General features: G+C 40.1%; 1 long non-coding RNA gene across 1 annotated transcript; it reads right to left on the reverse strand.

The window, feature by feature from the left end:
- Positions 1 to 13266: 13266 nt before the first annotated feature.
- LOC113624803 (uncharacterized) lies at positions 13267 to 58147 on the reverse strand. Its single transcript, XR_003434462.1, has 3 exons — positions 57790 to 58147; positions 52663 to 52777; positions 13267 to 14822 (listed from the first exon to the last, which is right to left on the reverse strand). It is a non-coding gene; the product is annotated as an uncharacterized LOC113624803 (long non-coding RNA).
- Positions 58148 to 60948: the final 2801 nt, after the last annotated feature.

A 60948-nucleotide genomic window follows, 5' to 3' on the forward strand; every position in this document is an offset into this window, starting at 1 on the left:
GATCTAAAAGCTCAGAAATCCATCCCTGACCAGTGACGCTGGCTGCAGAGCCACTCAACGTATATGCGGTTGGACAGACAGGCTGTGCATCCACCCTTGCCCATGTGGTCATCCCTCCGGATGCCTTCCTACCCTCACTCAACAGGGTGTTACAACTTCAAAAGACACACACACGCACACGCACACGCACACGCACATGCACACACACACATCAGAAAACTCTAAATGCCTCAAAAGAAAGGTACTTTTTTCCCTGTACAGATTTACTTTCTAAGTGACGTTTACAGTATAAGTAGTCCTGTGTTATGCTATCCTTACAGCATGTCCAAGAAACAGAATGTTGGCATCATTTACTTATACAATAAATACTTATTGATTACCTCTACATGTCTGGTAACAGAAACACTGGTCTTTGAAGTTGGAAATGTCCTTAAAGATCATCTCATTCAAGTTATTCACTTTACAGAGGTAAAATGACTTACCAAGGTCACACAGCTTTCTGAATCGTTTATCTTCTTCAATAGATGGCAAAGAGCTCAAAAGAAGGAACTGCCAGGGACATGATAGAGAATAGCTAGCAAAACTAAAAGATGAAGAATTGTGCTTTCTGACAACTTTTCAGAAGAAGGAAAAGTTCTGGCCATTTTCTCCATCCCTCCTTTCTCACTTCCCACTCCCTCACACACGCACCCTGATGTGGCATGGTCAACCAACTGCCTCCCGGATTGCTCTCCAGCCCAGGTGTGGTGAGAGGGAGAGATGATAGGGAAAAAGCAGGACACTGGCTATAGGACATAGAGGCTCTCCAAGACACAGTCCAAACCACGGTACAGAAGAATGGCAGGATCCCTACAGACTGAGCTTTAAATCAAATATTGACAAGGTGGTTCCTTTCTATGAGAATCCACAGCTCATTGCATGGAAACTTTAGGGCAGAACAGCTCAGGGTTTAATAGAGAACAATTCTTACAGGGAAAAAAATGAGGGGGAAAGAAGAGAAAGAGAGAGAGAGAGGAACTCATTTTTTTGTCGTTCATTCAGTCTCCTGATATGGGACCTTATTGTCTCCCAGTATTAATGTTAATGTTCTCTTTTAACAGAAAGGGTCAAAAGGAGCTCAGCTGATGCCTATTAGGACTTACCATGCTCTGGACAAATAAGAAACTGCCCTTAGGAATTTTGAGGGAAAATGTTTGGAAGATTCTTTAAAAAAAAGTAGTGATGTTATATCTGTTAGCATGTAATTTTTCATTAACTTAAAAATTTCTTATAGTATTAAAAAATCTATATTCTGGCCTCTTAAAGTAGTTGCCAATAACAATGAAAGCTTAACAAGTAAATTCTGTTTATTTCTAAAATATATTTTAGAAAGTCCTCTTGCTACAAGAGGACTTGGAGCTCTCTTGTTAAATATAATACTTATAAAGAGACACTTGAGATCCCTTACTTTCTACCCAATCTGTATTTGTTCAAAAAACTTTATAGTTGTTTTCTTTTGTTTTGTTTTACCCCCGGCCAAACCAGCCACCATCTATTTTCTGACTGCACCAAAACTTAAACCTCCTTTGTAGTCTAAATCATGTGTCCAAGCAACCAACTTTAGAGAGACAAAGGTACATTTTTTTTTTTAAGAAAAGAAACCTGTTAGACGATTAAGATACAATTTACAGGGCATTAAATCCAATGCTGGGGAAACTTCAATAGAGGTGACGTATTAATTAAGGCAGTAAAAACTCAACCATCTTGAACCTTCATCCTTTTGACCCATTCAATTAGCCATCCAGTTGGGTTCTTACAAGGAGATGAACTTCATAGAAACACAGAAGTTGAGGTAGCGGAATAGTGAACCTTCCCCCACAGTCCACTCTATGGCAAGATACTTCACTGCGGGGCATTTAGACAAAAATGCTTCTGGTTGTCACAGAAACCTGGATGCACAGGGGCTTGTCGTGGTTTGTAATACCCTCCAAGGCAGTATCACCTAATAAAACGGAGGCATGAGGTGCAAACAGAAATGTAGCAGCGTTAATGCAAGCACAGAAAAGAAAAAAAAAACCACCTTGAGGGTAGTTCGGAGACTTGCTATCTTGTCAATAGACACCAGCCCTAAGGCTCATCATCATCCCCAAAGACAAGTTGTCAAAGCTACTAGAGGACTTAAACTCATCTAGTCCACTTTTAACATTTTATAAATAAGGAGACTGGGATCCGGAGAGGGAAAGTACCCGAAGTGACACAACCAACAAGTTGAAAAATCCGGAACTTCTGCCTCCTGTCCAGTTCTCTTTTCTATGCCCTGGATTTCACCTTTCCAAAATGTTTAAACATTCATTCATCACCTTAATTAATCCTGTAAGGAAACCTCTGTGGTAGATACAGTTATCCCCATTTTCCAGACAAAGAAATTACTCTAGAAGTTTACACCAAGAGTCACTGCCAGACTCAGAATTAGAGTAGATCTCCTGGACACGGAATCAGAGGTTCTCCTAACTGACGTCTGAAAACGATAGTTTCTGTTTGTTTAGCGGCTACATTCGTACTGCATATATTATGATTTTTCTTTTGCATCCCAATTTTTTAAAAAGCAAACAAAATTAAACACACCCTGTTTGAATTGGAGATCAGACTGAATACAAATATTTCCCGTGAAAAAATGAATTCCAACACTGCAACCTCCCTACTAAACAGTTATGGAGAATGTATTGATTTGTAAATTCCCTTCTGGACCTAACACCAGATTTTGCCATGGCTGGGAAGTCCAACCCTATGGGCTTTCCTATTTTATAGCGATCATTTAATACCAAAAAGAGCCTGCAGTCACAAGGAATTCACCAAATGAAACTGGTGTAAACCCATTGAGCCTGTGGCCAAGGTAATATGTTCTTCTATGCAGACCTAGAGAGAAGTGATAAGGAAGAAAGAAGAGGGAAGAAGAGAGGAGCAAACTTCACCAGACAGGCTCAATAAACTCCATGAATGGGATCCTCAAGGGGTTTGAACCATATGCCAGTGAGCTCTTCTAAGAACAGCATATTCTATGTTGGTTAGGGTGACCCAATAGATTTAAAGCTGAGAAAGAGAGAAAACTGAACAAATACCAAGGACAATCAAAAAAAATTATAGTAGCTTTCTCAAGGTACATTTAGAGATAATGAACTAGACTTACTCCTGTTAATGAACAAAAATACCACATATGATCACAATTTGAAAACCAAGATGTCACAGGACCCCATTAGGATCACTTGACACTGCTCATTTGTAAAATTATAATATTATAAAAAAATATTATATTTTGTCAAGAAGTCTAGGTCATTTGTTCAACGCAAAGGGATTGCAAATAGGCTTTGTCAGAATTGGCAGTTAACTAGATCTTTCCAGGTTTGTAGACCGAGAGGAATAAAGATGTTTCTTCATCCCCCTTCCCCTCCCACCCTCCTCCACCCGTCATCCATGTTTCCCTAGAAAAATAGTCCTGGGTAAATCAACTTCCAATTCCATCAACATGAAAAAAAAAAAAAAAGTAGGGGTGGGATCACATTTGGCCAAGTAACTGCTTTGTAACAATTACAAACGTAGACCCAGACGTTGGGTGAAGTGTGGTTATGAGATCAATGGTATGGATTATCAGTAAAGATGAGTGACATTCTTAAATGCTTATTTGGATAGCTCATAACACTTTTGATTAAGCCAGTCAAATGACGTTGCAAAAGTCGACAGTAATCGTTTGAAAATTACTTAGATGAATCTCAGAGCTTTTTAAGAGAGGTTTGGGATAGCTCTACCAATGGTATAACGTAGTATCACAGTTTAGTTAGAACCATGAATACAATAAATATATAAAACCAAAAGAATATACATATGTGCTTCCATACATCCATTCATTTCTTATTTCTTTGGCTATGGCTATAATACAGGTTAAAAAAAGGTTTAGGGCTTCCCTGGTGGCGCAGTGGTTGAGAGTCCGCCTGCCGATGCAGGGGACACGGGTTCGTGCCCCGGTCCGGGAGGATCCCACGTGCTGCGGAGTGGTTGGGCCCGTGGGCCAAGGCCGCTGGGCCTGCACGTCCGGAGCCTGTGCTCCGCAACGGGAGAGGCCACAACGGTGAGAGGCCCGCGTACCGCAAAAAAAAAAAAAACAAAACAAAACAAAAAAAAAGGTTTAGAAAGTTAAGATGGCTCTGGAGACTAGTTCTAACCCAGCCAAATGTGTATTAGGACACAATGTTTTTAAGTCAAATCCTGAAAAACTGCAAGAGGGTGAACTGGTCTTCTTGTCCAGTTTTATTAACATTTATATTTGCACAACGTATTCTTTCTGGGTAGCCGATTTTTTACCTGTGAGTTGTGAGCCAGTGCTCATCCGAATGCCTAACAAATCTTGAGAATTAAAAATGCTTCTAAAATTCTAGTCAACAGTGACAGTGAGAAGTGATCAAGGCCAGAGGGTTTGTTGTTGTTTTTGTTAACATGTGGATAGCAAAAGAAATGTAGTCAATAGTTGCCACGCTTGAACCAATAATGGCACTGAAAATGCTCAAATTTATTTTATTTGGGGTAAGTTTCAAACCGAAAGTTCTTCAGCAAAATGAGATTTCACTATAAAAACAAAACATGAGAAGCTAATAAATTTTTTTAATTTTATTTAAAAAAGGAAAGAAAATTGTATTGAAATGGGATCTAATTTCTCTAGTAATTAAAAAAAATCATTGCTTTGTAATATTTGTTTTACGTGGTATGTTGCAAACATTTTAAACCATAATTTTATATTTCTTCTTTTTTTTTAAGTATAGTTGATTTAATTTCACGTGCACAGCAAAGTGATTCAGTTATATATACTTTTTTTTTTCAGACTATTTCCATTATAGGTTATTACAAGGTATTGAATACTGCTTCCTGTGTTATACAGTAAATCTTTGTTGCTTATATTTCCTCTTATCTGGTATTTTGTAAAAGAAAAAAAAAAAGTCATAAAGATAAAAACTTCTGGACCAGTACTGAGAGTTTAAAAATATTATTATTACCTACATTAAAGCTGGCAAAAAGAAAAATTTGCCACTGCTTTTCAGTTCTTTCTAATAATACTTTGAAAATACAGACAAGATTTTTTTTAACATTATGCAAAACTAAAACTTCTTAAAGATTTATCATGATCAAGAGTCTAAAGGTCAGCATTATATCAGAACTCTTTGATCAAAATCTAGAGAGGAATATCATTTAGAATATTTGAAAACATGTTTTAGAAATAGGCACAATTTACTTGTTAAGCTTTCATTGATACTGGCAAATACTCTGAGACCAGAATATAGATTTTTTTAATACTATAAAATTTTTTAAAGTTAATTAAAAATTACACATTAACAGATATAACATCACTATTTTTTAAATGTTTTAAATATCTAATGAATGCATAATAGTAAATAACAAAACAGTAAAATGCCATTTTAGATTTTTTTTTTGTCATTTTAGTTTTCATCTATGGTTCCTATTTGATATCAGCATAATTTTTTTGTTAAATCATGTTATTTTGTTTTAACTCAAAAACATATATATATATATATTTTTTTCTTAAATGCAGTTCATTGTAATTGAGTTAATTTTGTTTTTAAATCAAGGACTAATACCTAAACATTTAAATAGCAAATTCAGGAAATAATAGGGCTTATCCCTAACATTTTTCTCAATGTTGGTATAATTCCATATAATCACTATAAAACCAATTACCATGTTTTTAAAATGTCAGTATATCTGTATGAAAACCAAAAATCTGCGCAGGACTACTGCCTGGGTGAAGCCCGACAACTGGAGGCTTGTAAACATCAGGTAGGTAGAACCGAGTCATCTAACCTTTGTGCACCTTCTAAAACCAAGCTATCCCTCTGCAACTCTCAAGACTGTGAGTTTAATTCATTAAGAAAGTAAAGTAAATGCAACTGATTAGCATGGATTTGAAGGCTCTAAAACTGTATTAAAATTTCCCTCCTTATTGATTCTGTAGTAGCTCCTACGTTCTGTGTAATACCCATTTTACTGTTATTTTTACCCCATAGAATGTGTAATATTTATTTCTATATCAATGCAAATACTTAGTTTGGTAAGATAAGATTATGAACCATGTTTTGAATTACATTTTGCATTAAAATTGTAATTTGCTGCATTTGTTTCATTTAAGCCTAAGAGTTGCCAAAATGGAAAGTTTAAAAAGAATGGTATTATTTTCCTTTGAAAATGTTACTTATTTTACTACAGGTCTCAGATAAAATGAAAATAATCCTTTTCCTGAAATTATTGTTTTAGCAAAATTTTAAAAGTAAAATGCAAGAAATCTTTAATATGCCATATGGTTTCTGTTTCATGCTACTAGTTCATTTATTTGTTTGTAAAAACAAAAATGCATTATTTTTATATGCATTTTAAAAACCAATAAATAAATAAGTGACTAATTCTAGAATGTATACTTTATGTTTAGAATTTATAAATAAATTGAAGTAAGTAGAAGGTTTATATTCCAACTAAAGTTTACAAAAAGCTGAGCAGTAAAATACCAAATTACTTAAATGTTGGCACTCAAAATAAAATTTTGTTATTCTGCTTTATAAATGTAAAAAGAGCTTAACTGAAATAATTTAAAATTTTTTATATTTAGTTAAAATTGCTTTTGGTTTTTAGTAAATATTTTTAAATAGGATTTCTATCCAGAATGTATACTTTTCCATTGTTTTACAAATAGTATAATGCAGAGTTTTTTTAATTCAATTTTTCAAAAATTGAAATTAAAAAATCTTAAGCAATTAATACTTTCTTAGCAGCTCCTTGTTTTTCATAGAAATAAAACTTTAATGAAATTAGCTCGTCTTCCTTTTAGTATTTCAAATATTATTATTTCAAATATCAAGAATTTAAACTCTTAAAAAGCATAGGAAGAGTTTTCAATATTTACAATAATGTTATTCCTAAATTAAAATATTTATGAATTAAAAATAATTTATCTTAAAATTTAGAAATTGCCAATGATTTCTTATGGGAGAATGTAAAAATTTATATTGGTTTTTAACAATGTCATATGTTAACTATTAGTCCAAAATTGTTTAGTTTAGTCTTTTTTAATATTTTTGAATTATTAAAGGCAGATTTCAGGACTATGTTGACAATAAATTCCTATAGTTATCAATTATGCCTTCATCAAAATGTTCCAGCTTGGCAAAAATTAAAACAATGTAATTTAAAAGGATAACATCCTCTTTCTATAATTTGGATTTTTCTTTTAAAATAAGGTTCACATAAACATGTGATAAAATATCTTGCATGCTTCCAGTATATTTATAAGCTATGATTCCCAAATAAAACATATTTTAGTCCTATCTATCTTCTTTTTTTCTGAATTATAAATCAATTGCCAAACAAATTGATTGTTAATAAACAAAATTTAGTTTTTCAGATTATTTTAGAATTACCTATTTTTACTTTAATTCTGAAAATACATGAAGTTAAAAAAAAATATGTACAGCATTTTTAACAGTAACTATTAGCTTAACATTTAGTGATTAAGGCCAGTATCTGCCGCAGGCTTTATAAAAGCTTTGTGTTAAGAGTTTAAAATATTTAATTATGCCATCTTGAAAAAAAATCTTCAAATACTACAAAATTGTAATGAAAGATCCTAAAAGTTAAATTTGGAGAAATTTTAATTTTTGGTTTTGTTTTCTTTTTACATTTTACAATTTAGTTTCATAAAGTTTAGGCTTTTTGTAAACAGATAACAGCCATTTCATGTCTGATATTTGGAATCGTTTTGATAACATTTTTGTTTGTAGAAGAACTGTCTTTTAAATTTTGTGTGTGCCGGAACCTTTCTTTAAAGCAGTATCAGAATTAATGTGATTCTACTGAATGTATTCCATCAGTCTATATTTGAAGAACAGTGAGATAAATAATAAGCTTCCTTTTAATGCTCATTTAACTCTTCCTGGTTTAAATATTACAATTCTAATTTTCTAATAGGACATATGACAGGCTTTTGCAGTAGTAATTTCTGGCATGAATGGGTTTCAAATTTTGTTTTAATTTAAATATCTGATATATTTCATGGACTATTAATCTACTCGATTTTTACCTTGAAATTTGCAGCCCAGTTCAGTTTTATGTGAACATTTTCTTTAAATGTTTAAAATAATTCACAATGTGTTTTAAAAAATATTTTTGAAAGATCATCTACCTTTAGCTGAACAGATCAATGTAATTACTTTTGAATTTCTGAACCTTTATAATTTTATAGCTTGGCTGTTACTTTAGCATCTATCGATAACAATCCTAATGTGTACTGAACACACTGGTAATAATTCCCTCCTTTATTTAAATTGTGTAATTCACAAGAATATACAAATACCACGTAAACAGAACCATAGGGTATCACATCCAGCTGAAGATAGCTTAATGAGTTTCTTTTGTCTTCCAGTTAAATCTTGTCATCTCATCTGAAAAAGAAAGGTACTTAGAAGGTTAGACTTGAGAAAACGTTTTTAGGGTGGAGTGGAGAGTCATTATGAATAAAAGATTTTCTATCCCTCATAAAAATAACTTCCGATTTTCTTGAAAGAGGATTCTCCGAGAGCCTTACTTTCTTTTCCTATAAATTATACACATTTCATTGAGGTTAAACGCACAGGAAAAAAAAAATGTTCATGAAATTTCTTCCTGACTCAAATCCTACGGCCCTTTTCAAACTCCCAGGACGAAGTACAATTATCTGGTGAATTGATCAGTGAGGACGAACAATTCACACAGTTTAGGCTCCTCAAAATCTTCTTTCAATGAGGAGGTTTTTTTCCTTTGAATTATCTGAATAATTGCTTCAACTCTTCAGTTCAATTTGCATGTCTAGACAGGAAACTAGACTGAATAAGGTTTGGAAGGACTGTGATTTTTGAAACTGCTTTTTTTTTTGAAACTGTATTTTGAATTGTAATTATTACTATCTTCCATGTATAACCTCACTGACTGCTTGCATCTGAGGCCTTCCAGAAATCTTGTGACATTTTAAGCATTCATCCAGTAATATATAAGAAATATATGTATGTTTTAAAACATAAAATATATGCATATATATATATGTTTTAAAACTTACCAGGGTCTGTTCTACTTTTCCTCAGATCTTCTTCACGTGGCACTTATATGCAGGAAAATGTAAATGATCTCTCCTCCCCCACACAGTTTTCATGAACAAATAAAAGTGTTTTACCTCTTTATACAAAAGGAAAAAGTTAGTATTTGTGGTTTTTTAAACACATTGCTGAAAGACTACTTAAAGGTAATTCTTTTTAAAAAGACCACAATGTAGCAATGGTTTGATGTTAGACCTAGATTTGTTCAATTACATTTTGCTGAAACCCTTAAAAAAAAAGTTATTGGTCATTTCAGAGGACAAAAAATAGGCTACTTTAAAAAATCATGTTGTTTGAAGAATATGCAAAAAGAAAATCTAAATCTTTAGTCATCATTTTTTCAAATGGCTAATGGCAGATGGGAAAGAGTTTAAAATGTGATTGAATGAAGGTGGTCAAGAGGTACAGCCTTCCAGATATAAGATAAATAATTACTGGGGATGTGATGCACAGCACGGTGACTTTAGTTAACACTGCTATATGTGGTATATTGGAAAGCTGCGAAGGGAGTGAACCCTAAAAGTTCTCAGCACCAGGAAAAAACATTTTTTATAACTGTATGAGGTAATGGATGTTCCTTGAACTTATTGTGTTAATCATTTTGCAATATATGTAGGTCAAGTCATTAGGTTGTACACCTTAAGCTTATGTAGTGCTATATGTCAATTATATCTCAATAAAACTGAAGAATAAAAATAATAAAAAGAAATAAAAAATTTAAAAATGATTAATTCAGAAGCTCTAATAAATGTTAGCTTATGGCTCCAAAAATTGCTATTGCTATATTGATAAAACAAGATCTTGTATGGAATCCTTCATTTTCAGCCATATTATTTTGTTTTTTATTTGTTTTATTTATTTATTTTTTTGGCTGCACTGCTTGGCATGTGGGATCTTAGTTCCCCAATCAGGGATTGAACCCATGCCCCCTGCAGTGGAAGCTCAGAGTCTTAACCACTGGACCACCAGGGAATTCCCATTTTCAGCCATTTTAAATAAATTACTCACTCTCCCTCCAGATTAAAACCTGGAAAGTAAAGCTTCAGCCACAAGATCCAAAACCATACCAGGCCTTGAATTTTGTTAATCAACTGGTCTTAAAACATGACTCCAGCAATATTATTTTTCCTTGATATTATTGTTGAAACCCACGAAGCAGCTCTTTGACATCACAAATAGTACCTATTCACTATAAAACAAGTTGAGCTAACCAAAAGGAAAAAAAATATTCAAAACAAAAAGGATTTAATCACAAACCCTGTAGAACTGTTAGATTCCATTCTAATGTTAAAATTCATGAGATTGTCTTTTGAAGATGGTCTTTTCTTAAGCCATTTTGGATGGAGGCACCTAGATAAATTCTTATAAGCCTTTCCCTTCCAAAAAAATTTCTCCCACGGGGATTTATGTCTTCATTTCCTCATATGATGGTTCCTTATTCATGCCCTCTTTTCTTCTCAAAGTGCACAAACTAGTAACACTAAGGAGAAAGGAGGCTGGGCTAGTAAGTCTACAATCACCTTTCCAAACAATTGCAAATTCCATTAATTAGTTGAAAATCTTTCATTTATAAAATCTGGTCACCTTCTTTATCACATATCCTCTTCTATTTATCCTAAAATAATTTTCAATATTCTGCCTGATAGAAGAAAAGTGAGGTTCCAACTTCAGATAATAAAAGCTATTATTGAGTAGCTGGGGGCCAAGGGCTCTGGGAAGTCAACAGGGTTCAATAGGTATCAAAACAGTAAGAGAGGGGAATTCCCTGTTGGTTAGGACTCAGTACTTTCACTGCGGTGGCCCCGGGTTCAATTACTGGTCGGGGAACTAAGATCCCCCAAGCCGCGCCCCTCCTCAAAAAAATAGTGAGTAAAATCCCTTGTCCTTCAAACATTGTGCAGTGCATTCAGTTATCTCATTCTGTATCTTCCTTCCTAGAATAATCCACCTCTGGTTTACCTTCTCCAATGACAGAGCTCATGCAACTTTACAAAACCACTTCAGATTGTTTAGGGTGCAAACTCTTTCCTATTTTTGGACAAAAGGGGTAGGATTGGAGCAACTGCTACATAACTGGAGCTATGACTCAACTAAACTTTTGGTTTTCAGAAGAGAAGCCTTTTCACCCCAGCAGATGGAGATCAGCTAAGATAACCCATAAGTATGGAAACCATTCAGTGTGGATTTTCTGTTGTAGCCCAATTTCATAAAATGCTATTCTTTTCAATAAAATGAATTATTAAACATGCACTAAATGTGATACAAATTATAACCCTGAAAGATGTTTTCTATCAATAGACTCATAATTCAGAAAAAAAGGACATCCATCAGATAAAGTATCCCCATTTCTAGTTGGGGAATTATTGTCACCATCAAGCCCAAGAATTTGGACAAAATTTCTTTATAAGGGATATTAAGTATGATTTCTAAGTTTTCAGTCCTCGGCTCCACAAAGGGTACGGTATCTGGTAACTAGGGTGTACATTTTCATTTCGCGACATACTCGTGACCACAGTCCCTTTACTCTTGACCTATCTATTATTATACATTCATATCTGTCTACATTATCCTAAAATAACCAATCGCTTCAATCAATTCCATCAGAACTATGGGAACTAGAAAAAGGCAAGCCTGTTGTTTGACGCTAAGAAGCAGTTTGCACAAGATATTCCACCTGGTTGGCCCATGTAGCCATGACCTTCCCGCTGATGACTGAAGGGTTCTTGTTGAATTCCTGACATAGCAAAGAGAAGGAAAGAAGAAGTACCTGAGCCTTCTCTTCTACCTCACGCACCACCTGTCAACAGAGTTCTGACCACAGAGGACAGGCTCACAGAGCAAAAGCAGAGTGCTTTTCAGATCTGAGGAACCTACAGATCCCACAGAGGGGAAAGTATATATTGGCTTTGTGGCCCAAACACTTGGGTTTTATATATTGAATATTTCTGAGAAAGAGCATATGGAACTCAAATAAATCTTTTCAAAATCCTTGGGGTTTTGTGTTGTTATTTGTTTGGGTTGTTTTTTAACTGTAAATCTACAAAACATTTTGATCACTGTGTTTCTAAACTTACTGCTTGTAGAGGTCCACTTAAATTTCTATTTGAAAGTAAAATAACTTGGTATTGTGGTGGTGATTTAAGGAACATTATGTCTTCGTCTCATAGACTCTGATCCTCTTATGTCCTACAAGCAACAAATAACACTATCTAGACTATTGGTAACCTACACTATTGTTCCTGGGGTGTTTGAGACGAATTTCTGTGCAAATGTCTTCATAATTTAAATAAATAAGCAAACCAGTGCAACTTGGCTCACAGGTAACAAATAGACCAAAGTTGCTTCTCCTTGTCTTTCAGGTTGCCCAGCTTTCAAAAACAGATACAATCTAAAGGTGGAATGGTCATTCATCATACCTGATTTATGTAACATATCATATTTAATATTTTGATGGGAGTACTGTCAAGAAAAATAACGTGTTCAGGAAATTCTAAGTTGGTTTACATGGAACAAGTAAGCTCTGGTTTTATAGGCATTTGAAAGTACTTTTCCATAACCATGTCATGTAACTGTTTCTTAGTTTTCCCTTTTCTTATATGACCTCATTCTAACAATGATAACACCTCCCATGTGTATATGAATTTGGTGCTTTTACAAACATTATCTCTTTTGATCCTCACAGTGTCGATAACAATATTATAAGACCCATTTCAGGATGACTAAAAGCTCAGACTCTGAAATGAGACCGATGAGAATTTGAATCTTGGTCCTCTTAGGTTTCTAGCTGTGTAACATGGAACAAGCTTCATAGACTTTCTGAGCCTCAGTTTACTTACCTGTAAAATGGGGATGATAATAATGTTTGCTCCACAGGATTGTTGTGAGGTTTAAATGAATAAAAGTGCTGAGTATATAGCAAGTGCTCAACAAATGTTGGTATTTAACCAAAAGGTAAATGAAACTGAGAGTCATTGAGAGGTGTGCCCTTGATGCAACCAAGGCTAGGACCCAGGTTTGGAACTTCAAAGCCTATGATGAAGTCCTCTCATTTTGTTTGCAAATGCAGCTCTTTTAAAGTGTGACTCAGCATTGTTCCCAACTACCTTCCGCCTACGTACTGATCAAACACAAAAGCACTTTTTCCTCTTAACTAGTGGACTTCAAAACCTTCCATAGATGCCTTCATGAAAGACAATGGACAACCAGGCCTTGTCCTGATACAGAAAAATGCAGCAAGGTTAAGTCATAAACGCAAATCACTGAGAAAAAAATATTCTACAGGGATGAGCTTCAGTAGTAGTTCATTGCCTTAGGAAGCTGTTCCAAGAAGCAAGCTGGTAAGAGGAATTGAAGAAAGTCTCAAGATTTTTTTTTTTTTTTTTTTTGGCCACATCGCACGGCATGCGTAACTTCCCTGACCAGGGATCGAACCTGTGCCTCCTGCGATGGAAGCGCGGAGCCTTAACCACTGGACTGCCAGGGAAGTCCCAAAAGTCTCAAGGTCTTTACATCAACGTATTTTAGTCTATCTTTTTAAACAGACATTCTTAGTACACATGATCCAGGTATTCTGTTGGGTTAAAAGGAAAAGTGCATAGGCTTGAATGTCTGGTAAGTGCCCAGACCTTCAAAACATAACACTAGTCCCCTTAAGTCATAATACGTGTATTCTTTTCCATGTCTGTGGAGAAAGCTTATAAATGAAACTCATTTTAGTACTATAGTACTTTGAGTTTTCTAATGAGGCTCTCTCCCTTGAGTTCTGAGTGGGGCTGTTCTCCAAAACAAAGTCCCTTGTTACAGCTGCACATCTCTGCTCCCTCGGTGCTTTCTGAGTCACTTCAGTTAATTTATTTACCCTTTGGCTGCCTTCAATACACGTTTGAGCCCTACTAATGTTCATGGGGAGTATGTCATAATCACAGGCAATGAAACTGTGGTGTTCTATTTTTAACCTTGGAGCCAATACCACTCCAATTCAGATGTTAATGTTCTAGGCTCTCGAGCCCTAAATTATAAAGTTTCTGGTTGAATTCCAGTTCCGGAATCCTCAGAAACTGATGGTGACGTTTCATAATTTCAACTTGAGGATTTTCTTACATGGAATTTTGCAAGTGGTTTGCTGGAGGAGGGATACTCTGTTTTGTTTCCAGAAGAACTTCAAGAGGGAGAATATGGGGTATAAATGTAGAATGAGAGCCAAAATTTAACTGGCCCTTCAGTGGGACATTTTTTTGACTTGGCTAGTATTATTCTGGGTGGCTTTCAAAATAATAGCTGTTAAATATTTAACCAAAAATGTATAGTGCAAGGTGGTTCAATTTCTTTGTTTGGTGAAATGACACTCGGAAGATATCTTTAATATACACAGTGTATAACAATATTTCTTGGTTCTATAGAAGGCATCAGTTGTCAAGAACCATATGAAATTCTTCATGAAATAAACAAAGAAACAGCATCAGGGTTTGAGATTTGTCTTCAACCAGCACAAGTAAAATAAAAAATTCTAACCCAGGATCTCTGAAGATGACACGTATTTCTCTTGTGGAAACAAATAATGAACATAAATAAATAAACTCAAAGCTATCTTGATGTTATTAGTCTTAGAGGAAAATTCCCTGGAACTTAGGCATCTCTTTAGATTCTTTCTTCAGCAGGAGACTCCTTCCAAAAAGAAAAGAAAAATAACAATTATATAGAATAATTGCAGAACTCTGGTTGACAAGAGAAAAAGGACAGTAGTTTTCAAATGGGCCCAGGTAGAGCTGTCCAAGTTCAGGTCTTCCTAGTAAATAAGATGCTATGTTTCCAATACAAACTCACCCTATTTTGCTTCATAAACTGTAATGTCTAATGCAGTTTCCTTAGACATTTCAAATAAAACATGATCTCCCTAGTACATGGCTCAATCCACGTAAAAAGATATTTAGGGAGATGATTCACTAATCAGGAGCCTTGCCGACAGCAGAGAGAATAGGCAATGGCACCTCCTGTCTGCGAGGACATGAGATTTTATGGCCTGGAAAGATGTCTGTGGAATAGGCACTTGTAGGTCCATACCAGCTGCAAGGTGTGGTTCCTGGCGCTACTTCCAAGCCGATGCGTCGCTGCCTTCCTGCTGGGTGCTGGGTGATTCAGGGCCTTGGTTTTGGCACACACAGACTTTCTCCTCTAAATTTCAAAGGCAGTTGAGTTTGACAGACACTGAACAGAGTGGTTCAATGACTCAGGGAACAACTGTTTGGTGGCCAGAGAGAAATGATCTTGCCATAATAACAGCCTGCAATCTGCTATCCTTTTCCTTCTTGAAATCTCAAAGATCACAGGAAGAACTCATCCCAGGGAGATATCAACTCTCAGGTAGAGAAGTGGAAACGAAATCCTAGAGAGACTCAGTGCCTCTAGTCTGGGTCAGGATCCTTACCCATCCTCCCGATCTCACCACCCTCGTCAGAAGCAGAAATAGTCAGTCTCCTGATGATTTAGGGAAGTGATTTTTTTTTTTCCCAACAACTTCCTATATCTCAGGAAAGATGGGTCATCACAATCGTCACCTGGTTTCTCAAGCAGTCCAGATTAAGGAGATAGGCACTGAAAATCTCCCTGAGTCACTCATCAACTGTTGCCCATACTTGAAGGTCACTTAAATATCAAAGAGATATCGGTTATTGAAGCTGATGAAATGGAAGATGTTAAGAGTCCAGTGTGAAAAATCTGTGGACCACCAGAATGCCTGTCTCTTCAATAGTCAAGCAACTCTCACCAGCACCAAATCCCAGGGAGGTTTTTACAGCTCACCAAAACTTAACATGGAATTTTTTTTTTTTTTAAGTTTGGGGACAGGGAAGTGAGGCAGGGAAAGGGGAGAGAGAGTAACAAGATCCTTCTCTGATCTGAAGGCAGTGCACAGGTTAAAAAGGTAGAGTTTTGGATGTAGACCACCTGGGATCAAGTCCTAATTCCTACCTATTAACCTTGTAACCTTGGGCAAGTTATACTATCTTTCTGCTTATCAGTTTCTAATCTGTAAAATGGGATAATACAGGCACCTACCAGAAAGGATTGTCGTGCAGAGTAAATAAATTAAAATATATGAAGCATTTAGAACAATGCCTGAAATATGATAAGCATTCAAAAATTTAGCTAATATTACAAGAAGGGTTTAAAATTTTTTTGTTTTAAATTACTTTCAAGCTGAGTATTATTTTTTAAATATAAAAGTCCTGACCCTCCCCGTGTGTCTTCCCTACTTTTATATTTACTTGATTTCTCTTTTTCCCCTTCTAATACTCATCTTCTCTCACTTTTACTTTCTCACACACAAATATACAAAATCACACAACCACACTTACAGGAAAAAATTGAATCAGAGTTTGTACACAACATCTTGAATTCTACGTATCACCTGGGCCATGCTCTTTGTCTGTAAAATATATATAGCTTCACATGCCTTTTCAGAGATATTCCATTTCTCAAAGGTAAAACTAGAGCCATCTGCAACATCGCTGATTATTAGAGAAATGCAAATCGAAGCTACAATGAGGTACCACCTCACACTGGTCAGCATGGCCATCCTCAAGAAGTCTGCAAATAATAAGTGCTGGAGAGGGTGAGAAGGAAAGGGAACCCTCCTATACTGTTGGTGGGTATGTAAATTGGTGCAACCACTATGGATAACAGTATGGAGGTTCCTTAAAAAACTAAAAATAGAGTTACCATATGATTCAGCAATCCCACTCCTGGGCATATAAATGGAAAAGACAAGAACTCTAATTTGAAAAGAAACATGCACCCCAACAGTCATAGCAGCACTATTTACAGTAGCCAAGACATCAAAGCAACCTAAGTGTCCATCAACAGATGATAAAGAAGATATGGTATATTTATACAATGGAATATGGAATTTATACAATGGAATATTATTACTCAGCCATAAAAAAGAATGAAATATTGCCATTTGCAGGAATGTGGATGGACCTAGAGATTATCATACTGAGTGAAGTAGGTCAGAAAGAGAAAGACAAATATTATATGATATCACTTACATGTGGAATCTAAAAAATAATACAAATGAATTTATTTACAAAGCAGAAATAGACTCACAGACATAGAAAACAAACTTATGGTTACCAAAGGGCAAAGGTGGGGAAGGGATAAATTAGGAGTATGGGATTAACAGATACACACCACTATATATAAAATACATAAACAACAAGGATTTACTGTATAGCACAGGGAACTATATTCAATATCTTGTAATAACCTATAACAGAAAAGAATCTGAAAAAAATATATGTATAACCAAATCACTTTGCTGTATACCTGAAACAAACACAGTATTGTAAATCAACTATACTTCCACTAAACAAACAAAAAGAATAACTAGAGCCATCTAAGATGGAGGGGTATTACACAATTGAATGTGAACCACTCAGTTATACTAGAGACTTCCATCTTCAGCCATTATGGAGTAATTAGTACCAGACTAGTTCTCCTGCTATAAGAAAAATAAAACTGAAAGTGTTCACACTTTAGATGACAATCAGAGAAGGAATGTAATCACTGAGAAAAGGAAAACACAGGATGTCAGCCCCATAATCACCTTCAGCTTCCTGTCTAGAAGTACCTTCTGGACTGTGGTGCAGGAAGGGGTAACTTAAGCAAAGCACAATGATCTCACTGATCTGATGGGATAATGATTTGAGTTCAGGTTCACTTAGGTGGTTAAAATTTGTGTGTTGGGTATCAGAGAGAAAGGGTCTGTATATAGAGAGATAACTCTAAAATATGCATAGGAGTCTCCTTGAAACTTTCACTGAACACTAAATTATGCATGCATAGAGAAAGACTCTGTGAGCCATGGCAGAGGATAATTATTGAGAAACTGTGAGCTGTGCAAAGATTCCAGATATTGCATAGGGTTTGGAGACATTGGAGGTCTGACAAGTCAGAATAGAAAGACCTCACTGAACATACTGGGCATTCCTTTGAGATTTCAGAAGGGCAGAGACTTAGGAGTAGGTCTATTTTAGCTATAGAATAAGAATTACTCTATACTCTCCCTAAAAACATTAAAAAGAAGTCTCAAAAGGATCAAGCTAATCTGTGAGTAAATTTACCACCTGACAGAACAAAAGTCAACACTCTTCAAAGGAAGACAAATAAACCACATACAACAATGTGAAATCCACAATTTCCAGCATACAGTGAAAAAAATCACTAGCTATGTAAGGAAATAGAAAAATGTGACCTATAACCAAGGGAAAAAAACAGTCAAAAGAAACAGACCCAGAAATACAGATAATGGAATTAATAGATAAGAACTTTAAAACATATTAAGAACTTTAAGTAAAAACTAGACATAATAGGTGGACAGATGAAATTTCCATATAGAAATAGAAACTATAAAAAGAACCAAATGGAAATTCTAAAAGTAAAACTTATGATATAAGAAATTAAAATTTTACTGAATGGCTTAAACAGCAGATAGGACATGGCAGAAGAAGAGATCAAAGTACTTGGAGCACAGAAAGTAGAAAGATAGAAAAAAATGAATAGATCCCAGGGATCTGAGGGACAATATAAAATGGTCTAATACAGGTGTAACTGGAGTCCTAGTAGGAAAGGAAAGAGAAATGGAGTCACAGAAAGTATTTGAAGACCTGATGACCAAGTTTTCCCCCTTATTTGATGAAAAATATTAACCAACAGACCCCAGAAACTCAGCCAATCTCAAGAAGCAAAAATATAAGCAAAACCACACCTAGACACATTGTAGTTATACTGCTGAGACAAAAATAAATTTAAAAAAATTAAATAGCCAAGCAATCACATACAGAGGAATAAAATTTTAAATACTGATTTCTCATCAGAAATAATGAAAGCCAGAAGACAATGGAATAACCTCTTTAAAATGCTGAAAGAAAAAAAAGAAAAACTTGCCAATTGAGAATTCTGTCTCCTTCAAAAAGTGAAGGCAAAATAAAGCCTTTTTTTAGATAAACAAAAAGTGAGATAATTCACCACTAGCAGACATGCACTATAAGAAATATTAAAGGATGTCCTTTGAGCTGAAGGAAAATTGCACAAAGGAGTGAAGAGCAAGCATCCTTATATATGTGGGTAACCATAATAATTTTTATTTTCTAATTTTATGATTTCCTTAAAAGTGATTGTGTAAAAGTATGGTTTATAATATATTCAGAAGTAAAATATATGGAAATACCACACTGTAAGATTCTTATAATATATATGAAGTAGCATCAGATTAATTCATAAAAGGTTATGATAAGCTAAGAATGCAAATAATACTTCCTAGACCAACCAGAAAAAATAAAAACCAAATAGGTATGGTTAAAAGCTAATTTAACCATAAATTAGGAGGGGCTTCCCTGGGCTTCCCTGGTGGCGCAGTGGTTGAGAGTCCGCCTGCCAATGCAGGGGACACGCGTTCGTGCCCTGGTCCGGGAAGATCCCACATGCCGCGGAGCGGCTATGCCCGTGAGACATGGCCGCTGGGCCTGCGCGTCTGGAGCCTGTGCTCCGCAACGGAAGAGGCCACAGCAGTGAGAGGCCTGTGTACCGCAAAAAAAAAAAAAAAGAAAAAAGAAAATTATAACTAATATCTCTCATGAACATAGACAAAAATATTTAACAGAATATTAGCTAACCAATCTAATGATACATAAAAATGATAATATATCATGACCAAGTAGAGTTTATTCCAGGAGTGCAATATTGGTTTAATATTTGAAAATCAGTGTAATTCATCACATTTACAAAATAAAAGAGAACAGTGACACGATCATGTCAACATATGTAGAAAAAGAACTTAAAATGACCATTCATGAAAAAAAAACCCCACCAGTTTTAGTGAACTAGGAATGAAGGGAACTAACCTGATAAAGATCATTTATGAAAAACCTACAACTAACTTCCTCCACCCCATTAAGTTCAGGGACAAGGCGAGACTGTCTGCTTTCACCATTTTTCAACATCCTACTGAATGTCCTAGTCAGGGCAACAAAGAAAAATAAAGAAACAAAATCCATAGTGTTTAGAGAGGGGAAAAAAAAAAAAGGACTTCCGTGGTGGCGCAGTGGTTAAGAATCCGCCTGCCAATGCAGGGGACACGGGTTCAAGCCCTGGTTCGGGAAGATCCCGCATGCCGGAGCAACTAAGCCCGTGTGCCACAACTACTGAGCCTGTGCTCTAGAGCCCACGAGCCACAACTACCGAAGCCCGTGGGCCTAGAGCCCGTGCTCCGCAACAAGAGAAGCCCCCACAATGAGAAGCCTGCGCGCAGCAACAGAGTAACCCCTGCTGTCCGCAACTAGAGAAAGCCCGCGTGCGCAGCAACGAAGACCCAACGCAGCCAAAAATAAATAAATAAATAAATTTTTTAAACAGGAAGAAGAAGCAAAACTGTTTTTATTCATGGATGTACTAGAAACAAGGATCAGGCCTAGTCATATTTTTGACCATGTCATCAGTCACCAAACCATATAACCGTTTAGACAACTGCCAGGAAGTCCTCCTAATATTCTGGGCCTGACCTTTCAGGATTTATGTCAAAACAAAGGCAACCGAACGCTGCTATGAAGGGACTGTTTTCTGTAATGGAAAGAACTGTGGGAGAGAAGTGCTCTATTGCTGGATTTACCAGTAAGGAACAGTATGACTTTGATCAATTTACCTCATCTCTGCCTCTATATCTTCATCTGTATAAAATGGGAAAGTTAATCATTTCCAACCCTAAGACTCCAATTTTGGTCCTGATTAGGCAAATATTTGTTCATTAATCTTCTAGCCCTAGAGAAAATGAGGGTAGCTGGAGCCATGCTCCATCCCAGTTTCCTGAGAGCACCGAGAGCCTTAGACTCCGTGAGCTGTACCACAAAAATATACCAAAGACCCATTCGCTTCTCACCATCTCCCACTGTCATCTCTCACCTGCACTAGCTTCTTCTTTTTTTTTTTTTTTCTTTTTTGGCCTCACCGCACGGCTTGTGGGATCTTAATTCCCCAACCAGGGGTTGAACCTGAGCCCTCGGCAGTGAGAGCGCAGAGTCCTAACCACTGGACCGCCAGGGAATTTCTCTGCAATAGCCTTTTTTTTTTTTTGCGGTACGCGGGCCTCTCACTGTTGTGGCCTCCCCCGTTGCGGAGCACAGGCTCCGGACGCGCAGGCTCAGCGCCCATGGCTCATGGGCCCAGCCGCTCCGCGGCATGTGGGATCTTCCCAGACCGGGGCACGAACCCGTATCCCCTGCATCGGTAGGCGGACTCTCAACCACTGCGCCACCAGGGAAGCCCTGCAATAGTCTTTTAATTGGTCTTCCTGTTTACATTTTGCCTTCCTTCAATCCATCCTCCACCAGTAGGCAAAGAGATATTTTTAAGAATAAGTCAGAGCATATCAGTCTTCTACTTCAATCCCTCCAATGGATTTCTCATTGATCTTGGAATTAAACCCCAATTCTTTTTTTTTTTTTTTTTTTGGTGGTACGCAGGCCTCTCACTGTTGTGGCCTCTCCCGTTGTGGAGCACAGGCTCCGGACGTGCAGGCCCAGCGGCCATGGCTCACGGGCCCAGCCGCTCCGCGGCATGTGGGATCTTCCCGGACCGGGGCATGAATCTGTGTCCGCTGCATCGGCAGGCGGACTCCCAACCACTGCGCCACCAGGGAAGCCCAAACCCCAATTCTTGACTGGGGCTAATAAGGCCTAAACGACGTGGCTCCTGATTACTTTTCGGACTTCACCTTTTAGGCCTTGAGTCACCTTGTTCACTACTCTCCAGTTACCCTGGCCTTCCTGTCCCGTAAGGATGCCAGTCCAGTCTCTGCCTAATGGCCTTAGTCTTTACTTGGACACCCTCTTCCCAGATCTGGACATAGCTGATTCTTTCTCTTTATCCAGGTCTCAGAGAGGCCTCTTTCTACCACCCTGTCTAAAGTAGGCACATCCTCTGCCTTACTTTGTAAAAACTCTCTTTCACTTTAGCCATTTTCATTTTCTTCATTCCTTAGTGCAATGGGTAATTTTCCTACTTATGCATTGTCTGCTTCCTTCACCAGACTTTCTCTCTCTTGTTCACAGCTGTTGGCCTTTGTCTGGAGCAGTGTCTGGCATGGATTAGACACTCAAGATACCTTTTTTTTGGGTGGGGGCCGCGGTGCACAGCATGCGGGATCTTAACTCCCCAACAAGGTATCTAACCTGCGCGCCCCCCGCAGTGGAAGCGGGAAGTCTTAACGACTGGACCAGGGAAGTCCCTCAATATACCTTTTCGAATGAATGAATGAGCTCCATCCTATCAGACTATATATCTGGCTTGCGTGGCCACTGAACCAGCCCACCTCTCCGTCAGCCTAGACCAAACCCAGACTTGTCCACAGATCCCAGTCTACCACTTAAAGCAAGTAAATGCAAATGTATTATGCATGATATATTTATTAAGCATCACGTAACTACTTGCTCTGTGGATACAAAGAATAAGGCAAGATTCCTACTCAACAGGACTCACAATCAAATAATGATGGAGATAGACCGATAATAATAACTAGAATTAGAATATTATAATATTTTAATAATTATTAGAATTATAATTTTACTACCTAAAATTTCCAGTGTTCAAAGTACTTTCCTATGAATTATATCATTCAATACCAAGAGAATAGCCATCTTTTTCTGTCATTATTTTCAACCAAAAAGAAGTCAGACAAAGGAAAGACGATAGAAGTACCCGGACACAGTGGAAAGAACATGGGATTTGGAATTCTCCAGAAGACCTACACTCATCACTTTAAAAATAACAATAATGGTGATAATAATAATAACCACTATTTACTAAGAACCTACTATGAATCCAAGCAGGACTAAGTTACGCCGTGTAGTTAACTCAGAGTCAGTATATACTAGGTGACTCTGGGAAAGTAACTTACCCTCTTTAAACCTCAGTTTCTTGTCCCTAAAATGGTGAAAATTTACTACATGGTTGTTGTTGGATTTTGAAATAATATACAAGGGGTAGTTGGTATATGAGAGGCACTTAAAATATTAACTATTATTTTTAATAATTACCTCAAATCAAATAATTTAGAGGAATCTGTTGGCCACAAAGGCAAGTGGTGACCACAGTCCAGCAGTCACTTGCTCCTGACCAGAGCTATTTTGATCACTGGGGTATTTGTATCCTTCCTAGGCCAGAATCAGTAAGGCTCCATACCCACTCTGGGAGTCTGCAGTTCTGAAGGATTAAAACAAAACAAAATAAACCACTAACAACTCAAACATAAATTTTACACAGTAAATGCTTAATTGCAATATGTTATTGCCTTATTACACAAATTAATGTCTCTGAGTTGCCACAAAACTGGCCCTAAGCAAGAACTCATCTACCACTCCGGAAGTGGGGGAAGGGAAGGCTCCATGAAAGAAGTGTCATTTGAGCTGGATGGGGAAGGATGGGTAAAATTTGCCTGTAGGGCAATGAGATTTCAGCTACGGGATGAGTAGCTCAGAAACACAGGATAACACAAAATATTTGGGATCCCATCTACATATTTTTAAAATAGGATTACCTTTGTGGCACCATTTTCTTTGTTGCTGCTCTTTTAAAAAAATGATATTAAAATAACTATGTTCCCTGAGCAATTCAATATCAAAGTTTTTGGTTGCAGTTATTTTACGTGTCAGGAAGAAGACAAGCTGGACTCATGGTCGGATGGACTACAGATCAAATAGGCAGTCAGCATGCACATAACAGAAAATCAAATATACTGGGTTTGAGGAAGGACCAAATTTCAAACTCTTGGGACACTGGACTTTCCTAATGAATTTCAAAGAAAATGTACTCATTGTCTGCCAAGTGGCAATCTCTGAAGTACTATAAGAAGGCCCACAGGAGGAAAAACATCATGTTCCTCTAGAAGACCTTATATATTCTCCAGGTATCATTTTATCCATGAGAGATTGAAGAGCAGGTGCACACATCAGTGTATTCATGCAGGTCCACGCATACATTCCACTGGTAGGTATAGCAATGAGGTGAAAATACCATTTTGGGGTGGCATTAGTTAAAAGATGCCCAAGAACAAAATTTTCCAAAGATCTCCCCTGCTGTTCATGGTTCACCCCAGAGCATCTTGTAACATCTTTCACGAAGAGGAATTCTCCCGTAATGAGCCCTTACCATATCCTAGTACTATATATAACAATGACAGGGAGGCAATATTATCTCCACTTTACATATGAGGAAACTGAGGTTCAGTCCACTCCGCTTGTCAGTGTCAGAGCCAGAATTTCAACCCATATCTTTTGTCTTCACTAAGTTTCCTCCTAAGTTCCTCCTACCTTCTAAGCACTTCCTAAGACTCCTACTGAGCTAGTTGTCTGAAACCCAGAATTGCCTAGAAGACAGATCCTTACACTCTGTCTGGAGTGTAGAAGACAGGGTTGTCTGCTCACCACCCTACCTTTCATAACAATCATCATTAATCACCAATTATGTGCCAAACATTATGTCAGACGCTGGGGATTTGAAAACGTGTAAGATATTCCTGGTTTCAAAGATTTCATTATGTAGTAAGGAACTCAGTTTTACTCTGGGTCCCTGTGACACCAAATGTATTTTTTAAACCCTTTATATCTGAATCAACCTAGCCAAACAATAATGGAGTAAGCCAAGTGGATAAAAAGAGAAGAATGTAATGAAAAAGGGATTCTTTAGGGAAAAGGGGTAGAAAAACTATTCCAAATTTTTCTTTCTAGTAACAACTAGGAAAAATCACACTCATTTTATCCCTTGCTACCAGCCTTGCAGTAAGGAGCAGATGAAAATATAAACTATATGGAAATTCCCTGGCGGTCCAGTGGCAGTGGTTAGGACTCTGCCCTCTCACTGTCAGGGGCCTGGATTCAATCCCTGGTAGGGGAAATAAGATCCTACCAGCTGCACGGCGTGGAAAAAAAGAAAGAAAAGAAAATATAAACTATGCAACCATAGGTAATGGATTTAACCTTTCTGGATCTGGTCCCCTTTATGGGACTAATAATTCCTCTTCTGAGTCTATATCAGAGTCACTAATAAAGATCATATCAAAATCTTGCTGATGGAAGCCATGTGCTACAACCCCCTCATTTCACAAATGGGGAAATAGTTCCAGAGAGAGAAAGTGACTTGCTTAAACTGTCAGGCCTATTTAGTGGCAGATCTAGGATTAGAACCCATGCCTCCTTGTCAGGTTGGGGGTCTCCTTCCTTGACCGAGGGTACAGGGTGTGCAGGAGATTAAATATATACTAAATTATATCCATCATAGCTTACATGTGTAAAGGTTTTCATTGTTCTAAAAAGGGAATGCATGTACGTTATTCTTATTTTGAGATTTTAAACCCCAGAAGGCCCCTATGAGGCAGTAAGGGGAGATACTATTATTCCTATTTTACTGATGAGGAAAAGTGAGACTCAAAAGACACAATATTTTCCCAATACCACACAGCATGCAGCAGAGACAGAACATCGATCCAGGTTTTTAATTCCAATCCACTACTCATAACTCCTACACATTGAGTTTGGGGCAGGCGGAGAAACAGAATAATACACCAAAAATAAATGCTCTTTGAGGCCTTAGAAAGCTAACAGGACCTTAGGTATCTGACTTCGTTTGGATATGAGACATTCCTCAATAAAGGGACTTTCCCAGTTAACTGACGCATACCCGTTTACGCAGCTCCCCCTTGCCCCCTTGGCTTTAACTCTCATTTCAACTGCTTTTAATATAAGGCCTTCCAATGTGCTTCACTATTTGGAACAACTTTTCTGAAAAGCAATTTGGCAATAATTTAGTCTAAGAAGTAGTCAGGAATGTTTACAAAAATTTAGCTACAAATATATTCATTGCTGCATTACTTACAACTCCCCTCCCCCAGTTTTTTAAGTTGAAAATTTTCAGCAATAAGGGATTTGTTGAATACATCATGATGCATGCATGTACTGGAGTTTTACTCAGCCATGTAAAATTACATAGTGGACAGATATTACACGAAAATCTGTTCTCAAAATGTTAAGTGAAAAATCCATATATAAGCTTGTTTTTGTAAAACAAAACTATACACAGATGCACACACTAAGATGCTATCTCTAAGTGTTAGGATTATGGGTATTTTTTCTTCTTTTTGATTAAGTGTACTTTCTAATATTTTCCCCCCAAAATGCATTGCTCTTTAAATTAAGAAAATGTTATTTTCACTTTAAAAAAATGCTTACACCATGCAATTCAATAGTAAAAAAATAAGAAACATCTGCTTTAAAAATGGGCAGAAGATCTGAACAGACATTTTCCAGAGGAGACATACAGATGGCCAACAGGTACATGAAAAGGTGCTCAACATCACTAATCATCAGGGAAATGCAAATTAAAACCACAGTGAGATATCATCTCACACCTGTTAGAATGGTTATTAATAAAAAGACAAGAAATAACAAGTGTTGGCAAGGATGTGGAGAAAAGGGAATGCTTGTGCGCTGTTGGTAGAATGTAAATTGTTGCAGCCACTATGGAAAACAGTATGGAGGTTCCTCAAAAAATTAAAAATAGAACTACCATATGATCCAGCAATTCTACTTCTGGGCATTTATCCAAAGGAAATGAAAAACAATAACGTGAAAAGATCTATGCACCCCCATGTTCACTGCAGTATTATTTACCATAGTCAAGATATGGAAGCAACCTAAGTGTCCATCTATGGACAAATGGCTAAAAAAAAAACATATATATATATATATATATATATATATATATATATATGTAAAATTCAACCATAAAAAAAGGGAATCTTGCCATTTGGGGCAACATGGATGGACCTAAAGGGTACTATGCTAGGGAAATAAGTCATATAAAGAAAGACAAATACTGTATGGTCTCATTTATATGTGGAATCCAAACAACAGCAACAGCTAACTCATAGATACAGAGTTGGGAGGTGGGGTTGGGCATATTGGGTAAAGGTGGTTAAAAGGCACAAATTACCAGTTATAAAATACAGTTGACCTTGAACAACATGGGTTTAAGCTGCACTAGGTCCACTTACATGCGGGTTTCTTTCAATACTGAATACTACAGCGCTAAACGATCCGCAGTTGATTGAATCAGTGGATGTGGACCCTTGGATACGGAAGGCAGACTGTACAGTCATGTGGATTTTCAACTGTACAAAGGGTCAGCACCCCTAATTCCTGCATCGTTCAAGGGTCAACTGCAAATAAGTCGTGGGGATGTAATGTACAGTATGGTGGCTATAGTTAATGATACTGTACTGTAGATTTGAAAGTTGCTGAATGAGAACCTATTGTATAACACAGGGAACTCTACTCAGTGCTCTGTGGTGACCTAAATGGGAAGGAAATACAAAAAAGAGGGTATTATATATATATATGTATAGCTAATTCACTTTGCCGTGCAGCAGAAACTAACACAACATTGTAAAGCAACCATACTCCAGTAAAAATTAATTAAAAAATAAATACCTTAAAAAAAAAAGAAAGTTGCAGAGAGAATAGAACTTAAAAGTTCTCAGCACAAGAAAAAAAATTCCTAACTCTGTGGTGACGGATGTTGACTTATCGTGGTTATCATTTCACAGTACATGCATATATCGAATCATGTTGTACACCGGAAACTAATATAATGTTATATGTCAATTATAGCTCAATTTAAAAGACATGTTGACCAGCTAAAATATATATATACATTCTTTTCATCTTCAGAGGAACATCACTTCATTTTCCTGATAGCCCAGTCATCAGCATGAACCTATTACTGCCCAGACAGGAGCTATGCACTCAGGATGTATTGAGATGTGTAGGGCTTGTTTCCACTACATTACACAGTCTTGGGCCAGTGTGCTCTTTGAGTTCCCATGACTGCATTTTATAGTCTTTCTATTGGTTATCTCAAAATCAGCTCTTCCATCCATTGGTTGCCACCAATGCCACCCTTCCCCGAACTTCTAGCCCACAGCTTCTAATCTGAAGTGGGGTAGGAAATTGGATCATCAAAAAATGAGAATCATTTATAAAAGAAATGCATGGGAAAGTCATCGAGAAAGTATGTAGCAAATCAAAACTACAATGAGATATCATCTCACACTGATCAGAATGGCCATCATCAAAATATCTAGAAACAATAAATGCTGGAGAGGGTGTGGAGAAAAGGGAACACTCTTGCACTGCTGGTGGGAATGTAAATTGATACAGCCACTATGGAGAACAGTATGGAGGTTCCTTAAAAAACTACAAATAGAACTACCATACAACCCAGCAATCCCATTACTGGGCATATACCCTGAGAAAACCATAATTCAAAAAGAGTCATGTACCAAAATGTTCACTGCAGCTCTATTTACAATAGCCAGGACATGGAAGCAACCTAAGTGTCCATCAACAGATGAATGGATAAAGAAGATGTAGCACATATATACAATGGAATATTACTCAGCCATAAAAAGAAACGAAATTGAGTTATTTGTAGTGAGGTGGATGGACCTAGAGTCTGTCATACAGAGTAAAGTAAGTCAGAAAGAGAAAACCAAATACCGTATGCTAACACATATATATGGAATCTAAGAAAAAAAAAAAGGTCATGAAGAACCTAAGGGTAAGACGGGAATAAAGACACAGACCTACTAGAGAATGGACTTGAGGATACGGGGAGGGGGAAGGGTAAGCTGTGACAAAGTGAGAGAGTGGCATGGACATATATACACTACCAAATGTAAAATAGATAGCTAGTGGGAAGTAGCTGCATAGCACAGGGAGATCAGCTAGGTGGTTTGTGACCACCTAGAGGGGTGGGATAGGGAGGGTGGGAGGGAGGGAGATGCAAGAGGGAAGAGATATGGGAACATATGTATATGTATAACTGATTCACTTTGTTATAAAGCAGAAAGTAACACACCATTGTAAAGCAATTATACTCCAATAAAGATGTTAAAAAAAAAAGAAAGTATGTAGTACTATGCAAATATTTAAGCTCCAATTATTTTATGCCTTTTATATCATTTTATAAATGGATTTACACTTATATGACTGATGGCACCTCAGTTTCCTCATTTGGGAAGTGGGTACATTAATGTACCCACCTCATACACTTGTTGTGAAAGTCAAAGGTGTTATTATTTGTCAGGCACTTAGACCAGAGTCTGGCACATATTAAATCATGAGTAAGTGCTTGTTAAAGAAAAATAAATGAATGATTAGAGTTAAATAAAAGCACATGGGCTCAGAATCAGAGCTTGAAGGGCTTTGACATGAATAAAATGCTTGAGTTTTACAGAATGATCTCTGACATCTATGTTCTTTGCTTGGAAATTTTTCTGGTTTACTTGGTGGTCCTCAGGCCTATTATACCAGGCGGTGCTACACAGCGTGTGCACATACACACACACACACACACACACAGTGCATACATGGCAGTACACCCATCACCCTTCCTCTTCTCTCTCTTCTCTGATTCCCTGAACTGTCAGAGTCAAAGATTCACAAAAGGAAGTAATATGATTTAAGATATGATATGATACCCAGGACATTTCTAGAGTGAAGCCAAATGTCTCAACACAATAATAACTAAGATAATACTATGCACTGAACATACCCTCTGCCATCTGCGCATAGCACTTTACATACATTAAGTCATTTAACTTCGACAACAGTCATCCGAAGTAGGGACTACTGAGATTCCCTGTCTATGGATACAGAAAACAGGTCTGCAGAAGCTAGCTAATTTACTCACACTGACTCTGAGGCAGTGGTTGGAGAGCATTGTTTTCAAGTCATTCTATTGTTACGTGGGTGCATATTATTCTCAGAAGGGAGTAATCCCTAGTAGAATGAGCATTAATTGCTTGGCCTCAAATTAGAAGTCTCTGGTGATCCTCTCCTTTGCGTAGAACACTGGTTATCCTAATTTGTTTCAGGAGTTACTGGAGATGCGAGAAACTTCTCCAGGGAACCCTGCTTAGTGCTCTGCACTCAGAGGCAAAAGTCCTGTGTTTAAATCCTGCCTTCTCATTCTTGCTGCCGGGTGAACACAGAGACTGGATTCAAACTCTTCAAGCATCACTTTCCTTATATTCAAAGTGGAGACAGTGACAGCTGAGTTTGTTGTGAGGGCCAAACGCACTAACGTTTGAGAAAGTGTCTTGTAAACCTTAATGACCACAAACAGGAGATAGGATCAATGTCTATAGAAAAAATGTCCTTTTGATGAACCCCAGCTACAACTGCATGGTGACGTCCACTTCCACAAATGGCAGCCTCAGCTATCCATGCCACTCAGAGAACATCTGAGTTGGGCGGCTTTGGGACTGACGTGCCCAGAGTCAGATCCCATCAGGAGGCAGCTGTATTGTCCTCCATATCTTCAAAGCACCTAGTCTACAGAAATGTGCTTGAACTGTAGCAATAATGGTTACAGTCAGATACCAGGAAGAACTTCACTAAGTAGATTAAGTTAATTAGAAACTCTGAGAACTCCCTTTCTGGCATATTTAAAAATAAAATAGGTCCTTCTACCTTGAATAAAATAGGTCAGGTTTCAAGAATTGACCTGACCAGAGGTAGAGACTTGGATGAAACGACCTCCTAGGGTCTTTTCTACTTCTGTATGGACCTGATGTTCTAGCATTAGACTCCTTTGCTCGGTGTTGCCAGTCATCCTCGTTTAGATGCCTTGGGCTCCTTGTCCATTAGATCAGATGCATCCACAATACCAAAGACAACTCATTAGGACTGTCTAATTTCTTTCATGTATTTTTCAAGCACAGTTTCCAAAACACACATGTTGACTTTTATATACTTCAGAACGCAAGGGACTATGGCACTCAATTTCTCCAGAAAAGTCTGTAATTATTCCTTGTGATAATAATAAGTATCATATCTATATAGTGCTTTTTATCCTCCAGTATATTCTATTTTATTAGATTTCAGAGCCACTAGTACAAACAAGCAATTATTATGGTCCATATTTTACAAAAGACAAAATGAAGACAGAGCTTAGCAAGCTGCCTAAGACAGCACACTCAGTTAGTAACTGAGCTAATTTCAGGATCCAGACCATGTTTCAGTGCTCACAGAAAAAAATCCAGTTTCATCGCATGGACCACCTAAGACAGAAGCAGGATAAGACGGGGTAAGGAATTCCAGTGTTTACGCAGCTATTTATCCATCCAGTCCCCAGAAATTCCAGGTAATTCTCTCCAAGCTAGATCTGCTTTTCTGGAATAAGACATTCTGCCCATTCTGACCACAGAAAACCTGGCCAAGTACTACTCTTGCCCTATGTGGGAATCTCCCATACATAGCAGCTCCCCAACAGCAAATCCTGGAATCTTCTTGCAAAGATCACCTCTAGATGGAGGCTCGAACTCTAGGAAGCCTAAGTTTCCATCCTGCCTTAACAGAGAATTAACAGCTGGCTGAGGTTGCAGAAGGGCAGTTGCAATTTGACTTGCAACAGATAGAAAATATAAAATGGCATCATTGCAGAGTACATCATAACTTCTAAGATGTTATTGAAAAGTTCTCAACTTTAGACAAATTTCAAATCACATTTAAGAGGTAGAAGGAAGATCACGTAACTACATGCAACATAGGAAGCTGAGATTCATCTTGCAGTGTGAGCTGGTACCCATCCCAGATCCAGGGGGCTGTGGAACCATGACAGGAGACTAACTCATTAGAAGAATCCTGTATTTGGTGTGGGTAGTGGATGATGATGGAAACCTTAGCTTTAACTATTTTTCCTGTTTTGTGTTTCAAGTTTTTTCGACACCATCATTCTATTAACAACAGTAGCTGCCTTCCTATGAGTTTTGTGGTGCTTAAATATTAAAGCACATTAAAAAAAATCCAAAACCAAGCTAAAGAACACAATTTTCTGATAGGTCTACACTGACAAAATAGAAAACTTCCAACAATAGTAAATCTAAATAAAATGAACCTTTACCCATATAAACCCATTAATGCTGTTTTAGCATTGCCCTTCTTTACAGAATTAAAGATCTCTAGTTTAATTGAAGATTTTTTGCCCAGAAAATTTTTAGCATCATAAAATTCAGCCAGTCTAGGCCACAATAAATATCTATTTCTATATAATAAATTCTCAATAATTTGAAAGAATAGAAATAAGAAATTATTCAATATTCAGAATTATGGTTTGTTTAAAAATCACACATATTTTTCCATGTACATTGCATATTATAAGGTAAGATATATCTGGGAATTAATAAGGAGAATGAAACATGTAGTTGAGATATTACAATTCAAAATAAGCCTATGTTACATAATAATGATTTTTAAACACAAAAGTTCCACGTTATTTCATTTATTTCAAATATTGCTCAAACAGCATCACAATTTTTAAGTGTTGGCTATAAAATTATGAGGTTAGTACATCCGTTATATGTTTTACTCTGTATTAACAGATTATGTCCACATTTTCAGAGACAAATTTGGATTAAATTCTTATATAACTTTACCACTGAGCTAAAAATAAATATGGGAAAATATTGGTCTGATTCTTTTTTTTTTTTTTTTTTTTTTTTTGCTATACGCGGGCCTCTCACTGTTGTGGCCTCTCCCATTGCGGAGCACAGGCTCTGCGGCCATGCCTCACGTGCCTAGCCGCTCCGCGGCATCTGGGATCTTCCTGGACCGGGGCACGAACCCATGTCCCCTGCATCGGCAGGCAGACTCTCAACCACTGCGCCACCAGGGAAGCCCTGGTCTGATTCTCTGAAGGATTTTTTAAATTAGAAATAACATATTAAAATAAAGTTTTATGTAAACTTAACATGGCATAATTGGGCCCTAGATTTATGTGATCCGCAAAACAAAAACTCAATCACCAAAAACCAAAAACAAAATAAACAAACTAAAAACAAAACAAGCTTTTTTTTAAAAGATTAAGCCATGGAATTTCAAATTATAAATGATAATTATTCCAAATTCATTTCTATAACCCATCACTTACAATATCTTTTCTCAAACTGGCCAACAGAAGTGTGTGCTTTATGAATCTCAGCAAATTTACAGTCTCCTTCTGTATCCATTCGCCTACTTGGAACGAATTTTTTCCCAAATTAACATAATTCTTTTACGTTTTTAAAAAGAGATCAAAAGACATAGTACCCTAACAAGACAAGATGCTTGAAAACCACACACATACAAAGTAAAATTAGAACTGAAGTTTTTTTTTTTCATAGTAAGGTTGATAAAATAAAATCACATTTTATAGCATTTTTTCACACAGAAAGATTTCAAAGTGCACCAAACTAAGATTTGCTTCACTCATTACTGATGTGTGTTCGTCCTTGCAGAGGAAATATGGAATCTGATTAACAGCAAAAGTATACTTCCAATATTACGGTCCTCCTGGACCAAGAAATTAAAAAAGAATCCTCCGAAGAAAATGTTAAGTGCGGTCAATTGCAGCAGCAACTCCTTAAACTGACCAGACTAGGATCCTGCCCGTCTTGATGCATGGAGCTTTTCCGTGTCAGGAGCTGGGTGGGCACAATGCCTTGCGCAATCTCACCCCCAGCCTCATTGTGTCTCCAAAACAACTTTCTGGAGGCTTTGATTATGAAAGTCTTGTCTTTGAAATAAAACAACCTGTGTAGGGTTCATCTGTAATCCTGACCCTTTACAAGAGTATTAGAACACAATGAACCCTAAGGTTAGCCAGAGAGGACATAATCCCTTCTGCTTGACAGGGAAAAGTGCAGACCCAGACTCAACTCTCTTCCTAGATCCATGTTCCTGCGCTTCTTCCCATCCATTGCTTGGTGCACAACCACAATTACAATTAAGATGATACAGCCGGATGACATACCCAAACTCAAATAGCTTAGAGCTAGCCATATTTTCCAGTCCGTACCTATTGCCCTCAAATGGTATTATGGGCTGGACATTTGTGTTCTCGCAAAATTCATATGTTGAAGCCCTAACTCCTAAATGTGATGGTATTAGGAGGCCTTTGGGAAGTAAATTAGGTGTAGACGAAGTCATGGGAGTGAAGCCCCATAATGGGATTAGTGTCCCTATAAGAAGATGAAGAGAGACCAGAGCTTGCTCTCTCCATGCACACGTGCTGAGGATAAGCCAAGGGAGCACACAACAAGAAGGGGACTGTCTACAAGCCAGGAAACTGGCTCTCACCAGGAACCAAATCTGCCAGGACCTTGATTTTGGACTTCTAGCCTCTAGGATTCTGAGAAATAAATATCTGCTGCTTAAGCCACCCAGTCTGTGGTATTTTATTATAGCAGCTTGAGCTGACTAAGACAAATGGTATAAATGTCTTTCTAAACAAAATCACCTGAGGACTGTTATTAGTTCATTTGCTTATTTATTGAATAAAACTGAACTGAGTGCTGTTATGTGCCAGGCACTGATGTAGGCACAGAGGATCAGCAGTGTGTGTCAGGTGAGGAAAGCCCAAATCCCTGCTCTCAGGGAGTTTACATTCTTCCTCAAAGTTATCTTCCAAGACCACACTGGGAACATCCCACCAAATTAGCTAGTTTTACAAAAGGACCAAATTTGTGTGTGCGTGTTATTGGTAAAATGGATCTGCACTATACCTTGACTCTAAAGGGTTCTTGTGTTTTTAAAGACATTATGTCCCACACCCAAGCTGTTACGTCACAGAAATGGAAATGGGGCACTTACTGGGAGGAAAACGTGAACTTAGTATTTATACATCCTTGCATTATTTAGTTGAAATGAACATGTATTAATTTTGTAAGTAAATATAATTCCATAAAAAGTTTTTTTTAACTTTACTATCAGCCTCTCAGTATTCCTGAGAGACTGAAGCAAGACAAATGGAAGTGAATGAGGTTCAGAGAAAGACCCTGAGTTATGAGGAAAGAAGAGAATTGTCTCACAGATACTCCTTCTCCAGCACCTAATGAAGTGACAACAAAGTTTTCTAGAAGCAACTAACAAGGGAAGGGGCGCCGCTGACACTGGAAGTAAGGCTCAAAAAGCGGCAGCTAAAAAAGGAAATAAATTCTGGGATGGAGCTGGGCAGCAGAATGGCAAGGCCACTAACTGCACCCTGACTTCTCAAAAGCTCTCATGATACGTCACACCCATCCTGAGAATTCTCACTTAAAAATCGAAACCTGGTAAGAAGATGACTGTGGATATCCTAGTGTTTTCCTTCTTTACTTGGAAATAGTGGAAACTGTCACAAGCTGCTTGAGAGAAACATAGGAAGTGGACAAGGAGGAGGCTGCCTCTGGCAGAAGTGGAGACTCCAAGGTATGTCCTGAATGGGGCATGGCTCTGAAGCCAGAAGTTATCCATCCAGCACAAGGAGACCCATCCCCCACCGGAACCAGGTTTTGTGAACACTGGTCCAGGACAATTAACGCAACTACCAAAGGGAGAGCAGAGCCCAAACTATCTAACAAAGCCTGCCTCAGGTGAGTCCTCTCTGCTCCCTTGCTCTCAGGCTATAAGAAAATACTGGATAGCTCTTAAAGCATAGACCTTAAGGAAAAAACAAATGATACTGTGAGATGATAGTCAAGACAACACTAACACTGTAAGAGTAAAGAGAGAGAAAATTTAACATAGATAGAACTGCCAAAGCATGATCAAGATAAAAGGAAATGGAATGGCACCAATACAAGTCTATACAAGACACACACACACACACACACACAGCATGCAAAAGACACAAATAACCAGCTTAGAAAACACAACTCAAGAAAGAGAAGAAAAATTCTTCACATGTACATTTAACTAGAGAATAACTGAGTGAGTTCAAAAGATGATCAAAAAAACTAAAATGAGATGAAAAAAGAAACAACAGATCAAAGGAAACAAACAGATGCCAAAACAACATTAAAAAAATTATAGAGAAGTAAAAATACCAAAGGGACAGAATAGACAGAGCTGAAAATAAGTCACAGCTGTAGAATAAAAGTTGAAATAATTGAAGTAAATGTATGTGAAAAAGACAAAGTAAATCAGGGAGAAACCAATAAACATGGAGGATAAAAATTAATAATAATAATAATAGGTATCTTTAAAGCATCAAACCCAACAAATAAACTGGGAAAAAGTATTAAAAGACTTAAAAAAAGAAAATGTCCCTAAAAAATTAGTACCCTTTAAAATAGCGAATATTATGTGCCAGACACTATTCTATACACTTTACACACATTAACTAAAATCATCCCGACAATTCTATGAAGTAGATATAATTATTTACATTTACAGATAAAGAAACTGAGGCATAAAGAGATTAAGTAGCTTGCTAAGATCTTACAGTTAATAATATTAAGCCAGGTAGAACTGAAAATGTCTATTGAAAAGCACACACTGGGTTCTAGAAATATGGAATGTAAAATTCACAAGGCCAAAATATAACATCAAGTATAAAGAAAAAATTTTTCACACATTCAGTCAGAAAATGTAAATTACCTACAATAGGAAGTAATCATGCCAACATCCTTCTCCACAGTAATACTCAATGCCAGAAAGATAATGGAGAAATAACTACATAGTTCTTTAGAAATAAAGTGTGACCCAAGAATAGTATGCTTATTCAAATATAAAGGCAACATACATAAAATAACTCAATGAAACAGTACCAGTAAGTTGTTTTAGAAGAAAAAAAAGTGTTTACAATGAAATCCAGCCAATTATAAAATAAATCCAAACAAAGAACTCAAGGGTGGAGAAACTGTGGTAAAAGAATATAATAAAAAGTACACAACTAGACAGTAGCTATGAATTATGGCTATAGAGATAGTACAAAACCTGCTAATGTACAAATAATAACAACATAACCAAAAAACAGTAGCAAATAATGTGATACAATAATAAAAATCAGAATGAAGGAGAAGGAGGTGGGAGAAAAAAAAAGAGTGCTTGCATGCGGGGAAATAAATCAATATTGCCTAAAACAGAATCATTCAGGGTGAAAGATAAGGGCTACAACTTCTTAAGGTGCTTCATAATCTCTTCTTAAAATTAGAAGGGCTATTTTAAGAAATATCTCCTGTGATAAAGAAATGTTTATTTGAAGTTTAATAATTCTTTCAATTTCTTTTTCTTCTTTCAATTTAAGTCAAATTAAATGCAATCATTCTGTTTCAAAATAGCAGTATAATCTCATTTTGTGTTACAGCAATAACATATTGAGTATCTCTCACCATCCATTCATTTATCCATCCATTCATTGTTCTATTTGTATGTGCCTTAAAAAAGTCTTTAAAATCACAAACTCTTTAAAAAGCATAAACCATCTTTAAAAGCAAAAACAATAAAGTGATTTTTATGTAAAAAGAAAAACAAAGTTATAATAATGGATTTGGGGAGCTGGATGGGGCTTTTAAAATCTCCTCCTCTTTTACACGGTAAAAGAACAAATGTATAAAATGGTGCAGCCACTATGAAAAACAGTATGGAGCTTCCTCAAAAAAATTAAAAATAGAACTACCATACGATTCAGCAATTCTACTTCTGGGTATTTTGCAAAGAAAATGAAAACACTAATTCTAAAAGATACATGGACTCCTATGCTCATTGCAGCATTATTCACAATAACCAAGATATGCAACCAACCTAAGTGCCTATCAATACATGAATGGATAGAGAATATGTGGTATACACACACACACACACACACACACACACACACACACACACACACACACACAATGGAATATTACTCAGCCTTAAAAAATGAAATCTTGCCTTTTGTGACAACATGGATGGACCTGGAGGGTATTATTCTTAGTGAAATAAGTCAGACACAGAAAGACAAAAAACAAATGATTTCACTTATATGTGGACGCTATAAAATAGTATAAATGAACAAACATAACGAAACAGAGTCATAGATACATAAAACAAATAGGTGGTTGTCAGAGGGGAGAGGGGTGTTGAGAGAAAAAGGTGAGGGAGATTAAGAGGTACAAATTTTCAGTTACAAAATAAATGACTCACTGGTATGAAATGTAAAAAACAAAACAAAACCAGAAAGAGATTAAGTACTAAGGGACACAAAGGTTATTGTGATCTAAGCCAATGTTCATTCCATTCCCGTATTCTGATTTCCTATTAGGAATTTAAGCAGTGTAAAAAAGCATCAAAAAGAAAGTTTAAAAAAAAAAAATCACACCAAGACCTACCATCATTACCATTAGAAATAACCATCATTACCATTAGGTGAACATCATTTCACAGAATTTTTATCCAGTTATTCAGATATAAGAATCAGTGGCTAGACGGATAGATAGTTGAGCAGATAGAAATAATACGATAAAAGTGAAATGAGATTATATGTGCTATTTACTAACAAAAAGATTCCATTTAATTCCTAAACTATAATATTGTCCAAAGTGATGTAAGATATCAGGCCCAGATCTTTGAACATCCAGTTTAGGGTCTATGCCCTCAAGTATAATTATTTCACTGGATACATACACTGCCGGGCAGTCCCACTTCCACACACACACACACACACACTCTCACACACACACACGGCCTACTTGCCTGGTGATCTACAGCAACCTGAGGTCTGACTGAGTCTTGTCTGCACCCGCAGAAGGGATTTCCCTTGCCTGACTTGTCACACCCCACTCGGACACGGAAGCCACGGTACAGGGATATCAGAGCAGAGACCTGAGATGCATGCATGAGAAAAGATTCAAAAGGAAGAGAAGATGAAGCCAAGAGGGCTAAGAGAGGAAGAAGCCTTAGGAACAACGATGTGAGCACTTAAAAGCAGAAAGGGAAACTAGGCAGGTAGAGAGGGTGAGAAAACAGAGCAAGAAGGGACAGAAGGGTGTTGCAGGGTGTCGTGAAGTGAAAGAAGGGTCTGGTTCCCATTCTGTGTCCCACAGAAAGACACTTTCCTGCTGGAAATGGACTAGCAAGAGCGGAAATGGGGATGCAAGGGAAACAGATCAACTTCACTAAGATCACGTCTGGGGGGAAAAAGACCCCAGATCAAGAAACTGATCCATGAATAAACAGAGGTTCAAAATCATGATTAACTTTTATCAGAGAGCCCTACATCTAGTACCCCTGGAGCAAGATGGTGCATAGACACCTGACAGGTTCAGCTTCCGCACCTGGGAAAGGAGGTACAACCTTACCTGGAGATGCAGTTCAAAAGGAGCATAAGTGACCCAGGAGACCAGACACATAAGACACATAACGTAACTCTGGGTGAAGACACTGTATGTTCAGAAGCCTTTCTTGCACCCATGTCATGAGCTTTTCCACCCCAGGAAGGACACTTCATAGCACACACAACAGCAGTATGCCCAATAACTTGGCTGCTTCTTGGAGGGTGCTGACGGGTACCAGGTACCCTGAGTTCTACAGAGAAGACAACTAAGGCCCACACAGCTCCTCAGATCATCAGGCTCTGTGGTCACCTGAATGGTGTCACCCTACTCGAGTTTATATTGAGTCCTGTCACAATATCTTGACTTCCCTTGAAGAAACACACAAAAAGCAGGAGGTCTTTCCTAACGACCAGAATGAATTTGAGCCACTTATTTGCATTTCCTTTGCTCTTTGCAACGACTCTCCAATATTATCATCAGAGATCAGCTGCCCTGTCTAAAGCCTTCAGTGACTCTGTAATGCCTTTGAAACTTTTACAAAGCCCTTTGCTCAGCATTCAGCTTCTTCTACAACCCAGCCCCTAAATATCTTTGTAGTGTCTCTTTCCTCCTCCTCATTCCAATCATCCCGTGCTCCAATCACAATATATTACTGAACACTTCCAGAATCCACCTTGCACCCACCAGTCCAGACCTTTATTGTAGACTTCCACAGCCAGGAATGCCTTTATTCATTATCTTTTTATCAAAATTCTGCTCAACTTACAAGGCTCAGCTCACATGTTCCCTGCCCCCAAACTCCCAACAGAATTAAGCTTCCTTCCTTTCAGGGCCACAGCAATTTGTTTTGACCTCTAGTTAGACTTAATTCGTTTTGCCTTCTATTAGTTGCTGTTTAAATCTGTCTTGATTTAAATTTGTCCTTACTGGTCATAAGTGAGTGAACATTTATTGAACATCTACTATGGATGCCAGGTGCTTCCACAGACATCATCTAATTTGTCCTTCTGTTGCTAATACGTAGCAGAGTGCTCACACATTTCAGGTGTTCATAAATGTTTGCTGTATTATTCTGTGAAGAGAAGGGGAACTGTTTGATTTCTGAGCTTCAACAGGAGGTCATTTAAATATGTCTCCTTTAGAGGACTTAACAAAAAAAATGAGAAAAAGAGACTGATCAACTCAGTGGATGGCATAGAAAAGGGGTGATAAATATTTATTTAGTCTTTGATAATTCTGTCTTAGAAAAATACCCTAGCCAGAAAATAACACCATCTTTTTTTTCTGCTTGTTTTTCTTTGCCCCACCCAGGAACTCAGCATCACATCTCTACCCTGCCCAGAGCCAGACCTCAACAGGCTAGACGGTTCTAATCCTGGACCAGTCACTAATTCTCTGTGAACTCTAGGCAAGACAGAGTTCTACACTGGGCGTCAATTTTTCCTCGTGTAAAGTGGGGCATTTGGGCTGGATGACCTCGGGGTACTGATCAGTTCCATAATATTCTAAGATTCTGTTTTTAATGAGCATATACAAAATGACTTGGGAATTGGCTAATTCTTCAGGCCAACCTGTGTGCAACAAAATATGGAAGATTATGTAAACAGGGCAATTGTGTGTGTGTGTGTGTGTGTGTGTGTGTGTGTGTGTGTGTGTTCTGAGAACGTCTTGTGTCTATGCATTGAGGGAAGAGGTGGAAAGCTGTCAATCCATGAAAGTCTATTTTCAAGAAATTTACAATTTATTCAAATGAATACCTAAACCATAAAAACATTGCTTGGTTACTTCCCACTAGGGGTTACCATTTTTGTTGTTGTTAATAAGAAACTAGTGAAGGTTAATTTTAAATACACTAATCTTACAGTTGAGAATGGCTTAAAAAATCCACATACCTACAGAGCTCAATGATCACCATTAACAAGTAAGTTCTCTTCATTTACATCTAGCACCTAATCATCCAGAAGGATCTTTTTTTGACTAAATGAATGAATAAATCAACAGTGTTGCATCAACTTCTTCAGGGAGAGAGGGAGCGTGTAATAATCGATTTTAGGTAATCAATGAAGGCATATCACTCACTGCTTAATAACCAGTTGATCTGGGTTCAACTATTTTCAAAACCATCAATTAGACTGGACTAAACCTCCCCTCAGACAGGTTTGAGTGAAAAGACACAGCTTGTATACCGAGCGTGTACATATACACACAGCAATGTGAGCCTGACAACCTTCATCGTGATTTCGGAGGGGCCCACCACAGCTCTCTGCCTCCCCAAGGATATAAGGAGTCCTTTTCCTCCTCTGCTGTCAGAGAAAACCAAGAATAAACAGGGGCTTCGGCGCTCTTAGTGTCAAGGTCAGACTCACATCTTTGTTTCTATCAAATGTTTACTTTGTACAGTTCTGATAGTTCACCAAGACTGTTTTAACCAAAGGCACATAATACTGGGTCTCAAATATAGAAGTGCCACGGTGGCCCCAATAAAAATACTCTGACTGTATAAGGACCATGAGTTTGCTATAAGTAAAAGGTATAAAAAAAACTTTAAAAATAAGAAAAAAAAAAAAAGAAGACAAAAGAAATTTTTGAGTGGGTACTTTTCACAGGGATTGGGGAGCAACTTGATGTAAAATTCTGAAGAAAGGAAAATATCCAAAAAGAAAAGGGAAAAGAAAAGTGACTAAGGTACTTCACAGGGTAAAACATATTTTTCATGCAAACATAGGAGCCGAAGGGCTGTTTTAAAACAGGGACCTTCACCTAAATACAGCCATTAGCTCTTAGAGGCCAAGCTAAGCCAGTCTACAAGGAGGGGGACAGTTTTCAGATGAATATTGCTAAATCAACGCAATTTTTTAAAATTTAAAAGAAAGGAAGAAAAGAAAAAAAAAAAAAATCAGTTAATAAAATTTTGAGCCAAAATTTCAAGAGAATATTTTTAAGATTCAACTTCCTCATATATTTTAATATAAATCCTTTTAAAAGTATTTTTCTCACTGCACTGAATGCCTTACCTAAAATCAAATATGTATTTTTTTTCTTTGCTGAAGATTCCCCTAAAAGAACATTTCCCTCCAAATCTATATTTTCAATATATTAATAACACAGGTTCAACCTTTTTTGTTTGTTTTTGTAGAATTTGCTAGCATTTTTTTTTTTTCCTGAAAGAAAATCCTCCCCCAAAGTTGTATTTTTTTAATTCAGGATATTTTAAAGTAATTGCTACTTTTTGAAGGATTGTGTCAATATGGAATCATTAAGATTTTTAAAAGTTAACGATCTTTATGACTCAGAAAGCCCTTAATCCAATTATCAGGGTGAAGGACGAATTGACCTTTTCTCCTTTCAATCCTGTTTCTAGTTTGCAAACAAAAAATCTCGTTCAGAAAATACTTATTTCTATATTTATCAAAATATGATGGCAAACAACAGCAGTGAAGTTTTAAATAAGCTTGACATATCAATTTAAAAAATACTTCTTGTGTATAAATTTTGAGTTTATGTATATGCGCTCCTGCAAGAAGAAAGGGGCCCAGAGAAGAATTACATCTGATATTTATACTATGCATTTAAACCTACCTCAAATAGTCCCCTACATTTAATTTCCTATGGTCAGGTTTTCTCTTTCCTTTTTCTTTTTTACTTTTTCTTTCTTTAATTATTCTGCTATTCATATTATTTCCTTTTTTGCTCATGAACAATATTTTTTAATAATAAAATCATCAGTAAATAATGATGGTTACAGCAACACTGAAGGTTATAATTATATTACCTATTGCTTTCCTTCTAAGGATCTCAAGGTAGTTTACAAAGAGAAAATAAAATAAGCATTCCTTCTCCTGTCACAGGATTTAGAAATTGGACAATTGTAATTTTTAGGGGCACGTGATACTGATGTTAAACCATTCTAAATAGTGCCTTTCCTACATCATTGTTGGAATTACCCCGTATTCAAGGTAGGAGATTAAAATTTTATTTATTTAAAGATGTTTTTATTGAGCATTGTCAGACACAGTTCCATCAGCCTTTTTAAGGGGCAAAAGGGTTCTAGGTTTAATTCAGAGTTGAGGGTAAACTACTTTTGATGAAAAGACTACCCTATGTCAAAAATAATGTCAGTATTTAGCTTATTCATGTGCAGACACCACTTTAATTTTAAAGGAAATTTAGAGGAATTCATATCTTCTAGTATATCAGTCAGTCTAAGCCAGCATGAGACTATGTTTTAACATTAGGGTACCTTCAGATACAAATGGTTAAGTTCTACCTTCTAAGTAAGAAAGATGGGCTAATGTCTCTGCTTGTGAGACTATATATAAGGGCATGTGTGCACCTGCACATGTACAAACAAAAACGCCATAATGAAATTAACAACATGTGGATGGATGTGGAGCATACAATTTCAGGGTTTTGATGACACCACTGAGCTAAGTTGTTGGGATAAGGTCCCGGTATCTTTCTTTATCCTGTCCTCTCCGAGTCACTTCCTGGACAGTGACACATTTTCCTCTCATCCTTTGAGGACTTTTGAGATCACAGCCTCCCTCCCCTACTTTCAGTAAATGTATATTAACCTCCAAGAGTGCATGACATCAAAAATATAATTCTGAGCCCCTTGAAAAGAAAGAAGAATGAACAGGCATCAACTTCCTTTCCCGACTATCATACAACCTCCATTTTTAAAAAAGATAGCTCTATAAGCCATATTTTCCCCTGTAAGTATGCATATTAACAGGCAACAGGAAAAATGGAAAAAGACTTGTATATATGGAAAAATTGTCCCTGGGGTTGTGCCTGTCTGCCCAGGAAAATGGCAGTGAGAGGAGGTGAGGAATTTCATCATTTTTTAATCACCTCATGTCTCATCTTCTCTTTTCCATGGCAGACTTAGTACATTTAAATGCAACAGGTCGATGATTGTGATGCAAGGTATGAAAGACAATTAAAAATTTGTGAAATTTTTGAAAACAAAAATTTAACTTGGAGCAATTCTGTGACCTAGGTTTTTATACTTTTGGGGCGGGGGGAATAAATGATTTTTAAATTGTAATCCTTTGGAGAAATTTCCATAAACTTTATTTAATTCTACAATATGACTCCTCAAGCAACTGCCAGAATCTACTACTTTAACTTATTACAGGCCCTACTACATTTAAAAAAAAAAAAAAAAGGAAAAAATATTTTTGCCAAAAAACAGAGCAATTAATAAATAGACCCTATTTAGTACCGTATATAACCCTTTTATAAGTATAAATATTATAAGTAAAACAACCTATTTTGACGTGTTATATTAAAATCTGTGCTTTTTATTTTTTTTGCATACAGAAAAAAAAATAGAGATGAAATCAACCTAGTGCTAAAATGCAAACTCTTAAAATTTATGTTAGTAAAAAACAGTGCTCAGTTTAAAATTATATCTGGAAAAACATTTTGACTGAAAATTCTCTTTCTAACTAAAAAAGAGATCTTATTTTTAAATTAAGGAATGAATTTATGAATAGTACAAGAAAGTGGGACTCCTCCCCCAAATAAGCATATTAATGAATATCACACATCTCTCTGTGGAAATTATATGTCCTTTGTGCCACGTGAAAAATTAACATTTTGTAATCATAAATAAAATATCTTCTTCGATATTTGAGCTTTGGTTAAATGATGATCTTTACTGGGATAAATTATCTTTAGTGTTATACAAATAAAAGAAACAAAATTTCATGTTAAAAATCTCAGAGTAGCTGAGAGGTAGCTCACTGAGAAGCAAGATTTTCAATCATAAGATTTAAAAAATTGTACAGTTTATTTTTAAAGGTTTCCCTTCTTTTAAAAAACATTTTCCTTTCTCTCAGAATTCTAAAGCATGATTTTTTAAAAAAAATTCAAAAGCTAATAGCTAATCCTCAAAAAAGTAATAAGCTTGTATTTGTATTTTTAAAGTATCATTTGTTTGTTATTTGAAGAGATAGCAACTGTTTTCATGACTGCTTCATATTGAAATGTAAATATTTCTTATTTAAAACTACCTGAAACAGGTTTTTTTTCTGGACAAACTTCCTGAAAGGTAAGTTTGAGGGGGAAATAGCTATGAACTGGAGGATTTTATAAGCCTGCAACTATACGAAAATACTAGTGTTACAGCCTAAAATATTTTCTTAATATTTTAATTTTAATTCTTTAAGATTTTAATGAGCAAATTTTAATTCTGGAAGCTATTGATAAAATTTTTTGTTCTTTAAAAAACTGTATTATAAATGATTGCTTCTGTGCTCCATTACCTACATATATTTTAAAATTAAAAGAGAAAGGCATAAGGAAATTCACTAAGGAGGAAACTATTTTCCTCTTTTATTTAAATATTATTTCATTAAATGTGATGTTGGGGTTCAGAGGTGGTAGAAGTCTAAAGGACAAAATTTGGAGAGCTATATCTAATTCACCCTTCTCTTTCCAAATCAATTTATAGGCTGCCAATTTACTTACTGCCCCTAATCAGCTGAGAATTACAGAACTTCTCAGACAATTTCATTTTGGTTCATAGAACCCCATCTCTGGCAAGTGGGTTTTCTGCTCTTTTTCTTGTCTCTAACCCAGTATTCTTGCCACAAATTCAAAGGGTAAAAGAGACCCCCTCAATTAAAAAAAAAAAATCACTCCAACTTGAAATAAATAGTGAAACTATTTCTTTAGTTGATTTTTTATTCTACTAACTTAAGATCTGGGCTTTAAAGAGAGGTCAGCCCTAAGGATCATGACTTTTTACAGGGTCAAACTAAGTAATTTGCCTGTGGAGATAAAAGGTCAATGTGGTATAAATCATTGCAGTTTGAATGACAGCTCTCCTTAGAGGCTATCACTATTCGTTCAGCTCCAGACCAGTTCCCAGCCCAAGTCGCTCCTGGAAAATCTCAGTATGATCCCAACACTCCTTGACTTTAGATTCCTCTCCCACCTCGTGACTCCTAGTGACATTACCTGCTTCCTTATTCCTATTTCAACTCTTCCAACCAGTCCAGGACTCTATCTAGACCCTGGGTCTGCAGGAACCTGTCTTAACACTAACAGTTCATGTTGGCAAGTACATACTACATGCCTGAAGTACCAGATTGTGTGTTTACTGACATCTCATTTCATCTTCCCAACAACCTTATGAAATAAGTACTTGAATATTCCCATTTTACAGATGAAAAAACTGACTCAGAGAGATAACTTGCTCAAGGGTATGCAGCTGAAAAGAGCAGAACCAACAAGTTAACCTAGATCTCAATGGCCTCAAAGCCCATGGTTCTGGACCCTGAGGTTGTACTGCTTCCTCAAATTATGCTGCTTTTATCCGCCCCTTAAAAGGCTGCAGAGTACAAATAGAACTACCATACGACCCAGCAATCCCACTACTGGGCTTATACCCTGAGAAAACCATAATTCAAAGAGTCATGTACCAAAATGTTCATTGCAGCTCTATTTACAATAGCCCGGAGATGAAAACAACCTAAGTGCCCATCATCAGATGAATGGATAAAGAAGATGTGGCACGTATATACAATGGAATATTACTCAGCCATAAAAAGAAACGAAATTGAGCTATTTGTAATGAGGTGGATAGACCTAGAGTCTGTCATACAGAGTGAAGTAAGTCAGAAAGAGAAAGACAAATACTGTATGCTGACACATATATATGGAATTTAAGGAAAAAAAATGTCATGAAGAACCTAGGGGTAAGACAGGAATAAAGACACAGACCTACTGGAGAACGGACTTGAGGATATGGGGAGGGGGAAGGGTGAACTGTGACAAAGCGAGAGAGAGGCATGGACATATACACACTAACAAACGTAAGGTAGATAGCTAGTGGGAAGCAGCCACATGGCACAGGGATATCGGCTCGGTGCTTTGTGACCGCCTGGAGGGGTGGGAGGGAGGAGACGCAAGAGGGAAGACATATGGGAACATATGTATACATATAACTGATTCACTTTGTTATAAAGCAGAAACTAACACACCATTGTAAAGCAATTATACCCCAATAAAGATGTTAAAAAATAAAAAATTAAAAAAAAAAAAGGCTGCAGAGAAGAGACGGCAAGGACTACTATGTAGATTGCATTTGACATGTCCCTGAGCTTTTTAGTATAATTTTTTAAAAAGAGAAGAAAAGTCATTGAGTAGAGTTGATCAGTAGGCTCTGGGGAAAATGCAGAAAATGCCTTCTCTGTGGAGACTGTTTCTAAGAAATTTAAATAAAATACATAAAAAGTAAACAAAAACATCTTTTGGAATGGCCTCAGATGTACTCTGCAGGTTTGGGGGGTAGCCCTGGCCCTTTTATTCTAGTGTTACCCAGAAAATGTAGCGACCTCATCAGAGTCTTCCTATAATCACCCTGCAGTTTTCAGCCAAGACTTAAATGAAATGCCTGCTAGGACAAGTGAAGTGAATCAAAGGGAAGAGAGCAAAGGGTTTTTTTTGTGGGGTGGGGGGTAGTAAGAGAAGACAGAAAGATTTATAAGACAGTGAAAAGTGAAGCTGGCGGAAGGAAAAAACGAAGACAACATATGTGCAAAAAGGAAAGAGGAAACATCCTTGATAACAGCAAATAGTGTTATCTATTCTTGCCCTTTTATTGTTCCTTTACTCTTTCCTTGGTGGGAATCACCTAAACTGAAAATTTAGGACTGGATATAAGCTGAAAGTAAAAGGTGAATGGTAAGTATTCTAGGTGAATCATTTTTTCTCCCTGATCAAAAAGTTAAAAAAAAAGAAAAAGGGAATGATTTGCAAAAACAATTGTGATTAAATTCAATAGATTTTAAAAAGAACTCGAAAGCAAGGAATTAAAGGGGAATGAAACTACAGAGAGATAATCTTTGTGTAGGGACGCATCAAGTAGAGAAAAAGATTTTCCTATCAGCCCTTCTGATTTGCTCCCAGCTGGATAATTCTGGGCACTGGCAGGCTATGGAGCAAATGGACAGATGCTCTCAGAAAAGATTATCTTTTATCTGTTGCTCAGGGAATAGCTCTGGTCCTATGACTGTTGATTCCATGATCTAAGCCTTATATGCCATTGCTATATGTGTCGGGCAAGAAAAAAAAAACCATAATAATAATAATAACTAACATTTATTGAGCACTGAGTAGGTATGAAGCTCTTCACATGCATAATCTTATTTAATCCTCACCAGAACCTTATGGTTGTTATTGTTATTCCCATTTTGCAGATAAGGAAATTGAGAAAATGAAAATTACTGGTTTGCATTCAGATGGATCTTTCTATCCTTTAGCCTCAGAAGCAGCAATCTGTTGCTTTCTTGCTTAAGTAGAAAGTCACACACTTCACAGGCTCCTCCCACAATCTATTACAAAGTCTTTACAAATTCAGATCCTAATCCAGACCTTCCACTTCAAAGGTCATCTCCCAGTGCCTTCCATAGCTGTTCACCCTGGGAGTGCTGAGTAAGAGCATCTAGCTGTCCCTGAAAGTAAAGTTTGCCTCAGTACCTAATCAGCACTAAAGTCCATAACAACACCCTTTACCCTAAATGAAAAAGGTCAGATCTTCCTCATTGCAAGGACGAATTTTGAGGGAACTAAGGGCAGGGGAGAAAGAGAGTTTGGAAGACTCGAAACGAGGGCAAAACCTTTGCACGCTGACCTCTCCATGTCCACTTTGAGTCTTAAAGACTTCCAATTTCTCCTTTACTGAAGACCTCAGCATAACTGCCTGCCATAAAGCCCCTGGCTATGCGACACAGAAGCAATCTACCAACCCAACAGGGCCAACCCAATGGGGCCAGTCTACCAACCTAATAATCCAACAAATGGACAGTTCCTTTCCTTCTCAAGGAATCCCTGTCCTGTGTAGTTCTGATTTTCCTTGGTGGTCAAAAGCACCAGAGAAAATCCATCTTTGCTATGAGCCCTGATGTTGGGACGTTACACTGTCTAGCTCCAACACCAACCTCTGTTCCCTCCACCAAATCACCAGACTTTGCCAAGAACATTTAGCTTATAAGATGGATTGTCACTTCAAAATTCTGCAGGACCGGGCTAGGTTCAGTCATTAAAACTTCTCATCTGCTTCTGTCCCTCAGCTCCATGCCTGCTTTGCCTTTCGGTTATAGATTTTCTGTTCAGCCTTTTGCAGTGTTAACTAAATTCCAAATATTTGTTCTACGAAAAAGGGGGACCAAAAATCACGATTAAAAGTACAACAGAGTGGGCTTCCCTGGTGGCGCAGTGGTGGGGAGTCCGCCTGCCGACGCAGGGGACACGGGTTTGAGCCCTGGTCCGGGAGGATCCCACATGCCGCGGAGCGGCAGGGCCCGTGAGCCACAACTACTGAGCCTGCGCGTCTGGAGCCTGTGCTCTGCAGCAAGAGAGGCCTCGACAGTGAGAGGCCCGCGCACCGCGATGAAGAGTGGCCCCTGCTCGCCGCAACTAGAGAAAGCCCTCGCACAGAAACGAAGACCCAACACAGCCAAAAATAAATTAATTAATTTATTTATTAAAAAAAAACACAACAGAGTGCTGCTAGGGAAAAAAAGCACAGCTACAAATCAAGATTTGATGATGCAGCCTAAGCTGCAAACCTTAATATTGTAAAATATAGGACTTCGAGACTAACTAGATGAAAAATGTTTAATTGGGGGCCCATGGAGCTTAGGGAGGTCATGAGCTCCTTGAAACTATATGTAAAATATCTGTGTTTTTCTTTTTTCTCTTTCCTTTTCTTGTTATGTTTTGTCATGTTTTCTGGGAGTAGGTCCATAACTTCATTAGGTTATCAAAGGGAGAATAATTTATTTACATCTCTGATGCCTAAGGTAAGGCCTGATACATAGTAAGGACTCAATAAACATTCAACATTTGTTGAATAAATGAATGAACAGAAGGGGTCTAAGTTCTAAAGCACCTAATTTTATAGATGGAGAAGAGAAGTCTAGGAAGGATATAGTTGCTTTTTCAGGGTCATGAACCTAAGTAGTCAGGACCAGATAGAACTAGCTCTTTTAACACTTTTCACCATTTGTCAATCCCCTTGTTTTGCTTTTTAACCTAATTGTATCTTTCATTCCATTTTTCTTCCTCCCAATCTGTTTCTTTCTAAGCTGAGAAATGGATCCTATTTCCTAGTTAGAAGTTGCCAGTAAGTGCACATCTGGAAAGAGAAGTGGGGGAGCAAACAGCAGGGAGAGTCTATGAAAAAAAAAAGGCTCTCAGAATAATTAATTGGTGGTAGCACACCCAGCATGGCTACTCTTCCTATGTGCTGAAGACATGATTAATAATGGCATCAAAATGGCTGTCATTGATGGAAATATGTAAAGCTGAAATAGTGGAGTTAGATCTAGGGGTGGGCAGTAAATCTTCAGCTTAAAACTGACCAGGCCAAGCCACTGTCCTAAGAGCAGATGACTTGCAGCATTCTAAAAGATATCTGAGGGACAAGGATCAAATGAATCCCTGCTTGGTTTGAAAGCTCCTTTTGCGGACCTTCCTCGCTTGTAGAGTGATTAGGAGACCCTGGGAGAATTCCACTGGGCCTTACTACCCTCCTAACAGCTCACAGTCAAGCCCAGTAGGCAAGACAGATGAAACTCAAACTGCCATCCCTAGGAAAGAAATAAGGGAGAGAGGCTTAGGCCTCATGGCGCTGCTTCACGCTAGGAGAGAGTGTGGAAGAGACCAGTACTCAGATTCTGTGACACAGCAAATTTCTTGTGCTGGTGACTTCCTAAGCAGATCGAGGCCAACATGGAGGCACTGGGGTCTAGAACATGTCACAGGTGAGAGAGGAGAGCCATGCCTAACCGACTGATGCCCCCAGAATGCTAACTGCTAGCAGAAGAAACTTTAGGTAAACTCTTCTTTGAACCCTGGCCTCCTAAATGCAAGTCATTTGGGAAGGGAATCTGTTACAATTTGTGTTTATGGATTATCGGTATTACTTGGTAGTGCTAGGAATTATTTAGCGAGAAAGGAAGAACCGAGAGTGGACAATAAACAACCTGTGTTAGAGCCCCAGCTGTGTGACCTTGGTAAAATCACTTAACCTCTCTGAACCTGTTTCTTGATTTATAAAATAAAGGTATTGGTCTGTATAGCTATAGTTCTTTCCAGCTTTTGCCTGCTACATATTATATCTAAGTTTGAGGTTTAACTCATCGATACCTTTTTCAAATGTGATTAGAAAAGGTTACCTTTCAGGCAAGAAAATCCCACCCCCCGCATATTATTTTCTTAGATTTCTCTATAAGGCAATTGAAATATCAATTAAAGGGGGAGATGTTAACCTCTTGGAATGAACAACAGCCCTATTGCTCTAAGACAGATGCTGCAAACTTCAGGTCCTTATATTCGAAAGGGGAATTTAAAAGAAGTTGGGTTCAGCTAATGATTTGAAGACCTCACCCTCACTTTAAATTGTGGGATTACAGGGGATTCCAGTCAATTAACTTATTATTAAATTCCATTCTCAAAATGTAAACATTTCACAAAATCTATGTAGCAGTCATTTAATTAATACAGTTAATAGATCTGTTGTACAATGATCTGAAGGTCTTCCATGGAATGTGCTTCTGTTCTACCATGAGCCTCAAGTTTCCATCTAAGATTTCTGGCAGCTTCCTGCATTTTGCTCACATAACAGCCAAGGATAAGTCAGGTAGCTCGCTTTCTCCCTACTTCACAAATCTAACAGTGCTGGGGTTTCAAAATTCTCTGTCTAGCTTTGAACTGAATTCCCCAATAAGAATCACAGTATGACTCTCAAGCTCAGAAACGAATCTAAACAAAAACTCTGGAGCAAAGGAGTTTGCTGGTTAATAGGAAAAGTAAATGTACTCAGCGTTTAATGCCTTACCCCTCAAAAAAAAAATCAGTAACCTAAAACTCTTCCTGTCTTTCGTATGATGAACCCCAGTTAAGGAGACATAATTCAACGTTTTGGCTTCCTCAGAGAAACCAAGCTCAGCGGCAAATGACCCTTCAACTCGACACCTCTCCCGGGCCCCTGAGAGGTCTGACAGAGCCCAGGTCGTGGAGGCAGAGAGGCAACTGTGGGCCCCACTGAGGAGGCCTGCACCCCTCAGTACCGGGGGCTTGGGAGCTTCCAAACACCCAGGCTCAAGTCCTGCTAGGGGATAAGACAGGAAGGAGGCCTGCCTCGTGGTGTCCTGTGTCCCTCCTTATCGCCTGTATGATGGATGTTTGTCTTTGCCAAAGGCTAAGCCATCGAGGACCACCCCCAAGCACTGGATCTCTGGCTTCCCTGTGTCTCATCACCAAGTGGGGAGTGTACACGCACTGCCCAGGCCAAGGGGCCATGGACCAAGGTATCTTTGCACTCACCTGGGACTCCAGAGATCATCTGTCCAGACTCTTCAGCTCCTGTGGCCTCTGAGACCCCTTCCTTCAGTGGCCACCCCTCATGCAGACCTCCGGGTGTCAAGACAGGTTTGACCACCTGAAAGGGCCAAAGATGGGCAAAGTTACTTTGCTGGCTCTGAAGGAGAATGGGAGAGTCTGGGGGCTGGGACATTTTGCAGGAAATCACAGAGTAGGGAGGCTACAGGGAAGGGAAATGGCAGAAGAGGGGTGCCCTGGGCCAAGAGCTACAAGGCAGGGGAGCCGAAGCAAGAGGAGAGATTTTCAGAGATGCCTGCACAGCCCCCCAGTTCGAGAATTCCTGAGACAGAGAAGAGGGTCCTGGTCTGAGATTGCAGCAAGTGTGCCCAGTGCCTTTGACTCAATTCCTTCCTTTGCCTCCAGCCTAAGGTAGCTAAGGCAGGGATTCAAAGCAACCAAAGGTCTTGGAAAGAGGCTAGAAGGGGCGAAAGAGCCAGACAAGAGAAGGAAACCTGGCTCTAGCCACAGGTAGAGGCGAGGAAGAGGGGAAGCAGCGCAGGCGCAGAGCAGCCAAAAGTGAGCCTGAAGGTGACAGCATGCAGAACCCCCCACCCAGACCCAGCCACTAGGGGGCAGGTGGTAGGGAGGGGGCTCTGTGTGCCTTCACCCCTTCCTCAGCTCTAGAGACACCCCTGGTCTTGATTTTCTAACACAGTCAAAAGCTAAGTTAGTTGATGGGCTCAAGGGACCAAGTATCCCCAGTGACTCGGTGGACACTTCCCACTCCCCACGGAGAAGCACACTGGGGTAAGGAAGGGTCTCGAGCTGCTACCTCCCTCCCTAATTTAGGGGCTCTAGTGTTTGCATCAGACGCAAGTGCCTGGAAGTTTCCATCAGGCCCCTGGCTTGCTGAGTGATGTGGCATTTTTCAAAAGGTGTGTGCGTTAGCAGTTTGAGGGTTCAAAGAAATTCCCCCCGCCTTTGCCCTCCTTCCTCAGCAAAGGGAAAGTGGGGAGAAAGGGGGAGACCAACTCCCACTGGCCTCAGGCTGACGCAACTGCCCTGAGGGAAGGAAAGATGCACAAAAAGCCACCAATTTTCACTGATGGTGAAGGAAAAGGGGAGGGGGGCTTTCCTCTGATCCCACCCGGAATAAGACACCCCTCTGAGCAAGCCCCCCGGCCAGGATCAGAAGTGAGCGCCCCCTGCCCCGGCGTGCGGTCGCCCCAGCAGCTGTGCTGCAGCAGCAGTAGCTTCAAAGCAGCAACAGTTGTCTGGCTGAGGCGAGGCGAGGCGAGGCGAGGCAAGGCGAGGCGAGGCGAGGACTCGCTCGGGCGCGCACGACGCCGGCTTCGGCCGGGTACTCCTGGGCTCTGGAGCCCCAGCCCCACACCTAACCTCGTGGGAGGAGTGAGGGGACCAGGGGCGCAGTAACCTCGAGCCGCCTGCACTCAGGATGCTCAACCATTTCGTGCAAGTTCACTTCGCTTAGGTCACCTCTCTCCAAAATCTGGTGGAGGTTCCGGCTTTTGGAGAGAGGAGGGCTCTCTGGCCGGGGAGAGAAGGGGGATGTAAGAAGCAAAAAACAAAAGAGGAGCTGAAGGGATACGGGGTGAAGCTATTTTTAATCTAGCCTGGCTCTTAACGCCTCTCCCTCCGCGAAGCTATCGCTCCACAGACGGCCCCAGGTGAGAGGCAGGGAGGAAACCCCCCAAGAGCTTTTGCTTTGGTTCCATCTCCTTTGCAGATCTTAGGGACCCTTTTACTCTTTCAGAAAACGCAACTGGGGAGGGAAAATCTCCTTTATCTGGGGAGAGGGTCTCTGATTTATCCCTGGAGCTTGGAGTCCTCGCCTTCGGAGCCTTCTCGCAGGCTGAACTACAAAAGATTGACTCGGTCCAGCACTCTCGGACTTCGGAGCCCTTTTCCTTATTCGGGAGAGGGTAGAATCTGGGTGCTCAGCTAACGGAGAGGGGAACGAGGGCGGGCACTTAGTTTGCTGGAAGAACGGTGGTTGGGGTGCGGGGGGAATTCAGGCCCTCCCCGAAAATGCGAAGCTTCGCAGCCCTCGGGTCTTGGACTCTTATATCCCTAGACTCATCCTCTATCCGTGTCCATCCCTGTGGGCACCCGTGTGTTTGTGTGTCCTTCTGGTCCAGCCCCTAAGGGCGTCTAGCAATGTTTCTAGCTGACGAAGGGCACGGGGGCACAGAGCATGGTGAAGGCCTGATTTGTGCCACTTGTAACAGAAATGGTCACGACTGCAAAGAGTGGAAGGGGAGGAGAGGAGCGGGACCCACAGACGATCCCCAATCCTGCAGCTCTGCTTCCCTCCCCAGGACGGGGCACCTAGAGAGGCCAGGACTGGGCTGCTGCAGCTACTGCTAAGTTTCTGAGTCGGGTGCAACCACACCTCTCAAAACCTCCTTCTCTGCGAGGGTTTCCCCAGTTTTCACCTGTTTTACCCCCTACTGTGCTACTTAGTTTTGAAAAAGGCGAGATGGGGGTACCCGAGGCTGCAAAACGCCTCAGATTGGGTTGGAAGCAGGTGTGGGGGAAGAAGGGACTCCGGGGAGCGGGCGGTGCCTGCGTGTTTTCCCTCTTTTTCGGAGCTGCCCAGTTCACCGCGGCTCGCCTCACCTCCCCGTTGCCCACTAGGACAGGGGATACTGAGGGCTCTCCGCCCCTCTCTCAAGGGCTTCCCCACCCCTATATTGCAGAGTTGGATCGTTAGGGTCAAAAAATGACCAGAAAATGTCCTCAACTGATTCATATTCCAGGTGCCGACTTGGCCCTAAGACCAGATCCTTTTTTTGCAGTGGGTGAACGGGGTTATTCGGGGTGTGGGCGGCCTTTGGGGGGAAGACACAACTTGTGTAAACTTTTATTGTATTTTAGCTCCTTCCGACTTCTCCGAAAATACACGCACACCGCCTGCTCCGATTTCCCCTGTGATACAAAGTCGACTAAAAAGTTGGGGGTAGGGGACCTTCGCGGAGGACAGGCGGGCGACCAAAGCCTCAGGGAGCGCGGGAAGGACGGGAGGGAAAGGATTGATTCTTCCGTGGAAAACGGGGAGAGGGCTGGGAAAGGCTCGGACCGAGCCTCTTCGGGAAGGTGCGGACTTCGGCGATCGCTGGTGGCTGCAGTCTTCTCGACGAGTGCGCCCTCCGCGAATGCTTTTTGGGGTAAGGGCTTCCGGCTATTGAGTTATGTACAGCAAGCCCAGACCGCAAAAAGATTCGCGAAGGGCAGAGTCTGCTGGCTTCTTCAGTCCGCCGCCGCCGCCTTCAGCCCAGGATGTCTCCGAACCCCGGAGCCGAGCAGGCTGGGTCTCCCCAGCGCGCTCCAACGCGGCTCAGCCTTCCACCCCGAGCGCCGCCCGCCCCGTTCTCGTCCCTCCCGGAGCCCCCCGACCATCCCTCCATTTCTCCACACCGTCCGCGATCCCCCAACGCAGTCCGCACAGCCTCGAGCTAGGTGTGTGGAAAGCGAGAGGAGGAGCGCGGAGGGGGACCAGGGATCCCGGCGCCCAGCCTCCACCCCTCTCCCGTACCCAGCACCCCGAGCCTCCCCGCCTATCTGTCCTATCACACTCTTTCCCCTATCAGGGTTCCGCCAGCCCCGGCTGCAAGGTCGCGGATCTCTGAACAGCTACAGTTCGGATTCTCCCTGAACCCCCTCTTGTCCCTCCTAGTCCCCCAACAGAGGTTCCAGCCGTGACTACAGGCGCTGCGTAAAGAGAAAAACTCCCCCAGAGCACTAAATAAATACAGACGAGGCCGCCAGCTCATTGGTGCGGACTAAAATCGTCACCCACCAATCAGGAGAGAGCTCACATTTCCTTTTTTTTTTTCCCCCAGAAAGGGGAGGGAGGAAAAAATATTTCCATTTCTAATTATTTAACAAAACCCAGACTGGAACACGTTAAAATATTGTTGTTGCAAAAAATCCGGCCAAGCCCCCTGCCCCCATTCCAGCCCAGGTGAGGGGGAGGGCGTGAGATATTGGGCAAGGGGGAGGGGGGGTTCAAGAGAGCGACCTCTCCCAACACGACCGAAGCCAGAACATTCAGACGTAAAATGACAGGCCAAGATGAACATAAAATATACCCAAACTGCACGCTAGCAGCCTATTTCTAGCAAAATGAGGATGTCTCAATCCCACCCCCAAAAGTTCTGAATGCTCAATAGGAACGGTGAAGCTCCTCCCCCCGTAGCCTCCCCCAAACCCGTCTAGATGTTGTGTGTGGCCCACTTGCCCCGTGTGCCCTTTAATTGCTGCAGCCGCCCCCCCCCCCTCCCTACCCATTCTGCAGAATATTGAGGGGAAAAACAAGAGGCGAGCCCCTCACTGACCGCCGGCTCCCACAACGTCGGGAGATTCCAGCCTCTGCAGGAAGAAGCAGAGGGGAGGGGAAGGGAGACTAGGGTGGAAGGAGGAGGGAGATCTCTTTCCTATGTTATCCCTCCTTCCCTCTTCCCTCTCTCCCTTTAGGCCCCCTCCGCCATCCAATGTATCCAAACTTTGAGGGGTTGCCCTTCTTCCCAGTGCAGCGCCACCCTTCCCCTCTCCTGTCTTCCTCCCCTCACCCCTCCCCCTGCTCCACCGTCCGAGAAGGGTTTGAGCAAAGGAACGTTCGGACCACCTCCCTCCCTAACGGTACCCCCGGTGGGGAAAAATTCAGTCTAAGAAGGATGCTGCAAACATTGCAAGAACTTGGGCCGGGGGGGTGGGGGGTGGGGAAAGTTGCCATATTTGTTCTTTGCCACCCTGGAATCGACGTGCTGGCGGGCGCGGGCGCAGACGCACACTCTTGTTCAGCTTGCCCAGAGAAAACATATCTAGACTGTCTCCAAATCTCTGTCAGCCCATCCCCTCCGCGCACCCATCACCCTCCGGCAGCTCTATTACCCACCCACCCTCCCACGGCATCCCCTCAGCTCGGCGACCGACAGACGCACGCACACACCCTCCGAGCGTCGGCGCGTCCGCCGCGCCAGAGGGGGCTCCACAGTCCGCGACCGCCGCCGCTGCGGCGCGGGCCACTGGGGAAAAAAAGTTCTACTCAGCCGACCGTTGAGCCTACCGACCGCCGGCCGACCTGTGCACCAAGCCCCTTCTCCTTACCTGGGTCCCGAAGGCCCTGGAGCGCGCCGGTCCGGTCCACACTGCAGCCAGCTTGAAGGAGCCCTCTCCAACCCGCCCGCTCCCTCCCGCCCTTCCCCGCCCCCCACGGGTGTTGGCCCAGCGGCAAAGCAGGCTCTTCCAGGTAAGTATATAAGTTACTGTACTGTGTGGGAGGGTCACGATCTTGGTAATTGCGGCTTTCCGAGCTTAACCCCTGCGTTCCTGCCTTCCTCCAACTTGTTGAGGACTCGTCGGGTAGCGGGAGAGCGAGCGAGCGCGCCGGCCGGGAGGGGGCGGAGAGAGGTGCACCGGGCCGAGAGGGGAGGGCCAGACAGCGAGCGGCGGAGTTCAAAAGTCCCCCTGGCCGCGGTTTTCATTGGATAGGTCTTTTCCCCCCACCTCCGTCCCCAGTGGCTTGCCCCCCCGCCCCGCCGTCTCCCTTGTAGGGGACGTCTCCAGGCGAAGTCACGATTCCTTCTCAGTTCGGAATGAACTGTGACTAGAGCCATGACGCAGCCAGCGCGCATTACTCACTTTTTGCAGTCACGACTTGGGAATCCGTGCTGGTTCCAACCAAAATTACACCGCTACCATTGAATTATTTAATAGGATCCAGTTCGAGGGTAAACTTGTGCTTTGTGCCAAGCTATGAGGAGGGGGGACGGGGGGCAGTGAGGACAAGGGGCGTCCTCCCTTCCCCCTTAATGACCCTTGGACCCCCCTTCCCACCACTCCACGTGTTGCAAATGTGTTATTGCGCTGCCATCCCTCCAACACCCCGCCCCCCAGCTCTTGCCTTTGCAAATGTGGCAGAATTTGTAAACACAACCACGCAACTTGTGGGGCTGAGAGGGGCGAGGCTTGGGAAAGGGAATGAGTGGGTCCGGGTGAATGACGAGGAGGCCGAGGGGTGGACCGAGAGGCTGCGAGCAGCTTTGGTTTGAGCTGAATTGTCAAGACAAAGTGTGGGTTGCAGTTACTTGTGTTATTCTCCGCAACATCAGTAACAGTCCTTGTTACTATTATGAGTTGACGAATACTCAGTCTCAGCCAGGGAATCTACCCAAAGAGGGACTGCTTCTGAAGTAAAAATAACTCAATCCCCACCCCGCACCTCAGGACTGCGCCTCGGGTGCCCTGAGTGCGGGGTCAGGTCACTAAAGCCATAGGCTGTTAGCGGACTAGGATGGGGCAGAAGGAGCAGAGAGTACTGGGCTCTCCTCTTTCGCTTGAAGGCTACCCCCCGCAGATACTCACCTCACCGTCCTTTTTTTTTTTTTTAGTTACTATTACAGGTATATAGAAAATATCCCTGCATGTGCACAAGCTTACTGCAGCTCTACAAGACTGCCTCATTCCCCCCCCTCCCACTGTCTACAGCCCACACTTCTGGGCCAATTTGAGGGTGCATTTTTATTATTTCTCCCCGAGGAGTTAATCAGCATGAATGTCTTTGTGTGCGCGCGTGATGTTCATCCCCCCCTCTGGCCTCTGATAACCGTCCTCCCTCATCACCTGTCTGGCTACAGGTTTGGCCAAAGTATCAGGAGCTGACTGCAATGAGTCTCACTCTGGGTCAGACCCATAACCCCAGGGAGTTGATGGGTTCTCCAATAACATTTGGGAACTTGGAGAAGAACCCCTCCTCCCCAGTTTCCTTTAGAGCCGGTTTTCAGAAACCCTTTGGCTTGTGGCTTTACGGCGCCGTGCGATGTTCCCAAGCCTGGATTTTCTGCGCATCGCACCAGCAACTCCTGTGTTTTGGCTTCTAATTCATTCGTTCCACCAACTCATTTGGGGCTCCTATGACTAGGACGCGAAGGAGGGGGAATAGTAAGAAAAATGCCATAACGCACAGACACATCCTTACACACCTCCCGGGAACTGCAGAATGTGGGAACGTGGGGGCATGAAGTGGCAGCTACGAGGGTCCCTGAGTGCGGGGCATGAAGTGGCAGCTACGAGGGTCCGAATACAGCAACCTATAGCCTCTTATTTTGAAAGTAACCATCACTGGAGAGAAATCTTTCAAACCCACTGGCGGGAAGGTGCGGGCGCCTGGGAATGGAGACCCAGATAGTGCCTGGCCTCTGCGGAGAAAGCCGGTGAACCACCGGCTTGCGGTTCCTGGAGCGCTGGGCCTTGGCTCATCCTCGAATCTAACACTTTGCTCCCCCTCCTTTAATTTTTTTTTCCTTTCCTTCCCACTCACCCCTCCTTTTCCCCCAAAGCTCTCGCCGAAGTCACGACTATCCCCTTTGAACATCCTTAACCCTCTCCTCTCCGTATCCCTCTTCTGCATTCAGGGCGGGGCTGTCCGCAGCTGGCGCCAACCCCGCCCCCTGGCGCTCGGAGCTGAACTCGCCGAGGACCTAGGAATTTTTCAGCACCTGCCTTCCATGGACAGCTACCGCACCCTGGGCCAGCCGGGATCAGCCAGGGTCGCGGTCCTTGGGCTCCCGGACCGGAGCGAGCAGGGAAGTTTGTCAAAGGAATAGGGATTTTTCCTTCTCTTTATCTCCCAGCCCCATCCATGCAATTTTAATCTATATCGTATCGTCTCCATTAATCTCGCAGAGAGATGGCCCATTAAGTCGTATCTGGACACCCTTTAAGACAGAGAAAATGGGGAGGGGAGGGGGGCAGTCGAGAGAACTGGGCTCAACAGCGCCGACCCATAAAGAGAGAGAGAGTTGCAGCTATTGATTCAGAGATTGGTCGGGGTGATTCCCGGCTCAGCAAGAATTTCCCCTTTCAGTTCCTTTTCATGCAGCCCAAAATTCATTATGCACAAACACAGCTATACCCCTCACCCCCTACTCAGTCCCACCCTTCTCTTTAGAAAGGGGTGAAAGGCAGCCAGAAAAGAACCCCAGAGCAAGCACAAAGTCAGCCTCAGCTAATACTCACGGTCTGCGGCATGCACATGACATAATATTACTTACCCAAACGGGAACTCCTTAAGAGAGAGAAAGAGAAACATAGGGGGAGGGAAGAGAAAGTGGAGAGAGAGAGGGAGACAGGAGAGAGGAGAGGAAAAATCCAACAATTAATTTCCAGACATAGTTGGGGGCGGGGGGGGGAATGCGGTGATGTCCAGGTTTTCTTCCACCCGCGCTGGCTTTTTATCCCAGTGCAGCCCTCGGTCTATTTCTGGAA

This window comes from Aethalodelphis obliquidens, unplaced genomic scaffold, assembly GCF_003676395.1.
Source record: "Aethalodelphis obliquidens isolate GAN/ISIS:26980383/991018 unplaced genomic scaffold, ASM367639v1 scaffold14, whole genome shotgun sequence".
Lineage (NCBI taxonomy): Eukaryota > Metazoa > Chordata > Mammalia > Artiodactyla > Delphinidae > Aethalodelphis > Aethalodelphis obliquidens.